This window comes from Bidens hawaiensis, unplaced genomic scaffold (assembly GCF_021521415.1).
Source record: "Bidens hawaiensis isolate Kalapana, Puna unplaced genomic scaffold, B.hawaiensis_p1.1 tig00024293_1, whole genome shotgun sequence".
Taxonomy (NCBI): Eukaryota; Viridiplantae; Streptophyta; class Magnoliopsida; order Asterales; family Asteraceae; genus Bidens; species Bidens hawaiensis.
The window spans coordinates 105418-177506 of record NW_027493830.1 but is presented as its reverse complement, the minus strand read 5'-3'; the positions used below and the strand labels follow the sequence as shown (position 1 = coordinate 177506).

The 72089-nt window shown below is 38.9% G+C and overlaps 4 protein-coding genes and 1 pseudogene across 4 annotated transcripts; 3 read left to right on the top strand and 2 right to left on the bottom strand.

Moving 5' to 3' along the window:
• Positions 1-15317: 15317 nt before the first annotated feature.
• Positions 15318-21548, top strand: LOC143569029 (serine/threonine-protein phosphatase PP-X isozyme 2-like). Its single transcript, XM_077055036.1, has 8 exons — positions 15318-15536; positions 17634-17786; positions 18409-18471; positions 18544-18629; positions 18816-18891; positions 19492-19760; positions 20485-20563; positions 21152-21548. Exons 1-8 carry the CDS (start codon positions 15396-15398, stop codon positions 21200-21202), a joined length of 918 nt encoding a protein of 305 aa, XP_076911151.1. The 5' UTR covers positions 15318-15395; the 3' UTR covers positions 21203-21548.
• Positions 21549-22486: 938 nt separating this feature from the next.
• LOC143569022 (putative BPI/LBP family protein At1g04970) lies at positions 22487-25427 on the top strand. The gene is made up of 6 exons (XM_077055029.1): positions 22487-22919; positions 23741-23880; positions 23976-24327; positions 24429-24677; positions 24754-24882; positions 25150-25427. The coding sequence occupies exons 1-6, from the start codon at positions 22524-22526 to the stop codon at positions 25342-25344; spliced, it is 1461 nt and encodes a 486-aa protein (XP_076911144.1). The 5' UTR covers positions 22487-22523; the 3' UTR covers positions 25345-25427.
• A 5995-nt stretch (positions 25428-31422) lies between these two features.
• Positions 31423-34634, top strand: LOC143569034 (phosphatidate cytidylyltransferase 1-like). The gene is made up of 11 exons (XM_077055040.1): positions 31423-31506; positions 31614-31867; positions 32009-32160; positions 32261-32402; positions 33340-33496; positions 33610-33657; positions 33745-33831; positions 33920-34048; positions 34124-34180; positions 34258-34341; positions 34542-34634. The coding sequence occupies exons 1-11, from the start codon at positions 31423-31425 to the stop codon at positions 34632-34634; spliced, it is 1287 nt and encodes a 428-aa protein (XP_076911155.1).
• Positions 34635-35161: 527 nt separating this feature from the next.
• On the bottom strand, positions 35162-38542 carry LOC143569033 (zinc finger protein VAR3, chloroplastic-like). Its single transcript, XM_077055038.1, has 6 exons — positions 38160-38542; positions 37567-37669; positions 37233-37462; positions 36930-37028; positions 36314-36375; positions 35162-36157 (listed from the first exon to the last, which is right to left on the bottom strand). The coding sequence occupies exons 1-6, from the start codon at positions 38540-38542 to the stop codon at positions 35187-35189; spliced, it is 1848 nt and encodes a 615-aa protein (XP_076911153.1). The 3' UTR covers positions 35162-35186.
• A 24042-nt stretch (positions 38543-62584) lies between these two features.
• Positions 62585-64161, bottom strand: LOC143569032 (cytochrome P450 89A2 pseudogene; annotated as a pseudogene).
• Between the last annotated feature and the right edge of the window lie 7928 nt (positions 64162-72089).

Here is a 72089-nt window from a genome sequence, read left to right as displayed (position 1 = left end):
GATTTCCCTTGGGTTCAGGTGATGGGTTCGGCGGCTATCGGCCTGTTATTGACCCTACAGGTGCGTAGGGTTCTTTTGGCCTATTTTATATTTTTCAATCATCTTTTCCTAACTGCTCTTTGTTTTTTTGCAGTGTCGGATTCCAATGAAGTGTATGTTCCACGATGGAACATTCGCCGAGGAACAACCCTTCGCACCCCTGTGGAGTGCGTGGAGTGGGCTCGTCACGCTGCTCCCAGTGGTGCGTTGGGGGAAGCCATGGCTAGCTACCAGGAGGGTAGGCTGAGCAATGAGCTTCGGGTTCTCCTGGCCCGGATGCAGCCGCGCGTCGAGCTGCTTTGTCGTGAAAACGACAAGTTAAAAGCAGCTCGCCTTCAGGAAGTAGCTCAGGCGCGGGCTGTCCGGGAGGAGAATAGGAGGCTTTCCGCCGCGGCGGAGGAGAAGGATAAGGCGTTCAAGGCCCTTGAAGTTGAGGTTCAGGCCCGTCTCGAGGCTCGCTCCAAGGCTGCCCAAGCTGTTAATGAACAGCTTCGGCTGGCTAAGGAGACTGCTAGGAACGCGACTGAAAGGGCCACCAAGGCTGAAGCTGTTGCTGAGCCTCTACGCCTGGAGAATGACGAGCTTAAAGCCAAATTAGAGGCTCTCCAGCAGGCTCATGATGCCTTGGCGATGGAGGACGCTAAGAAGCTTCAAGAAATCCTGGACCAGAGGGGGGTGCTTGATCATACCGAGCGTAAGCTAAAGGGCGTCGAAGAGGCTGCGGCTAAAGATGTGTTGCTTGCCAACCTCAACAAGAGTGAAGCCGAACGCGCCCGTAACGAAGCTCAAGCTGCCCTCCAAGAAGCTCTGGCTGCCAAGGAATGGCTTCTTCGAGAAGCGTTGTCTCAGGTATGTTTAGCTTCATGTCTTCACGCTTTTCTTTGTAAATAGAAAAGGTTCTGATACTTGTATTTTTTCTTTGTAGGTTGTGCATCGGGTCTTCTCAGAGACGTCTTATGACGATGCTATGAGCGTAGCCCTCAACGCTTCTCATGAGGATGGGGAAAAGGTCGGCTTCCTGCTTGGTCTAGGGTTCGTTGAGAAAGGCATCCCGCCTTCCAACTTCCCTTTGTATGATGTGGATACTGAAGCTATTTACGACCAAGCAGTGAACCAGTATGCCGCCTTCCCGCATCCTGTGGTGGAGAAGGTGAACGAAGTCGCTGCTGATGATGATGGGCTAGCTATTCTTAAAGCCTTCCTTGGACCACCACGCTCTACTGATGGAGCGGGTCCAAGTGGAAGTGGTCCTGAAGCTTGATTCTGAAGATCTCTTTCCACCATTAGCGTAGATTTTTGCTTTTGTATAGCTATCTTTGTAATATTTGAATTTGATGAAATAAAGATTGTGTTTGTTCTTTGCCTTGTTTATTTTACGCATGTTTTGATCTAACTTAGTAATTTCTTTAGTACTTAGATAAGTTAACTTTTTAACGTGGTAAATTATAAGTTTGTTTCGCTTCCTCTTTCATGGTTGTGCGGGTATGACCGTCACTTACACTTAGTAGGATGGCTTAACTTTACTTATATCTGACCTGCGTGGAAGTTTTCCTCATCTTTTCCTTTGAAATTTTCTAAGTGTTCAGAATAAGTTAACCTTTGAACGTGGTAGATGATAGGTTGAAGTTTTGCTTCCTTGCTCGTGATTGTGCGGGTAAGACCGTCACTTGCACTTACAAGGATGGCTAAACTTTACTTACATCTGACCTGCGTGTAGGTTTTCCTTATTTTTAGCGTTGTTTATGCGGGTTTTGCCGCCTTCCACACGTAACGACTTACTTCTTCCCCCATTTATGCGGTGAATACCGGCACATTAGTGTGGGAAGTTCGCAAGTATAAAGGTAAGGCTATCAACACATTGTGAAAGGAGAATCATTTCCATTAGAAGTGGCTCTAGGCCTTTTCTTTACAAGTTTGGAATTGATCTACATATAACATTTGCGTAATTGAGCTCCATTCCATGTTCTTGGGATGGGAGTGCCATCGAGCCTTTCGAGCGTGTATGCGCCCTTTCCCAGGACCTCTTTGATAATGTATGGCCCTTCCCAGACCGGGGCCAGCTTTCCTGGGCGTTCTTGGTTCGAAGCCTCGTTGTTACGCAGTATGTAGTCTCCTACTTTGAAGTTGCAGAGTTTTACCCGCGTGTTGTAGTACTTTTGCATTTGTCGCTTGTAGTTCTCTTCACGCACTGCGGCTAAGTCTCTGCGTTCCTCGGTTAGCATAAGGTCCAACCGTCTTTCCGCATCATTGTCTTCTGGCTGAATCAAGACCCTTGGTGAGGGTAAACCAATTTCGACCGGGACCATGGCTTCAGTGCCATAAGTGAGGCTGAACGGGGTTTCTCCCGTACTGGCCTTCTTCAGCGTTCTGTTTGCCCAAAGGACGTGCGGAAGCTCGTCCACCCAGCCGGATCTGTGTTCCAAGAGTCTCTTCTTGATGCCTTCGACGATGCTCTTATTTGCTCTTTCCACCTCACCATTACCTTGCGGGTGTGCCACTGAGGTAAAGGTGTGGGTGATTTGAAGTTCTTTCAGCCACTGTTGTAGCTTCTTGTCAGCAAAGTTGGTGCCGTTATCGCTCACCAAATTCTGTGGAAGTCCAAAACGACAAATAATAAATTCCCAAATAAATTTTTTGATATGTTTTGCGGTTGTTTGGGCTAAGGGTTTTGCTTCTATCCACTTGGTGAAGTAGTCGATGGCTACCACTAGGAACTGAACATTTCCTGCTGCTGTAGGAAATGGGCCTGTCACATCGATGGCCCACTTCTGAAATGGCCATGAAGAGGTGACTGGAACAAGTTCATTCTTCGGGCGGTGCGTGTTGGGTGCGTAAAGCTGGCTAGACCTGCATTTTCTGATGTATGCCAGCGCATCCGTATGCATCCCCGGCCAAAAGTATCCTGCGTTGTTTAGCTTAGCTACAACAGCGCGGGGACCTGCGTGTACTCCACAGATGCCTTCGTGTATCTCCCTTAGGAGGTAGTCAGCATCTTGGTTGTCCACGCATCTTAAGAGTGGGCCAAGAAAGTTACGTCTGTAAAGGATGTCATCGATGAGTTGATAATTCAGTGCTTTACAGCGTAGTTTTCTTGCCTGTGTTTTTGACTCTGGTAGTGTACCTGCCGCAAGGTATTTTATTATTGGTGTCATCCATGTTTCTGTGCCGGTTTGGATGACACAAATTTCCTTGTGCGGGACCGAAGGTGTCTCGAGGAGTTCAATGCGGATGTCCTTTCCTAAGTGGGTGAAGGCTAACGATGCAAGCTTGCTTAACGCATCCGCAGATTTGTTTTCACTTCGCTTGACGTGTATGACTTTGCAGTCGTTGAAATCGCGCATAAGGGATTTTGCTTGTGCGAGGTACAGGTTTATTGTGTCGTTCACGGCCGTGTACGTCCCGTTGATTTGATTGGCTACTAACATGGAATCCACGTGGGCTTCCAAGTTTTTCACTCCCATCTTACGCGCAATTCTCAGCCCAGCCAAGAATGCCTCATACTCGGCTTCGTTATTCGTACTTGGAAAATCCAGTCGAATAGCGTAAGTGTATTCTTGGCCTGCTGGGTTGGTTAGTTTCAGCCCTGCGCCTGAACCCTCGTTACTGGCTGCTCCATCAGTGTAGAGTCGCCAGACATCATTGATGTCTTGTGCTGGAGAGGGTTGAGCCTCTTCCTGGCACTCTTTTTCCCGCGATACAGGCACTTCTGCAATAAAGTCGGCCAGAAACTGGCCTTTTATGGCTGGTCTTGGCTTATACTTTATCGCGTATTCCCCCAACTCAATTGCCCATTTGGCTAGGCGTCCCGATAACTCGGGTTTGCCTAGAACGTTTGCAAGTTTGATGTTGGAGAGAATGGTGATTGGGTGACCCTGGAAATATCGTCTTAACCTGCGTGAAGCGTGTATAAGTGCTAAGACTAATTTTTCGAGGGTAGAGTACCGGGTTTCTACGTCTGTTAGGATACGGCTGACATAATAGACTGGCATCTGGATGCCTTTTCGTTCTACTAGCAGGACTGCCCCGGTTGCTCTATCAGTTGCGGAAAGGTATAGGATTAACTCCTCTCCCGCTTTTGGTGCTGTCAGCGTTGGGAGTTCGATCAAGCGTGACCGAATCTCCTGAAAAGCTGCTTCCGCTTCTGGTGTCCAGCGGAAGTGCGTTTTCTTTAAACAGTTTCTCAATGTTGACACGAAGGGAAACGACTTATCCGCGTGGTTTGCCAAAAAGCGATTAAGTGCCACTAATCGTCCATTCAGTGTCTGAGCCTGTTTGATGGTAGTAGGTGATTCCATTTTGATAATGGCTTCGACCTTCTCAGGGTTCGCTCTGAAGCCATCTTTAGTGACGATGACCCCCAAGAACTTCCCTTCTTCCATTCCAAAGGCACACTTGCTCGGGTTGAGCTTCATGTTTATCTTCCTGAGCGTGTTGAAAGTCTCTTCGATGTCTTTCAACATCGCATCTGGGTCAGGGCTTTTGATGACCAAGTCATCCATGTAGACTTCCAAGTTCCTCCCAATTTGGGCATGAAACTGGTTGTCCATCAGGCGTTGGTATGTGGACCCGGCATTCTTAAGTCCGAATGGCATCATTTGGTAACAAAATGTGCCATCGGGCGTCCGAAAAGCGGTTTTGTCCTGATCATCAACGGCCATGTGTATTTGGTGGTACCCCTTATATGCGTCCTGGAAGCATTTAAGGCGGAACGGTGCCAACGAATCCACCTTAAGATCAATTTCGGGTAACGGATAACAATCTTTGGGGCATGCTTTGTTCAAGTCCTTGAAGTCTATGCACATGCGCCATTGTTTGTTATTCTTCGGTACCATAACGGGATTTGCAACCCAAGTTTGATATCTACTAACGCGTACGATGCCTGCGTCAAGGAGTTCCTTGACTTGGGTTCTCCACGCGTTAGTTTGTTCTGGCCCCATTACTCTGCGTTTTTGTACGATCGGCGTAACAGCCGGATCGCATTTGAGCTTATGCTCTGCCTTACTTCGGGGTACACCAGTCATGTCAGCTGGTGTCCACGCGAAGATGTCAGCGTTTTTTTGTAATAAGCGCTTGAGTAAGGTGCGTGTGGGATCAACAATTGTTGGGCCAATGGTGACGGCCTGGTCAGGGTACTTGCCGTTGAAGGCCCATCTTTCTGGTTCGGTGATGGTTGGTTTAGCCATCTTTGGTTTGGGTTTAGATGAGATAGATGCGATGCATACCTGGGGAATGCCGGTGATCATCGCTACACCCTCAGCTGTTGGCCATCCCATCATGCCATGGACTGAGGATACTACGGCATTGAATCTTGCCATCCCGTCTCTCCCGAAGAGAATGTCGTATGTGTGGTGTGGCTTCCTCATCACGACAAAGTCCACATCTTCTGTGCGGGAGTGCTTCCCATCCGTAAGAGTGACGGGGAAAGATAGGATACCCATGGGGTGTTTGTGCTGCCATCAAACCCTTCCATCGAGGCGCAGATCGTTTCCAGGCGTTCCTTGTCTTCGTCATCTAGCTTGTCGAAGAACTGCCTGTACATCACCGTTGATGAGGCGCCGTTGTCAGCAAGAGTGCGAGAAGTGATGTAGTGCCCCAGCTGGCTTTTGATGACGATAGGGCCTTCTTTGCTGGGTCCTCCTGGCACTCGCGGGAAGCGCACCTCAGCTTCCTTCCACGCACATGGTTCTGTCGTTCGCTTTTTTCTTCCTCTGACATTACCATGAACCATGTTGATGCTGATGTCAACGGGCTTTCGTCCGTTGCCTCGGTACCGGTTGTCGTTCCTTCCTCCCTTCTTGATTGATGCCACCAGGTGTGCCAGTCTTCCATCCTTGACGAATGCTTCAACAATATCCTTCAAGGATGTACACTCTTCCGTACCATGACCTTTTGTCCCGTGGAAGTCACAGGATTTGCTCTGATCCGCATTAGGTCGCTGCCGGATCATTGGAGCTTTTGGCCATGGTAACTTTTCAGTGGCAAATATCTCCGTGACGCTTTTGGTGAGTGGCGTCCACCGGTGCTTTTGGCTTGAAGGGTGTGTGTGATTTCTTCCGCCAACAAGAGGGTGAGAGCTGGATGAGGTGTCAAAGTTTACCCTTGACTGCCAGATACCTAGCTTCCTCTTTTTGTTCTGCCGGGCGATCCGAACATTGTTCTCTCTTGTCCTCTGCGTGTAGAGGTGTGTACTCTGGGGAAGATCCCTTCCCAGTTGCTTCTCCGTCTCGGCAAAGCGCTTGACCGCCGTCATGATGGCATCCCATGTTGATGGCATGCCATCCTTACCCGTCAATGTGCGGATAAGCTCTGGGTATTCAGCGCCCTGGATGAAAGCGGCGCGAACAAGATCTTCACTTATGTTGCCGAGACTTAGCTTTTTGGAGTTGAAGCGAGTGATGAAGTCTAGTAAAGATTCATCCTCCTCTCTAACGCAGTTGAGGATCGTCCACTGTTCTTCAGTATATTTCCTCTGCTGGCTGAAGTGCTGGCTGAACTTGTTCTGAAAGTCCGCCCAATCATAAATGTGGTGGACCGGTAAACGGTCGAACCATGCCCTGGCCGCTCCAATCAGAGTCATCTGGAACATATAGAACCACGTGGGTTCCGTCCAGTTACTGACGGTTGCCCCCGCAATGAATCTGTTCAAGTGGTCGTCTGGGTCGGATAGACCATCATAAGTGCCAATGTTGGACATTTGTTTGGCACTTCTCGGGGCGATTGCTTCCGCAATGTCCCTTGCGAATTTTGACTTTCCTGCATTTGTAGCAGTTAGTCTAAAGGTTTTGGAGAAGTCACGCGGGTTTCTCTCCGCATTTGTTGGTTTAAAAGCTTCCCCAAAATTCCTTTTCGGTTGGAAGTCCGTTTCCTTACGCTTCCCTTTCGCCTTATGGCGAGGGTTTGCGTCGGTATCGGATTCTTCCCTCTCGTCGTTTGAGTACTCGCACTCACTGTTCATATTGAGATGTTGGCGAGTACTGCCGAATTCGTCAGCCTGTTGAACTGAACGCAAGCGTTCATCCAATTCAGCTTGGAACTCTCTCTGACGTGCTTCGGCCCACGCCTTCACTTGATCTAGTGTTTGGCGAGGGACCCTCGTTCATTTTTCCAACTGGGCATCAGTGAACCCCAGTGGAATATTTAATGCACTTGCCCCGGCTTGGGTAGTCGGGGTAGTGTTCGTAAGATTTGTATAACCGCCAGTGTTCCCCCCAGTTGCTGGGGTTGTGGTTACCGGGGTTTCTTGGTCGATTCCTGGCCTTTGGACCGGAGTAACGTTAACCATTTCTTCAGAAATTTTGAAAAAACTAAGAATTAGTTCTAGCTTTTATGCACGGATGGCGCCAATGAAGAAACACTAAGTGAACCCACGGGCAGATTATAGATAATCTGGGGGTTAAGTAATGTTTCCCACGAGGATGAGGTCCAGCAGAGAAGGTTGTTCTTCAGGGGACCTGCAAAACAGACACCGTAAGCTCGTTACTGAGAAGGGGGGGGGTTCCTCCTTGTGACCACCCTCCGGCGTGAGAATCAGACTAGATTGCTCTGAATATAAGTGTATATTAAGAGATTGCTAGATAAGATTGAGATATCAGATGATGTCCTTACCATTCCAAGGTGTTGGAGTATTTATAGCCGGAGGTAGGTTTCCTAGAAGGTACAGCCGGCTGAATAGTATTCCTGTTCCACCAACAGTGGACTACGCACAGGCCATGCTGGTTGGTGGATAGGCTACGGCCAACAGTAAAGGTCGGCTGTACACTGTTCCTTTACTGCCGGCTACGCACTGTTCCACCAACTGTAGGCTGCGCACGTCCCATCGTAAGGGTTGGTGAGTAGGCAGCGGCTAATAGTGACAAACAGTACTAGAGGGTGCTCCTCCTCGTATTGTTGTCGGTGAGCTGTCACCCTGTGATTGGTTCATGGGCTGTTCTGGTCAAATTGTCTATTCCGCCCATACCTTAGTAGGTATAGTACGAAAGATCTTCCAGAAGCATACGGACTGGCTCATTTAGGCGGGAGTATTCCTGCCTTGCTCATTCCTTCATGTGACTACTGAAGTGGCTAATACCTTGTGCGTGTAGCCTTGCTATTAGTGCGGGTAGCCTCCCTGATGGCTTGTATCCGCAGCTGCGGGAACAGGCGGGGTACTTCACCATTGGGAGGCTTTCCCTGCGGGTACAGCTGGCGTACTGCGCGTAAGGTTCTCTGAGCATGGTGGGTCCTGCTGGAGCAGTTGGTCGTTGCGCAGACGTCCCTGTTCAAGGTGAGTCTTGAGGGTCCAACTGGGCTCTGCTGGGACCTACCTCTTCAGGTCTAGATTTCAGATCTGGCAAGGGAAGCTCGTCCTCGGCAAGCTGTAGAAAAACCCGAAGCTGGCGCAGATGGGTTCCGGCCACCCAGACAGAACCAGAACACGGACACGAAAACCTATGCGAAGACTCGTGCAAAAAAAACCCGATGCGAAGCGAATTCACGCTGTGCGAAGCGAACCCGTGCGACGCGAAAGCCCGTGCGATGCGTAACCCCATGCGATGCGAAATCCCGTGCCAAGCGAAATCCCGCGCGAAGGAACCTGTGCGAAAAAAACGGTATGCGACTCGAGAGGCGCTTTGTCTCGTGCGACGTGGTGGTCGGATGTGGCGGAGATGGCTGTAAAGCAGGAGGAGGAAGACGAGGGGGGGGGAGGGGTTGGCTTGGGGTCAGATATATAAGGATAAGGGTGGGGGGTGGTTGTTGGGGATTATAATATATAATAATAATAATCTTAAATAATAATAATCTTTAAATTAATAATAATAACAATAATAATAATTATCCTAATAATAATAAGACTCTATTAATTAATAATAAAATACTTGGATACTAAACTTAAACGAAACCCGAACCCAAGACCCGACTCGTTTAAAGACCGTGACCCGCCCCAAATAAAGGAATGTGTGTTGAAGATGAACCAAACACAAGAGCTTACTCGTTGAATGAATGAAATTATTAATGGAGTTAAGTATGGACCCGACACGACCCGAACTTGCTTAAGGAAACATGAACTTGTAGATGAGTGAGAACGTGAATTAATAATAACGAAGTGAATATAATATATATATATATATATATATATATATATATATATATTCATATATATATATATATATGATAATAATAATAAATAAGGGTTGTATTACAATAATATTAATACTTAAATAATAATTCTATAATAATAATAATGGTAAGTTGTTAGACATGAAAGCTTAAAGTAAAGGATACGCGGTAAATGAAACCCGAACCCGTGACTCGCCTTATGCCAAACCAATGGTTTATAGGACCCGTTTAGAAACACTTAAATGTAGGAGCCCGTTGTACATGGAGAAATTGAAAAGAACGTGCGAGAGAAGGATAACGTACGAAGATATATAATTATATAATAATAATAATAAATATGGACAGTAATGAAATAATATAATAATAAATATAAATATGATAATAAATATATATGATAAGGACGTGAACTAATGAAGTCGGTTTGTTAACAAATTAAGGTCAAGAATATTAAATTAATATGAACAGTATAAGAAGGATACATGTCGGTTCGGCTAACTTAAAAGTTAACCCCGTTATTTTTAGAGAATAAAGATCAAACAAATCTAGAGTTTAATACGTGTATGTTATTAACAGTTAGTCGAGCACAGTTGAAGAAAGGAATTACGATTAACTCGAAAAGGAATCGTCTACAGGTGAGTTCTAGTCCCTTTTCTGTGTCACGTTTTTCGGGGCTGTGTGCATACTACGATGTGTTAGATTAATACACTTACCTTAAATGGTAAGTGTATAGTGGATATAATTGTGTATGTATGTGAACATTATTGAATGATTAATTTAGTATGCCCGTAGTTATAATTAAGTATATTATAATTGAAGGATAAAGGTATGAAACGAGCGAATGTATGATTGTATGGTTGAACGGTTAGTATATGGTTGCGGATCCTACTAATATCTGCGTAGAATATAGGGTTTCGGACCCTACTAATATCTGCGAAGAATATAGGGTTGTGGACCCTACTAATATCGCGAAGAAGATAGGTTGTGGACCCTACTAATATCGCGAAGAAGATAGGTTGCGGACCCTACTAATATATGTGAAGAACATAGGGTTGCGGACCCTACTAATATCTGCGAAGTTTAAAGGGTGGCGGATCCCAATAATATCTCCGAAGTTTATAGGATGAAAGGCTCGTTAAAATATAGAAGGGACGCGTATGTATTAATTAAAGAAAGTCAGATAAAGTATGGAAGATTGTATGAACGTAGGTATGTATGTACGTATGTATGTATGAATGTAGAAGAACAGGTAACTAACTAATACGTATCTTCGGACGCATATTAATAAGTAAGTGGATGCAATATATGTTACTTAACTAGAACTCACTCAGCGTAGCTGACTTTTAGTATGCACGTAGGTGAGTAGAATGAGACAGGTTGCTTAGAGTGGGACACGTGGCAAATAAAAGAAGACTGGCATCGAAGAAAAGAAGAATCACGCGTTATTTATATTTATGTTAAGACTTGTGTTATTTCAGCTTAAAGATAAAGTATTTAAGTTATGTATGAATGAATGACTTTTATTTCCGCGAAATGTTTAAATTAACTCTGATTTTACGAATTATGTGAATGAGTAAATCCAACCAGCGAGAAAGTAGGGCACCCGGGGTCGGGGGGCCTTAAGCTACAGTAATTCTAGAGTGGTCAAATCAATGGCTGCCATGTGGCCGGCAATAAGTTCATTTTTTTTAATATTTCAACATCTGTTTTGGTATTTAATCATTTGAAACTAATTAAGTTAATGAAAATGAAAGTTGGTGTGGTGGTTTTGTTGTGTTGTTGCAAGTTTTAGGTTCCGAGTTCGAGCCGCTTTTTTTTAGTAATTGTTCATTTGAAAGTAATAAAACTAAAAAAAAAGGAAGCTATTGTGGTGGTATTGTTTTATTGTTGCAACTTGCAAGCCCCGAGTTTGAGTCTTCTTGAAGCCATTTTTTTTTGTTTTTTTTTAAATATAAATGGAATTTTGGATTTTTATAGACTTCATGCTAAATCAAGCAACAAAAAAGTAAGGTGGCGTGGTGTTTCATTTTTTAATTTGTTTTAAATACACCGTAGTTGGTCCACGTGGCGGCACCGGCTTCTGACACATCATCAAACTTTTTTTTTAATTCCAGTTCCAATAGTGTAACGAACGTAACCGAAATCAACCAAATTCAGATCGACTCTCCGCCGTGATGCTCGGGGTTATTCCGATCGTTTGTGTGTGTGTGTGTGTGTGTGTTCTACAACTGTAACAAACTTCATTGGTGCATGTGGCGGCACTAGCTTTTGACACGTCACACAATATTTGGATATTTTTTAGTTCAGTATCGTAACGAACGTAATCGAAACCGACCCAATTCACATATACTCGCCGTCGTAACGCCGGGTGCCGACCAATGTTTTGTGTTGTTGTTTAGTTCCTATGTCGTAACGAACTTAACCGGAATTGACCCAATTCGCAATGACTTGCCACTGTAACGTCTGAGTTTTACTGACCCAATAAACATCGGTTAAAATGAGTTATTTTTTGGTATAATAAGTTGTGCGGGTATTTTGGACGTTTGCTAATCTAATCTTTAGGTTTAGTGTTAGTTTCATAACAAAGTTAACCGATACCAACCAAATTCGTGTCGCTTTGATCATAAGTTGTATTTTTTTTTCTTTAATATGTTAAACTTTTATATTATAAGTTATACCAGTGTCAATACTGTTTTCTACGTTGACCGATTAATGTTTTCTGTTTAGTGTCAGTATCATAATGATCTTCTAACAATAGAATGCACGTTAATATACCGCCGTGATTATAACGAACTTCTACCAACCAAGTGCATGTTAATGTACTGTCGGATCGCGACGGGTACAAACCTAGTTTCATTATAAAAAAATACTATAAATTTATTTCATTATTATATAAAAATAAAACTATAAATATATTATGCTATATATAAATGGAAACCTTAAGCTACAGTAATTCTAGGGAGGTCCAATCAGTGGCTGTCATGTGGCCGGCACTAAGTTCATTTTTTTTTTAATATTTCAACATCTGTTTTGGTATTTAATCATTTGAGACTAATTAAGTTAATGAAAATGGAAGTTGGTGTGGTGGTTTTGTTGTGTTGTTGCAAGTTTTAGGTTCCGAGTTCGAGCCGCTTTTTTTTAGTAATTGTTCATTTGAAAATAATAAAAGTACAAAAAAAAAGAAAAAGAAAAAAGAAAGCTATTGTGGTGGTATTGTTTTATTGTTGCAACTTGCAAGTCCCGAGTTTGAGCCTTCTTGAAACCATTTTTTTAATAGAAACGGATTTTTGTATTTATAGACTTAATACTAAATCAAGCAATGAAAAAGTAACGTGGTGTGGTGTTTCATTTTTTAATTTGTTTTAAATACACTATAGTTGGTTCACGTGACGACACCAGCTTCTGACACATCATCAAACTTTTTTTTTTAATTTCAGTTCCAATAGCGTAACGATCGTAACCGAAATCAACCAAATTCAGATCGACTCTCCGCCGTGATGCTCGGGTTTTTCCGATCGTTTTGTTTGTGTTCTACAACTGTAACAAACTTTATTGGTGCACGTGGCGACACTAGCTTTTGACACGTCACACAATATTTGGATATTTTTTTAGTTCAGTGTCGAACAAACGTAATTGAAACTGACCCAATTCACATATACTCGCCGTCGTAACGCCGGGGTACCGACCAATGTTTTGTGTTGTTGTTTAGTTCCTATGTCGTAATGAACGTAACCGAAATTGACCCAATTCGCATCGACTCGACGCTGTAACGTCTGAGTTTTACCGACCCAATAAACATCGGTTTAAATGAGTTATTTTATGGTATAATAAGTTGTGTGGGTATTTTGGACGTTTGCTAATCTAATTTTTAGGTTTAGTGTCAGTTTCATAACGAAGTTAACCGATACCAACCAAATTTGTGTCGCTTTGATCATAAGTTGTATTTGTTTTTTCTTTAATATGTTAAATTTTTATATTATAAGTTATACCAGTGTCACTACTGTTTTCTATGTTGACCGATTAATGTTTTCAGTTTAGTATCGGTAACAACCGAATGCCGTTAATGTACCGCCGCGACCATAACGAACTTCTACCAACCAAGTGCATGTTAATGTATCGCCGTATCGCAGCGGGTTCAAACCTAGTTTCATTATAAAAAATACTATAAATTTATTTCATTATTATATAAAAATAAAACTATAAATATATTATACTTTATACAAATGGAAACCTTCAGCTACAGTAAATTTAGGGAGGTTCAATCAGTGGTTGCTATGTGGCCGCCACTAAGTTCATTTTTTTTTTAATATTTCAATATCTGTTTTGGTATTTAATCATTTGAAACTAATTAAGTTAATGAAAATGTAAGTTGGTGTTGTGGTTTCGTTATGTTGTTGCAAGTTTTTGGTTCCGAGTTCGCTTCATTTATTTATTTATTTTATATGTAATTGTTCACTTGAAAGTAATAAAAGTAAAAAGAAGAAGAAGAAGAAGTTGCTACGGTGGTATTGTTTTATTGCTGCAACTTGCAAGTCCCGAGTTTGAGTCTTCTTGAAGCCATTTTTTTTGTTTTTTTTAAATAGAAATGAATTTTTGTATTTATATACTACATACTAAATCAAGTAATGAAAAAGTAAGGTGGTGTGGTGTTTCATTTTTTAATTTGTTTTAAATAGACAGAATTACAAAAAATTGTCCTTTATCTTTAACCCAAATTTCATTCGTTGTCCCTCATCTTCAAAATTGATCCTTTTTGTCCTTTACGTTTCAAAATCCTTCAGCATTTGTCTTTTTCGCCTATCCCAGTTAGATTTTGTTGTTAAGTCCTGTCATGTGCATTGCACATGAGGGCAAGTTGGTTATTTTACCTATTAAATTAAAAAAATATTTTAATAAATAAACAAAATAATAAAAAACTTAATATATTTTACTCTCTCTCTCTCTCTCTCTTCTCCTCCTCCTCCTCCTCCTCCTTCTTCTTCTTCCTCCTCCATAACCGCCAAGCTTTCCGGCAGCTACCACGAAGCTCCGGCAGCCACCACCACCACAAAGCTTAAAAATAACACGCTTGTTATCACCGACGGAGGGCTACCACCGGCCATCCACCTCGCCGAAAGACCACCACCGGTCATCCACTTCACCGCCAGACCACCATCGTTCACCTACATCTCCGATCATCTTCTCTGACTCCGATAGAGATCCGCCACCTCCGCCAACACTCACTCTGATAGAGATCCGCCATCTTCTCTGACTCCGAGCAGATCTGAATCGATACTCGCCGGAAACCTGCAACTCGTTTTTCCGGCGAGCAGATCTGAATCGATTTCATTGTTTTCGGCGAACAAATCGGAACCGTGGTTGACCGAAGATAACAAGGTCAAATAGCAGACGACGAGCTTATGCAACGAGCCCTGGCCTCCGAGAGGAGAGACGCCGACCGGAATTGTCTAATTGCGGATTAGAGACAGGATTTTGGTACCCCCTTCCATCTGCTTCCCATATGTGACCAGAGCCACCGCCGAATCTACCGCCACAAACCCTAGAATTTGGGATTTCTTTAGAGCTTTACTAATCCGAGCCTAAACATACCAGATTCTGCAATTTAGACAAAAGAGTGCACGAATCCACATTAATTTTACCCATTTATCACGTGGGGTTGCGACTAGCTGCAGAGTGGCGCCGGAAGTTGGTGGTGGCAGAGGTGGTGTGAGGGTGACCGGAAAGCTTGGTGGTGGCCGGAAAGCTTGGTTATGGAGGAAGAAGAAGACGGGGGAGAAGAGAGTAAAATGACCAACTTGCCCTCATGTGCAATGCACATGACAGGACTTAACAAGAAAATCTAACCGGGTTAGGCGAAAAAGACAAACGCTGAAGGATTTTGAAACGTAAAGGACAAAAAGGATCAATTTTGAAGAAGAGGGATAACGAGTAAAATTTGGGTGAAAGATAAAGGACAATTTCTGTAATTCTGTCTTTTAAATACGTTAGTTTGAGGAATCATTTTTTAGTTTAGTTTTGATACCGTAAAGAACGTTAATGATACCAACCGAATTCTAACAACCTAGTTTCATTAATAATAAAGATTAAGATAAAATCGAAATAATGATCAGTTATTAGGTGGAATGTTGTTAATTTAATAATTATTATAAGAAAATCAACCAGCCAGCCGATACTAGACTAGTGAGTGAGTCGTACAAAAGTCACTAGTCACCGTAGCGCCGATCGGAGAAACCACAGCGGCGGCGGCGGCGGCGGGGTGAGGGATGTCAGACGTAGACCGGCAAATCGAGCAGTTGAAGAACTGCGAGCCACTCAAGGAGTCTGAAGTCAAGGCTCTCTGCTTGAAGGCCATGGAGATCCTCGTCGAAGAGAGCAACGTTCAACGAGTCGATGCTCCCGTCACTGTAAGATTCTTCATCCTCACTATGCATTCTCTTATGTGTCATTTGCTGTTGCTACTGATTAATTATCTATCTAGGGTTTTACCAGCTGATTTCTAGGGTTTTCTGTTTAGACGAGATTGCTTATTTCAACAATTTATAAGCTTATAAGCTGAAGCAGCTAATCAGCTTATGCTAAGGTGAACTTGTTGTAATTTTGACTACATTAGGAATAATGATTTAGATATAAGGGATCTCGAAATGCGTTTTGAAGGATACTTATTTCACTCTAAAATAAGCAGACATGCATATATAGGCACTTTTCTTCATCCAAACACTAAAAAGAAGGGCGTGTATGCAGCAGCTCTTTTAAGTATGTTATTTGCAGATCATTAAACTATCTATAGGTTTTAATGACCATATAGGAATTTTGTTATTTATGTGGATAGATGGATGGAGCCATGTGAGTTAGTGACATGTTCTTTAAGTGTTATTACAAATGATTATCATCAATGAACTATTTTGGGATTTAGGGTGCTTCAGTTTATTTATGTATCTTGATAATAATCAGGATTCAGGGTTATTTACGCTTCTGATTTTCTATTCTATGCAGTCAATATCACCGGTATATCAGTGATATATTGGTTATCGGTCCCTTGGTAAAATATCGGTCAGATATCAAACTGATAATGTTGGCGATATTTGACCGATATCAGTGTTTAAGTCTTAATTATCAGTTTTTAGTGTTCAGTAATAGTGTTTTATGTCTTAGTCATTTCCTACTTGCTATGATTGTTAGTGCTTTGCAATTTGCAAAAGGTTAATTTGTTAACGGTATGAGAGTATACTGAATTATTAGTGTTAAATTGCTATATCTATGAAATGATATTAAAATTACCGATATCCCACCGCGATAACCAATATCTCAAATATCGGTCCTTGACCGATACCGATATTTTTCCACATTAATTGCTTAGTTTCTATTAGCTTTATTGTTTTCTTGGTATAATTTGTGATACCATACTACGGAAGGTAACTTACGCATTTGATTGTGGAAAGGCATGCTTTCTTCCAAACCTATAAGGCCCAAAGAAAATTTTCTACAGCTAAGACTGAAAAATATACTAATGTGAACTTGTAGCTACAAGTTTGAACCGTATTTGAGATAATGTACAAAGGGAAACTAAATAATGACTACGCAAATCAAATTTCTTAGCTCATACTCTCATAGATGTACTTTCTCTAGCACAGATCAGAACCACACTTAGAATATAACAAAGTAACTAGTAATAAGTGAGGTCTCAATGAAAGAAGTTGATGAAAACATTGAAGTGATTAAGAAGTAAGTTGCTGATGTGGATCCAATGATCAATGGTAGAAGGCACAAGAATTAGGGTTATTTCAAAGTGTACTTAAGGTATGACTGTATGACCATCTAAAAACAAAACTTGACTTCAAACTCTTACTATAGATGTCTTTTAATCTCAAATAATAAAATGTTCAATAAAAAAATATATAAAACAACATCATATCATGCTCTATAATTTGGGACCCGATATGCTATAGTTTTCAGATCGTTGGATTTTTCAAAATTTATTTTAGGAGCAACACGATGGTGTTCATGAATGTCATCATAATAAATAGAAGAAAATTAAAGACTTATGTTTCACGGATAGCATCATTACGGTGCTCACAAATAGCATCACCATAATAAATAAATAATCATCCAAAACCATACAACACATCTTTAATATTTTTCCAAAACAACAAAACCCAATTTTCAGAAAACTCTACCCAGAATTTGCAAAATGGAAAAAATTAACCCACAAGCATACTCTCTTAACCTGATTTTGTACTCTTGTTTTGTCTTAAATCATTTAAAATCTAGCCCATGAGGGCATTTACTTCAAACCACAAAACTAGTTTTATTTGTCTCAAATAAAATTTTAAGAGCATCAAGGAGCAGGTAGTAATATGATATAGTCACCAAGAAATTCAAGATACATAATTCGCTTATATTACCCCTTGTATAACTATGTTTCTTATTTTAATTTTCTTTTACAAAGGTACCTTTTAGTAATTTTATTTTGTAATACCTGGCATTCTTTTTCTGTTGTATAGATATGTGGCGACATCCATGGGCAGTTTTATGACATGAAAGAACTATTTAAAGTCGGTGGTGATTGCCCAAAGACTAACTACTTGTTTCTTGGAGATTTTGTGGACAGAGGGTTTTACTCTGTAGAGACCTTTTTGCTTTTACTTGCCCTAAAGGTAAATTTGTTATATTAATAAATTTTGCTGATACAAAATAAGCAAATATTGTTACATAGAATGCAAAATATTTGTTATAAGTTATATAACATATCTTTTTTACGTAGTATAAAGATGTATGGGTGGAATGCACTTTCATGCATTTTATTCTGATAGTTATCTCATCATTTGTTGCAGGCTCTTAATAATTTCTTTCATTAAGTTTTACTTTCTCTCACTCGCTTTTTATCTCTGCAATAACTACAAAATATTGTTCTCAATTTGTGTGTGTCTAGAACAGCCATGTTACATAATTTGGTGACATCACATACAAAGAATATTTTATAACAGAATACCTTTTCTATTTTAATATCTATAAAAGAGAAAATGCTAAACATAACTCTTAAGGCGGTTGATGGTGATTTGAGATTATGCTTGAATATTAGTATTTATTTAAATTTTTAGGTAAAAATGGTATTTGTTGGCTTTTGTTTTCAAAACCCTTATCTTTTCGGCTTAGTTAATATGGGTAGTGGAGCAAGGTTTCAGTACTGATCAATTCATACTGTATGATAGCAATTATTATTTCAAAACCGTATGTTTTTCTTTTATCTGTTCTCTAATATAGCACTGCTATAATCAGGTGAGATATCCTGATCGGATAACATTGATTAGGGGAAACCATGAGAGCCGTCAGATCACACAGGTATCCTATTGTAAAATGATTGATGGCAACATATTGAACTTTTTGATAGCTTATTGCTATTTTATGTGATAGGTATATGGATTTTATGATGAGTGCTTGAGGAAGTATGGTTCTGTCAATGTTTGGAGATACTGTACCGATATATTTGATTACCTAAGGTGTGCTAATTTCTTTCAATTGCTTTCCTTTATTGTTCACCATTGTCTTTGACCATCAACTGAAGAATGCTTTTGCAACTTGTAAACTATCATGCTTCTTGCTTCAAATATTCATTGCACGTTTTCTGGTTCACACTTTGTATAGTTTATATCACTTGCATCACCTGAATTTTGACATTTTTACAGTTTGTCTGCTCTCATTGAGAACAAAATATTTTCAGTTCATGGTGGTCTTTCTCCTAACATCAACACACTAGACCAGGTTTGAAAAAGCTAGTTCTGTATCCTTTTAAACATTTTGTTTTTAATCTTTCTCTCTAATTTAAATTTAGAGTTTCTTATATATATGTATGCATTTGTATGTGTATGCATGTATATGTATACATCTACATGATACACACACATGTGTACATATGCATGTTTACCCTTTCAAAAGTATATATATCATATTTACCCTTTTGAAACACTAAAATATCATATTTACCTATTCCATGATGAATAAAGTACATACAACACATATAACAGTCCATTTTGCTGAATTAACAAAGTGAAAAACAACGTTATTACATCGACATGTGAACGAATAACTGTCTGCTTCACTGAATAAACAAAGAGGACATTATTTGTTCAGATGAATCATGGTAATAACATGTTTTTCACTTTGTTTACTCAGTTAAATGTTACAAGTAACTAATTTTACTTTTGTACTATGAAATAGCTAAATATGATATTACATTATTACTAGTGCTTTAAAAGGGTAAATCTGATACTATGAAGTTTAGGATATATACGACAATTTTAACTTTTAGAAGGATCCATATGAAATTAAGCCTTTTATTTAATAACAAAAATGATTTTCCAGATTCGGACGATTGACCGGAAGCAAGAAGTACCACATGACGGTGCAATGTGTGATCTTTTGTGGTCTGATCCAGAGGATATTGTGGACGGCTGGGGTTTGAGTCCGCGTGGTGCTGGTTTCTTGTTTGGTGGCAGTGTTGTTACCTCTTTTAATCATACTAATAATATTGATTATATTTGTCGCGCACATCAATTGGTAATGGAAGGTTTTAAATGGATGTTCAACAACCAAATAGTTACGGTCTGGTCAGCCCCAAATTACTGCTACAGGTGAACTTTTTGTTCAGGTTTATTATTCTTGTCTTTTGTTTGATTAGTAATCATGTTACTAAATTAAATAAAGGTGAAAAATGGGCGGGCCTGGTGACAAGTCAAAGTAGGCCATTGTGGTGCGGGCCAAAATTGACTGGGTCGAACTAAAGCATTTTTGTCTTTTATAAAAAAACTAGTGTGCTGGTAATGATTTATAAAAACAGATCTGTTACAAAAAATCTATTGAATGACGCAGTATGCATCAAAATGGATTTTGTGGCAACTTTTAACTCGTTTAACATGTCAACCCCTTCAGTTTTTTGCTTTGTAGCTACATCTTTATACTTTTTTCTGTGTCTCACCTTTGTCTTTATACCTTTTCGTACACCTGAGCCATTTAAGAAAATGGGTTTTGTGTATTGTTTAAGCATATTGCAATCAGTTTATATACAACATGTAACATTCTATATATATCTTACATATTTGTATAAAAATTAACTGGATGGGACACAAAAGTATGTGCTAGTGATTCAAGATTTACAAAGATGTACAGTGCTTAAAACGGGGAAAATCAAAACGTGGGTTGATATTTTATGCAAAAATGCCTTTATTTTTATTTTGCCCGTTTGTGATTAAGACAACTCAATGGCCCCATTTCATAAGTATACGGGTTAAAAACATAAAATATCATATACTAATAAAGTTTGTTTTTTTCTTACTTTTATTTGAATATGTGCTTCAGGTGTGGTAATGTAGCTGCCATTCTTGAGCTTGATGAGAATCTTAATAAACAGTTTCGAGTATTTAAAGCAGCCCCACAGGTTTGTTATTAAGACGCATTCCTGCTTTATAAATTGCAATCTGGGTAACTTTAGAATTGAAATCCCATGATTCAGCCCGCAAAAAGTTATTATTACAACAATGAATTCTTCTTAATCATATATAAGATTATTAAGATGTTAAACCATTTCTATGGTAAATTACATTTAAGTCATCCCTGTGGTTTATATGAAATTGCGGTCAAGTTATTGAAATTTCAAGGATCATCTGGGTATTTGAAACTTGTTACACTCATGGTCCGTAAAATGAATACATTGCTCTTGAGGGTAAAACAGTCTTTTACTGCTTTTTTTAATGAGGACATCCACTCTAGGCCCTAGGGTACGATGAGTATTACAAGTTTCAAAAATAGGGACCATTGGTGCACTTTCGAGAACTTAAATGATGAAAGCATAATTCCACATAAATCATAGGGGCCCATTTTGCCAATCCTACTCCGAATTCTAGTAGACAATAGTTGTGATTGTGAATGTATGTGTGTGTGTTTTGTGTAGACAATATATGTATTAACAGTGGTGTTAAGAGTTGGATTTTTTTGGGGATATTAATTTGGTTATATTAAAATGCAGGAATCAAGAGGGGCTCCAGCTAAAAAACCACTGCCAGATTACTTTCTATGATGAAGGTAAGTTTGGTCATGACATTGAAAAATGAATGAGCCGATCTCCCGATTGGCTCGTGTGGGCGCACTGAATCCATGGTTATTGTTTTGGGTGGCTATTATCATTTGGTACCATTTCCACCGTCATGGGGTTCATCTCACAAGTGTTAGATTGTGTTCTGTAGCGATTATTTTTGTATGTACACAAGTAGTAGTTACACCAGCAAACCGCCAAAAATCACCATGGATCCTGTTCAATTTGGTTGTGCAAGTAACTTTGGATGTTAAAGTTTGAGTAGTTGTCTTTTAAAGTCTTGTATTTTATGATTGATATTAGTGTGATCTAGGTTTTGAACTTGTTTTGAGAAAGAGAAGATTATTACTTTTAATGGTTATGACCCATTATGGTACATGTCCTTGTGTGTATGACAACACTAGAGAGACCTAATAATGAAAAGCTAAAAGACAAACAGGGAATGGAATGGAATGGATAGTCAGTAAAGTAAAGATTAACGGCAAACTTGAGGTGCATACTCGCTAAAGATACAGTATATTGAAATAATATCACTAATCACTGGCTAGTCATTAGTCTGTTTTTCGTCCAGCACACTGATATTTATGTTTACTTTCAGTTAGTGTTTTGTTCAATAATGCACCTTTATATTCGTTCATCTATGTTAAATTATATTCATTTACGTTCATGAACCATCAGTGTACACTATTAAAGAACAAACATAAATGAGCATGGACATAAACATGTTTATTTTCTTAACAAACAACACAAATCGTTCATTTAATTATTGATTTGTGTTGTTGATGCTTGTAATTACCAATATTCATTCCAAAGATTGCCATTGACCTTCTAGTCTAACTGGTTGAGGGAAATGGTAAGCCTTCACATTTTATGGTTCGGACCTGAATTAATGGAGTTTTCTTATAATAATAATAATAATAATGATAATAATGTTTTTTGATAAGTCAGGCCTAGAACATCAAAAATCAAAATCGGTTGACCCGTCAGAAAAGCTTTTACTAGGGTATTGGGCCAATCATTCTTCAAAAAAAAAAAAAAAAAAAGGAAAATCCGAAAGATTGTGTTTATCATTAGTCAACAGACAGACAGACAGTATGATAAGCTGGAAGATACGTATAGAAGTAGGTAGGTAACGTAACGTAGCAAATCGAAGGTGAAGATCTTCTTCTTCTTCTTCAACCATTGAATTCACCTAACCATCTTCATTCAATTCCCTTCACTTACCACTTACTCCACCTTCAGCTCAAACAACCAAACCAAAACAAAACATATTATTATTATTATTATTATTATTATTATTATTCTCATGGAACGAACACTTGTCTTCATCATCTTCCCAATACTTTTCTTATTAATATCACCTACCCATGCCCAATCAGACCAAACCGGGTACATATCTTTCGGTGTATCCCAACCGGGTCTTGAATTCGCTAAGGATTTGCTGATCAACACAGCACTCTCGTCTCTGATTCCGCTTCAACTGCCCCAAATCGAACAGAAGGTTCAAATCCCACTTGTGGGTAAGGTTACTATGCGCCTCTCGGATATTGTTATCTACCAGGTTAACGTTTCGACTTCGGTTGTTCAACCGGGGGTCACCATAGTTGCTTCCGGTGCTACTGCTGGGCTGAGGCTTGACTGGAGTTATTCGTATACCACTTGGTTGTTCGAGTTATCTGATAGTGGAGTTGCCTCTGTTCAGGTAATTGAGTTTATTTTATTATTCCTATGGGGTTCAAGGGTGCTTGATTTTGCTTCCGTTATTAGTCTAAACCGAAGCCCGAGTCATCATTTTATTAACCAATCGGTTTTTGGTTAATTCGGCTACTTTGTTGCTTAATAACCACAACCAAGATGGAGGTATAAAATTAGCTAGAAATAAATGAAAATACAAATGATTTGGTTAATTGCGGTTAACCGAAGGTACAAAAATAGGGACAACCGATTTTCAGTTAGCTCGGTTTTCGGTTAATTTCAGTTTGGTTTCGTCGATTTTCGGTTCAGTTAGTGGTGGGCCCCTGGCTGGGGTCGAGCTGAAAAATCCAATGTTGAATCTGGAACCCTTTTTGTTTACATGAAAGACCCAAAATAATCGCTTTGAAGCAGATTTTGCTAAAAACTGGATATGGGAATGCTGGTCATCTTCTGTCTACAGACAAAAGAAATCGGTTTTTACATACTCGTTTTTGAAAACCTCTCCGAGTCTTATCTGATTGAAAATTGAGTGTACAATGGAATTGTTTCAATCTGAAAGTGAATCACAATTCTCGGACAAAGCAAGTGTTGTAGAACTACAAACGCAACAATAATTATTTCAACAATCAGTTTGGAACTTTTTCTTGATTCGTTATGTGAATTTGGTTAAGATATTCATGTTTTTTGAGAGATGTTATTGGTTTGTATGATAAAAGTTTAGTCAAATAATGAATATACTTGATAAAAGCTAAGATCTTGTAACATTGATATGCGAGTTTCATTATTTTAGTGGGAAGCTAATGAATACTTGATAATTAATATCCTAAGGTTGAAGGTATGGAAATTGGGATGACTCTTGGTCTATATAACCAACAAGGGACTCTTAGACTTTCACCTCAAGGGTGTGGATGCTATGTCGATTATATTTCCATAAAGTTAGACGGAGGCGCATCTTGGCTTTATCAAGGGTACGTATTCGACCCTCATTATTATTATTAATAATATTTATTCATGTTTATCGATAAAAAGAAATAAAAATTTGCTTTTGTTTTTTTTATCTCAGCATAGTTGATTTTTTTGAAGACGATATAATATCTGTGGTTGAAGATACTATCACCAGCAAGGTTACTGATGCGATTAGGAAACTCGATTCAAAGTTTCAATCATTTTCAAAAGAAATAACTTTTGGGGATTTTGCAACTTTAAATGCCACAATTACCGATGGTCCTATTATGAGCAGTGATTCGGTTGTTATTGGTATCGACGGGTTATTTGCACAAATTGATAGTGAAGTAAGTTATGGTAGTCATGGGAAAAGTTTATTATCAAAGAGTTCGTGTAATAGAGCGGGAAATATGGTTGCAATTTCGGTTCATGAAAATGTTCTCAACTCAGCATCATTGGTGTACTTTAATGTAAGTTTATGAACGAGCGATTACCTAAGTATTTAACATTAATTTTATATTTTTATTGCATTTATAATACGGTAGGTAATCTTTTGTATCTTGTGTTTCAGACAAATAAGGTGTATTGGATTGTTGATAGCTTACCGGATCATAAGCTAATGAACACTGCTGGATGGAGATTTATAATTCCAAAGTTATATAAAGAATTCCCAAATGATGAGCTGAGCTTAAATTTTACCGTTTTATCGCCTCCAGTTATAAAGGTTAAAAATGAGGGTATTGTTGCTATACTAGATTCTGATGTTATTATTAATGTTATGGATGCTGGTGAAATTATTCCTGTTGCATGCATCTCAATGGTATGTTACAATTTTACCATGACAAAAGGTTAAAATGGTATATAATGAGTTGACTTATTGACTCACATATTTTCAGGATATCGAAGCTTCAGGATTTGCAGGAATCTCATTGAACAACACTCTTTCTGGTGGTATTAGCTTAAGCAAACTCACAATGTCTTTAAAGTGGAGTAAAATTGGCACCATTCACACGGTTCTTGTTCAGGTAATGATCATATTATTCAATGATAACGGGCCAAATCGGTTAAAAACTAAAAATGGAATGGTTTGAACGGGTTAAACGTGTCAAAAGATGCCTAATGTGTATTCAAATGCATACGATATCTTGAGAAACATTGTTTTGGCAATCATATGTAATACAAATGTTAAATAAAAAAGTGGACAAATGCGTGCTCGTTGGTCAGTCCAACCCGACACTTTTGGGGTTTTGACTCACAAATTTACTGTTTTGACCTCAACCCATTTTTTGCAGTCTGTGATGTCAACACTTATAAAGACGGTCATTGTACCGGTTGTGAATCTATACCTCAAAATCGGATATTCTTTACCTGATTTCCATGGCTATGGGCTTCAAAATGCTTCAATTGTTTATGGCGATTCCAAAGTTATTATTTGTAGCGATATTGCCCATGCATATGAGTACATTCCTCACCGGATATTATCATGAACAAATGCGGTGTAATTGTATGCTGCGTTTTGTATTTATAATCTGGATGCCACGAGTATGAATCTAGTGAAGGGTCTCTAGCTAGGATTGCGTATTCGTGGTTTTTGTATATTATATTACTAGTTGTAAAAGTTATATTGTAAATGTAGTAATAAACACCATCAAATGTTGATGTTGGCCTGTTTATCTTAAATACTAACTCGTTTAACTTTGTGTCAAGTTATATCATAACAACACTTACGGTAAGTGTTGTTATGATATCCTTAGGCTGTGACATAGTTGATTTGCTTATGTTGTTTAAGTGCAATGTAAAGTTTTACATATGTTGTTTAACTTAAATACCAACTCGTTTAACTTTGTGTCAAGTTATATCATGCTAAGGGTCATGTTAAAGTGTACTCATTTTATATATGTTTTAGTAAGACAAATCAAACCTGGAAAATTTAACTAGTCACAAAACAAGTTGATGATTTGGCCAGAATGATAGTTCACATGATAGTTGTACCACTCTGATAAAAAACTGCACAATTAGTTAAAAATTTTATAAAAATACAAAGAAAATCTATTAAATATAAGTCAACGTCCAAACATAAGATTTCTTACGAAAAAGACCAGCCCAACCGGCTGGTTGAACCAGAAAACAAAAACTTAACGGTTCAATCCATGACATGCGTAACATGTGAATCAAACCAACAAGATGGCTGCTCTTGGCCCGACCAGCATGTCTTATCTAGTTTCAAAACAACGCATAACCGCTTATTTACTAAGAACACGCAAGCAAAACATTTAGATATTGTAGTTTTTTTTATTTTTTTTCAGAATCAAGAACATGCAATAACAAATTTACACCATTTTAACTTCAATGATGGTCATGATCAACTTGTAGGACAGCAGACTCGTGAGCAGTTGTCGGAGAACCAGCCAATATGAAAACATCAGCAATTTCAGGCATTCTAAAACTCACCTTCTTCTTCGTCCTCTCTCCTTTTGACAACAAATTTTCCTCTGCTTTCTTCATCATTTCGTCGTCACCACCACCATCACCGTCTACTATTCGCGCATCCAAACGCCTTTCCTTGGAGGCGCGATCATTGACAAAGAGAGGGTTAGGATAAACCCTTTTGCTAGAAGCAACATGCAACTGTGATGATCTCGGTGAACTTATAATATAATCTTGTAAAGTCAACCTACCCTTGTTCAAAAGGCGTTCTTTCTTATCGTCTTTGTGCATCGGGCTTTGTTGTTTTCTCTCGGGTTCTATCTTCTTATTGTTACGACACAAACATATCGGTTTCAAGCATGAGAGGTGAGATCCCATGTGTTTTTCTGAATTCAAATTCAATATAGGTATAAGGTTTGTTTGGATTAGGGAGAATTTAAGGACAGATCCTTGGTGGAATCTTTTGGAATCTTGGATTTTGGTGTGAAGTTGTTGGGTTTGTCAAATGATGTATTTTTCTATAGGGAAATTTCTAGGTATTATTAATTATATGACTTGGACCAATTATGGGAAACTAAGGTTTCATGTCATTGTACAACTGTAATAAGACAAGGTTTAAGCCTAGGTGTTGCACTTGTGTTAAGGTTGATCTTATCTCACATTGTGTAGTTTGATTCCTAATGGGGCACATGAATATCATATTTGATTATTTGTACATAAACAAAGTGCAAGCTAAGATTCCTAGATGATTTGAAGCGAATGAGCAACAATTATTGAGGTATCATAAATTGATAATAATGATCTTTAACACAAAGTTAAATATTCAACATTTAACATAGTGAAGATAAAATTTATTTTTACCATTAGAACCCGAAAAAAACAAAAAAACAGATTTTATTCGAGTAGAAGTAGGTTGCTATGATTTGTGAAAAATGCATTATTTATTTTTCGAAGTTAGTTTTTTTTGTCATGATCCACAAAAGTGTGAAACCATGTTATTTTTCGCATTTAGCTCTTTTGCTTATCGATACCTTGACCGGTTTCGATGTTTTCACAATTAAAGCAAGTCGTCTAATGGAGCCCCGAAAATACATGGGTAAAAAAAAGAATTAAGTTCATTAAATGACGCAGTGCGGAAGCAATAAAAAGAATAGAGAATGTATTTCCAAGGATAAATATATTTTTGATAAATTTCTAAATGAGAAAAACATTAGGTCCCATTATACAGGGATTTTAAACTTTGGCAGGTACGCCAAAAATTGAAATTATAAACAGTAATAGGAATTACACATAAATTGGTAAATGGTTATTGGCAACCTAAATTATGGTGACAACCGGAAAAAAACGTCATTTTATTTTTGGAAGGTTTTTAATGCCACGAATCCTGCATGAAAAGTCTTCTTGAGTGAAATCGGATGCCTAAATGATGGATTTTGGGCTAACAGCTTGGCCAAACCGCCTAGAGCCATTTGTCACAAGGTCCGGCTTGCCAAGACCTTTTCGTTGACTGCTAATGGGCTTTGTAATTCCCGTATCCCAAATTAAGCATGTTTTAGGTTCTTTCAGCACTATTTAAGCCTCTTAGATCAATTCCTCATATTAAATAATACAAGTTCAATTTTGTCTCAAGGTTGAACATTTACTTATTCTAATATCAATAATATGGATTTTGTTTCAAATGTTGATATGTAATCATGTGGCGGCCATATATTAATTCCAACAATCTTCATACAAATACTATAATTGTTTGTTTGCTTAAACGATGCACCTGCTTATGTTAAAAGTGAAACTATACTAAATAATTATCGGCACATTCAGTTTTAATACGAAATATAATGTACAGTTCTGTAACACAGATTCTTTAAACTGAATATCCTTAAAGAATGTCAGCTCATTCCAGAATACATAATCCTTGGGCAGAACTTGTTTTTTAAAATTTAAAATAGTGGAACAGGTAACAGGTTGCAAAAACAAGAAAATCGGCTAGGGTGTAATTAGTTAGCATGCGCGCTGTTGGTTTTGTTTCCCTCTACATTACAATGATATTGGTAACTAAATTAGAGATTGTCAAAAGTACGTGTATTGAATTAAAACTGATAATTCTTAACACGGATCAAAACAAGTTTGAATGACCCGTAATATGTTTTCATCAATTTCAGTATAGAATGCATAGAGTAGAATTTTGTAGTTTGTAATTAGGTGGATAATCTGAATCGTGTTTAATCAATGCCAGATATTGTATTCAAGAATTTTATTTTTACATCTATATATGCGTTAAATTGGACTTGAAGGTAGTTTTGTGAAATGTGAAGCTCACAACTATATAAAAATTAAGGCATCCTCTTCCAAAATATGGTATAGCAATAAACAAAGCAAAATTACGGTAACAAAATGATTTAATTTACATATTTAAAACAAACGTGAGGCTAACATAGCATTCTTGATAACAAAGTTTCGCCAAGCGGAAAAATTCCCATCTCTTTTCATTTTTCTCATATCATCTTGCTACCTTCTTTACAGGCCCATTACTACTAGTGCTATTGTTACCAGAGCAGGCACTTAGCGGGAAAATTCGGTCATTCCACCTTCACTCTATCTTCTCTCTACCAACAATAATCACAGATGTTCGAAAAGTGATAAAGTTCTATATTTAAAAGTAAATATATTATTGGATTTTAATAATCCTTATTAAATGGTTTTGGCCGATAACAATCCTGAGTCAGTTTATTGCCACTTGCGGTCCCAAATTTAAAAAAATTGAACCCCAATGGTCCCCTGTTAAAAGGACTTAACTGTGCTATATTCTTTTTCTGAATTTCAAACTAATGTTTTAGAACTTTTGATCGGAAGAAGGATAAAAGTCAATTGATGTAAAACTTAGCTCGAAACGATTATCCAAACTGCTTGATTTTTGTTAATTGGAAGTTTAAACACCCGAATTGAAGCATTTTTTCATCGTTTTGGAGGCATCGTTTCGAACTAAGTTTTACATCAATTGACTCGTATCCTCCTTTCCATCAAATCCCAAAAACATTAGTTTGAAGTTCAGAAAAAAATATATATAACGCCGTTAAGTCCTTTTTAACCGGGGACCATTGAGAGACAACTTTTTAAAATTTTGGACTGCCAGTGGCAATAAACTGACTTGGGATTATTAGGGGTTATTAAAATCTAGTAAACCAAAGATTTAGGATCAAATACAAAATGTTGTTAACGTGAGTAGTGTGAGAACCAATAGAATTACTTAATTCCAAATTAGGGTTAGGGGCATTATCGTACATTCCTCATGAAATATTCCCCATGATTTTGTATAACCAATTAGCAGTTAATTAAGGAATTAGATATGCAAATTTATCATTCTCCACGATCATATCCAATTAATAATAGTTAATTAAGGAATTGCAAAAATCTTATTTACGCATATTGATACATGGTGTTTGTTCCAGATTTGTTAACTGTTCATCTGTTATTCCCAAATAAAAATGAAGATATAATTTTTGTTGTTATGATGCTTTACTGTTACATTTTTGTTGTTATAGTAATGTTGTTATGCTTTTGTTGGCAACACAAATTTGATTTAACCAACCATACCCAATAACTCCTATTACTCACCTTACATGCCTTACATCCTATTTCAATTCCAACTTTTATAAATGCTGCTTGCTGTTATAATAATGTTGGTATGATTTTGCTGTCATACAAATGCTGTTATAAATTATGAGTGGGCCGATCAGTTTTGGAGAAAATATGCACGTTTCAAGGTTGGAAATCCCAATCTTACCCTTTAATGTTTAAAAATAAGGAAGTTATTAACATTAGCCATTCCTTCCTTCATAACCGTAGATCATCACTAACTAATGGATCAGATCATTTCCTTCCTGCTCACGTTAACAACAATTTGCACACGATCCTCCCCCGTAAACCAAATCATGAAAATCGTGTAACCAAACATGCAACTTTTTAAACGTAAACCCAAGTATTTATTTTTTTTAAAACTACAAGGACTTATTGTGTTAACCAAATCTTTAAAAATAAAAAAATTATAAAAAAAAAACAGATAGAAGCGGTTCAGGTTAATTTGAATGGTCGTTACCCTGTTCTTCCCTAACGGATGATTCGTTAACAATTGCAAAATGCTTTTCCGGTGAATTTACCGGACAACGACGAAGGCTACATATTCATCATTTCTAGAAATCAAGTGTAAGCTCTCTAATCGGATTTGTGTGTTTTTTTTCTTAAATTGCATTATACAATGATTTCTCTCGTTTTCTTCTGCATTAGAAGAAATTTGTGAATCCTTATCATTAATATCACAACAGCTTTCCGTTTACGTGTTGAATCAACAAACAAATTTTAGCTTTAAAGAATCATGAGATAGTATTCGATGCAATGGAATTGATTGTGCGGTGGAGAATAATGATGCTTAATCGGTGAATTGTATTCGTGAATCATAATAATAATGATTAATAGTTTAATACCTAACAGGACTTTGATTTGAAAACTATGATCCTCTTTTGGTTAGTGTTATTGTTGAATAAGATATGAACTAATACAAGGCAATGCTGTTCCAGTTTATTTGAGAAACCATAATTACATGTTAAAAGGGTTAAGCGGAAATTGAACCATAGCCTAAAACCAAACTGTTGACCGAAAACTGACCTAACAGATTGTAATAGAAGTATTTTCCGTGTGTAAATTTCTACTTTGATCATATTTATTTTCCATATTTTCATCCACACATCAGATAACGTTTATTATTGTATGATGAAAGGTGTTATCACCGTAAACAAATACATGCTTCCGAATTACACCGACCACTTTGAATCAAATCACCCCTTTTAACTGACGTCTGATTATAATTATCGATAAACAGGAGTGGAAAACTTAGGTTTAATATGCATCATAAGCTCGAAACGCAACAGAAATAAAATAAAATAGCCCACATAATCACAACCGAACCACAGTTAACCGACCAATGGTTATGGTTATGTTTAACACTTTTTGATTAACCAACCTTGCACATCCCTAAATTGCAATTACGCAATAAGAAATGCTTATTCTCTTCTTATAGTTTTCTTGTATGCTTCTTTAGGTGCACATAAATTTGATTTCAGCCTCAAAAGTGATTTTCGGTGAAAATGAATGCTAAATTAATGGAAAGAGATCTTCAAAGCCCCAAACCTTCTAGTGTCCGATCTCGGCATAACAGAAATTCAACTGAGGTTTGTTTAGAATGAATTTATATATAGCCTCTAATATCTATTACTATAATCCTTATAATTTGCATATCTTTTACTTTGTTTTCCTTTTTTGTTCTGGGATTATGCAGGCTTTTCCAGATGTTGTGAAATTAAATGCAAGTGATTTGCTTCTCAATGACCAAAACAAATATAAATCAATGTGGATCCGAACATATTCATCTGTCTGGATGCTTTTGGGCTTCATAGCGGGTGTTTACTTGGGCCATCTTTATCTGTGGGGTATGATCGTCATTATCCAAATCTTAATGACGAGTGAGCTTTTTAATTTGCTTAGACGAGCTCATGAAGATAGACGTCTTCCCGGATTCAGACTTCTCAATTGGTAAAAGTGTTAATTATGATTATGATTATGATTATGATTACACTTAATATCTTTTTATCAGATCACACTTCATATGAGATTACAAGTTTACCCTTGTGGTGAAATAAGTTATTTTCAATAAGTTGATTATCTGTTTTACAGGCACTTCTTTTTCACTGCAATGCTGTATGTGTATGGTCGAATTCTCGGTCAACAGATAAGGCATGCTGTAACTCCTGAAAAGGTTTTCTACAAGCTTGCAACCAGTTTTATGAAGTATCAAATGGTTATATGTTACTTCTTATATATTGCAGGTGCATGTTAAAGTCTTTCTTAGACCTTTTGTTTCAGAAAATGGCTATTTGGTAATCATACTTTGCTGTGTGCTTATGCTATAACTCTTATTTGGCACAGGGTTCATGTGGTTCATTCTTACACTAAAGAAGAAGATGTACAAGTATCAATTTAGTCAGTATGCATGGACACACATGATTTTGATAGTTGTATTTACACAATCAGCATTCACTGCTGCCAATATCTTTGAAGGGATATTCTGGTATTTCCGCTTCGACAATTTATTCTCATGCTCTTCATTTATAGTTTTATACTATAATATTGTTTCTGATTGTTCAATTTGCATAGAAAGATAACGTATTTTAAGCGATGAACTTTGTTTTTTAGCCATAAACATCTATGAACCTTTTCAAGAAAAAAACTAAGGTAACAAACTTACATAAAATTGATAAGGAAATGCGACTTGGCTGGTACCGTGTCGGTAACTTTGACGATGTTGACTCTAGAAACCAGATATGTTATGTATTAGTGAAAGTAAAATGTGTAACCTAAAATGGATATCTGGATGATGTACTTCACCTCTTTATGCAATATTTGTGCAAATTTAAGCTGGTTTGCATGCTTATGCTTATAAAATTTGGGCTGTTTGGTAGCCTTTTAACGGCCATTAAGAGGCTACATCTTAATGGTTCAGAACCTGTTAATAGTAAGAAGTAACTTTAAGTCCGAATGGATAAGAGTGAAAGGATAAGAGGTAACCATTAAATATTACCTATTAACCATTCAGACTTAAGGGCCATTAAGAGACTACGGGCTACCAACAGGTACCAGACTTGTTGCAATTAATCATAAAAGTATTTTTTACAGAAAATAATAAGTATAATTATCTGTCCACATTATAATAATAATAGCAACCGAATGATTTTTATAAGTTAAAATGATTAAAACCAACAAAAAACGCATATACGTAAAAAATCCACGAGATAAACTCTAAAATCATAAAAATATTATATACAGTAAGTTAAAGTTAATGAGACGAAATATGTATACAAAGTACGATTAGATATGACCTAGTTTAATTGAACGTTTATAACCGAACTGAAAGCGTTAAAATCTTAAAACCTACCAAACAAGTGAACCACCAAACCCAAATGTTCAGACAGGTTTTTTTCATATTCTTTTTTCAAATTTTCATGCAGGTTTCTCCTTCCAGCAGCACTTATCGCGATTAACGATGTAGCTGCTTATTTCTTTGGTTTCTTCTTTGGAAAAACGCCTCTTATAAAGCTTTCTCCAAAGAAGACATGGGAGGGTTTTATAGGAGCATCAGTCACAACAGTTATTTCAGCATTTTTTGTAAGATTATTTGCAAGTTAGAAGTCAACCTCATTATTTTCATTATCTGGTTTTAAAGTGTGATTCATTCTATTATGTTAATTTCTAAAGTGTTTAGCTAATCTTTAATGCAGCTTGCAAATGTTTTGGGTTGTTACCAGTGGCTGACATGCCCGAGAAGGGTAGGTCTAAACGCTTATATATGCCTGACCTGCCCGTTTTGCCGCCTTTATTACAAACTATTCTCTTATGTTGAACCTGCTATGTAGGATTTATCCACAGGTTGGCTTGAATGTGATCCTGGTCCTATTTTTAAACCAGAAATATTTGAGTTACCCGAAGAAGTAACTCGATGGGTGGGTTTAGATCCATCACTTTATATAAATCTTAACAATTGTATGAAATAATAAGCGAACTTATATTAATAAAGCATTGCACATGCAGTTACCATGGAAAGAAATTCTAGTTTTACCAGTGCAATGGCATGCTTTATGCCTCGGTTTATTTGCATCAGTTATAGCACCATTTGGAGGGTTTTTTGCAAGTGGGTTTAAGAGAGCCTTTAAAATTAAGGTGTGTGCTGATTTTATGATTTAGCACAGAAATTGCGCGTTGAGTAATATTAATATGTTGTCCAACTTTTTATAGGATTTTGGAGGCAGTATTCCAGGACATGGTGGCTTTACTGACAGAATGGACTGTCAGGTAATGCACTTATAAATTGTTTTTACTAAGATTTAAACTGATATTGTAACAATATTGCATAATTAATGTATTTGCAGATGGTAATGGCTGTTTTTGCATACATCTACCATCAGTCCTTTGTTATCCCACAGTGTTATCCTGTTGAGATTCTCTTGGAACAGGTATGCTATTTTCTTCTCTAAACAATTTTATTAAAATAATATAATATTTGAATTCATATCGCACTAATCACTTAAAAAAAAAAGCCAATACTAATTATTTGTAAAAAAATATATATAATTTTCTTTTTCTGAACAAAAAGACACGCTTTGTATAACTTGTCATATTTTCTGTAACTGAAAGTTGATTTTAAAAAATGTAGATATTAAGGAGTCTCACATACGAGGAACAAGAGTTGCTGCTTGCAAAAGTGAAGGGGGCAATAGTCGCAAGACACATGGAGTTAATTAATTGATGGTCACGTGAATTTTAGATCCAATAGTATGTCAAGAATAATGAGAACCGCGTGATCCACTCACACATAGTGTATAGAAGATAATCAAAGTAGTAAAAGAAAGAAAGTGTAACAGTTACATATCCATTTTATATTGTTAAGTTACATATAATGCTCAAAGCACCATGTACACATACAGTTCTCATATTTCTCATCATATTTTTGATTATGCGATGAACATTTGTCTAATTGGATCAATTCATGTGATTAGAAGGAGGTATTTGTTCTTTAGTCACTTTGTAGAGTTTTGTTATGCTTCCTATGTATGTCTAAAATTAGGATGAAAACATATGCAGTTGCTTGTAGATTCAACAAGCATATTTTAATTTGGTGTTTGTTTGGGATAAGAAAAGAACTTCACAATTAAACCCGTCTACGCTAAGCTATAATAGCGTTGGATGTTGCAAAACTAATAATCAATTGATTATTGATTTCATTGTCATGCCAATCATCAAACAAGTGTTTCAAAAATTACTCAAAAGAATGAACTTACAATATAGAGGGTAAGTACTTTTAACTGTCATCATCATCCTTTTTCGACGGTTCAGATCTCACTGTCCTAAGATCCTTTCTATACTCAGGAGAGCTTAACCGCCTCTCTAACGGTGTTTTCCTCTTACTAACCACAAACCGGTTGACCCCCTTTCTCATTGGCATAATCGACGGGAAATCCTCATCGGGTATTTGACTTAATTCTGAAATATCTTTAATTTGTGCAACTCGCCTAAACCATCTTTCTGCTTTAGCCTCTTCAGACATATCCAACGGGTCGGTTTCCTTGACCGCTGACCCTTCTAGGCTCGACCCTCGAAACCCATTTCTCAAATTCGGGTTGACCCGATCTTCATTCAAGATCTCAGGTCCATTTTCACTTCTGTTCATTTGAGTATTTCCTGTTTCTTCCACTAGATTATTATCATTTGCAGCTTTCATTGAATTCCCAGGTGACATTTGAGTTGAATTCGTGCTTATAGACGTTTTAGCCTCGTCAGACATATCCAACGGGTCATTACTCAAAATTGGGTTTCCAGGGTTGACCCGATCACCATTTAAGGTTTTGGGTCTACTTTCACTTCTGTTCATTTGAGTATTTCTTGTTTCTTGCCCATGATTACTGTCTTTTGCAGTTTCAATCGAATTCTCGTGTGACTCTTGACTTGAATTTGTGCTTATTGACTTCTGATTATCGTCTTTTTTAGCAAAATAACCAGGTGGAAATGGAACAAAAGGAACAAAGTTGGTCTTTTTTTCTTGTTCAATCTCTTGTTGTTGCTTATATGTCGGGGAATTCAACGATCTGTCTTTCTTTTTACTAACCACAAACCGGTTTTCACCTTTACGCATGGGCATGATTTCAGGAAAATCATCGTCTGAAATAACACTCGTTAAATCTGTGACATTATGCAACACAGCAACTTTGTTGAACCATTTTTCTAACTTCTCGTCTTCAGCAGTATCTTTAATCTGATTTTCAATTTTAGTAACTGATTTTTCAGAATTGGTATCAGAAACATTAGATTTTGGTTCAAAATTCCTTGCTTTTATATTTTCTGGTTTTTTTGCAAACATGTCAGCTGGTAAAGGCACAAAGGGTGCATAACCAGAATTTTTTACTTGCGTAAGGGGTAACAGAGCCTCACCTGGTCTCTTACACTCGCATTTTAAGCATGAGATGTTTCTTCCATGATTAAAAAAGTTACATCTGGGAAAAGAAGACAGATCAAAGCGTCAATATCATGAAATATAGCTAATAACATGAAAAATCAATTTTCAACATTTTTTATTTAATTTTTTTTACTTATGAAACCTGAATATGTTTAGTAAAATGATTTATACACCAACAAAAAAAGGTACCCAATTAAAGTCCACTAAACTTCATAAAACTGTGATTTAAGGTTATACTTATAGAGTTATAGGTGATCAGGTAAAAAATGATAAATAGTGTCGATAACTTTGGCCATGTTGACTTTTTCGGTTAACTACAGTCGAGGGTGAAGAATACCTTAAAACCAAATTCTGAAAATGAGATTTTCCTTGTGAAATAAACAATTGGTTAACTTTTTGTGCAACTAGCCCTTACGTAATTTTTATTTGACAGTTTTACCCTTACATACAAATATATGATACACTGTTTTTTTGTCTTTTTCTAGTGATCATTGTTTGTTGTGTACAAATCAATTTCTGTGACGTAGAACTAGCAATAACATTTTTACCAACTAGCAAATGTAGAATAGAATAAGGGGAAGAAAGGCTCACTTGGGACAATCCCACTCATTGCCAGTCAATTGTCTTAGCGGTCTTAACTCCTCACATTCAATACATTTAGCGTTCGTTGCAACATTCATGAAACTGCACCTGCTCGATAAATATTCCAACAATTTTAGTACTGGATGGTTGACGCAAAAACACTTTTTTGTTCAATTTATTAATATATACACATATCCAGTTTGTTACAAATACACCAAGCAATTAACAACTATCAGTAACTTTCTGAACCCAAAAATGGGTTAAAGACAAAAATAACCCTTAAACAGATCTATATGTCAAGAAAAAACTTACTTTTGGCATCTCCAGTCGCCTCTCTTGACGGTATTATTTTGTTCAAGATTTGTTGATGTTTGATCATCTTCCTCGCTACCATTAAAATTAGCCATCTTCCTCAACAAATTTCTGGCAGATAACTCGGTAGCTTCCTTAATGTTTCTTTCAGGATAAAAAATAGGATTGCTTGCATAACTCAATATGTACTTCATCAAGTCCAACGTCGTTGCTTCACTTGATTCGTCCCCCTTTAATTGTTCAATTTCACTCATAATTTTCGTTTAGATTGAGAAAACACAAAAAATCAATCATGAATTGTGAATGCAGCATTCTTACACTACCAGATACAAACCTGTAAGAAAGATCTGATCCTTTTCTCAGTTTCAATAGCATTTTTGAAAAGAAATGGAGTCCCGTTGTTTACAAGCACCTGTATATCATCCTTAGGAAGCCACCTGAGCACAACAAAAATCACATCAGCTAGGGGTATTCAAACTCGGATATCCTGAGTTCTGGTTATCCGAAAAGTTCGGATAGTGAATTTCAATATCCGAATCCGTATCCAAAATGTGGATTCAGATATCCAAACGATTATCTGAATTGTGGGGGAAATATTTATAATTTAATATTTAAAAAATGTATTTCGGATATCCGAAAATTCAAATTAATATTTATTACTTAAAAATTAAAAAAAAAATCGGATAATTTGGATATCCGAAAATTTTCTAAAAGAACTATCCAAATCCAAATAGGAATCGTATTTGAAATTTCAGAAATATGGGTTCGGTTTTGATTTTTTTTTACACCATTATTAACAATTCATTGAGAAATGATACAACATTAGGGCTTATCAATAATTGGTACAACATAAACAAACAGTATAGAAGATAACTGATTTGAAACAAAAATAAAATAATTGATTTGAATTTAGGAAGAAATACAAACCCTAAGATATGAGGTCTACTTTGTGCAAAGCCTAGAAAGGAACAGGCGACATCCACAAACTCCATTGACAAGCTCTCATTCGGCACGAATTGATCCTTGATGCTCCTGTCCGGATCGGAGCCTGAGATGAATTCGAGTAGTTCGGACCACTCCGGCCACGGGTGTGATGGCGGAACATCGTCGGCGGGAATATTATTATTCTTTTCCGGTGTGTTACTGGATCTGGAGTGAAACTGTTTGATCGGAAATTGTGAATTAAGGACGACGGAGAGTGGAGTGGATGGATAGCGGTGGTGAGATAAGCGGAGAGTGGACGGCCGGTGGTTTAAAAGAGCAAGTGGGCCGTCGAAGAGGATGAATAGTTTAGATGAAGCCGCCAACATTTGGTCGGAAAAGAGTTGGTTCGCCGGATAAGATAAACCCAACACGGACGGATATTGTTTTGCAACACCAAATAGTGCCGGGTTAAGCCTCGCCTTATTTCAGGGTGTTTGGGATCGCTTATTTTCGTCAAATTATAACTTATTAACATTTTGAAAATTAATAATGTATTTGATTATAATTTATTAACATTTTAAAAAGTAATAATGTGTTTAAGATTGTTTATACTGCGAGAAAAAAAGTTCTATAAGTTACACTTTAGTAACTTATTAGCTTAATAAAAAATTATATAAGATAAAATAAGGAATATCAAACACCACCTTTAAAAACTAGTTAACACCCCCTACGTAATTTTTTTTTCTTTTCACACCGCCAAAAGTAATTTTTTTTTCTTTTCACACCGCCAAAAAAATTACAAACGCAATGGAATTGGCTATTGTAAGTGAATAAAAAATATATTTTTATTAAGAGAAATTATGATTTGTGCTCCTATGTTTATCAGCGATGACACTACACATGTCCCATTCTCAGATTGAGTGCTCTGTGCCATCGTAGTTTTAGGACGGACACACTTTAACTCTTGTCGCCATAACTCCGTCCAACTTTTTGTTGTAATTACTATTATGCCTTTTATGATAGATACTTCGTACTCCTTTGCTAACGAGAATTTCATTATGTGACCCTTCAGCTTGATTTTTCTCCAATGTTTTAACTTAAGTGTTTTTTTTAATTATCTCCTCAAAATTATGGAAAAATCATTTTTGGCCCCTGAAAGTTTTTTATAAAGTTGTAAAATTTTATAACCCGAAAGTTATAAAAATTGATTTTTTTAAACTTTTCAACCAAGCGAGCCCTAAACTTCAACCTGAAACAATTTTTTTAGGTTTTGAACCAAATAACATCCAAATTTCAACCCGGAAGTTATAAAAAATGATTTTTTTTAACTTTTCAACCAAACAAGCCCGAAACAAGTTTTTTTTTAAGTTTTGAACCAAATAGCATTCAAATTTCAACCTGAAACTCTTTGACCAAACGAGCCTAAAACTTCAACACGAAACAAGTTTTTTTTTTTTAAGTTTTGAACCAAATAACATACAAATTTTAACCCGAAACTTATAATAAAATTGATTTTTTTTAAACTTTTCAACAAAACGAGCCAGAAACTTCAACCCGAAACAAGTTTTTTTTCAACCAAATAACATCAAAATTTCAACACGAAACTTTAAAAAAATTGATTTTTTAAAAACTTTTTAACCAAATTTCAAAAACGATTTACCGGAAAAATTAATGATTAACTATAACGAAGCGGTAGGGATGGTGGCGGTGATGCAAAGAGTGAGGTGCTCGGGTGCGGTGATGGGGCCCGGGTGACAGTGGCGGTGCTCGGGTGATGGTGGTGGTGATTTGGGGCCGAAAAATCGCCAGCGTTGATGGTAATTTGGGGTTGGAAAATCGCCGGCGACGATGGTGATTTGACGCCGGAAAAAACGGGAGTGATTTGGGGCCGGCGGGGGGGGGGGGGTGGTGATTTGCGCCCATCCATAAAGCACATGGTTACAAATCATAATTTTTGCTTATAATAATAATAATAATAATTATTATTATTATTCATGTAATTACCAAATTACCCTGAAATTAATAAATCTAACGGTTAAATGACAGTCAACTGACGAAGGGGCATAAAAGGGTCCGCCGAAAAAGTTCAATGGTGCAGATCAATCAATTTGAGTATGGGACCTGGATAGTGCCCACGACCATAAAGCACAGGGACACAAACACATTGTAAGAAATTAAATGTAAAATATTTCAAACGTAATGGAATCGGCCATTGTAAGTGAACGAAAAAATAATCAAAACACAACAAAATTATCCTTTCGCACACTCCTTGTATTTTTTTTAAATTCATTTAACTCACTTTTCACCATACTTCTCTCAACACCACCTGGCCACCACTACAACCATCACCGCTGCCGTAACCGCAACTTGACCATTACCACAGTGTCATTATAGTCACAACCACCGTGACCGTCGCCACTGTAACACCCCAAAAACAAGGGCATCACGCATATTGGATTTAAACAGTCCTTTATATAAAAAATATTTGAAGTTTAAAATAAACTTCTAAAGATTTAAAATAAAACATGTTCAGACTTTCAAAAATAAATAGTCCTTTAAAATAAAAAGTCAATCTCTTTCTTAGTTGGATAGTTGTGGATGCCTTCTATTAACACTTTCATTTTTCCTTTGCTACTCAAGACTTCGTCTTTTTTCTGAAATGCGTGTTAAAAAGGGTCTACGCTAGTGAGTTCTAGGTTTTCTATTGTAGATAAAATTTATATGCCAACTAAAATTCAATTTAAAGCACCACAAATGTGTCCTTTTTTAACATTGGAACACTTTGACGTGGTTAGTGGCGTACCGTGGGTGTGCTCTTCGAATAGTTTTCTCAAGTTTCAGGTTGTTCTTGTTGAGTTATTTAGATTTAAGGTCAAAGGAACTTGACCCAAGAACTTAACTAAATAAGATCGTGTTGTTCGGCTTTCGGGTAGGGTAAATTCGGGTTGGTTTCGTGTTTAACAAGTAAAGAAATATTCTTTTTAACAAAATCATAAATAAATAAAACCATATTACAAGCCTTCATAAAACCATAATCAAATCAACTTTAACTAACGCATATCCATATTCTAACTTAGTATAACGTGTTTATAAAACAGCTTAGCATAGAACCAAAGGCAAGAGGTAAACAAAGATTAGAGCTATTTTTAACAAATTGTGTAATTCACAGTTCATATAAATTAGTTTAAGATAATGCAATGCTTAGTAATAGAAAATTTGTTATTTCAATCTTTATAATCATATGCTAAAAGTAATATATTATTGTCATTCCAGTGCGCATCTTCATAGGTTGAAGGTAACTTTGTGCTTAACCTTAACAAATTATTAGCTTAGTTGTTTCAATTTCAGGGCATACTTATAGATTGAAGGCAATTCAATCTTAAATCGAATTTTGAATTGAAGAACGATTCACAGTTTCATATGCATGCAGTGACAGTGCGACGTTTAGTAACCTTATAAAAAATCAGATGGGATTTTTAAGTTTCTTCAGGTCTACCCAAATTTGGGGATTTCAGCCTAAATACAGATCCAAATGGTTGATCTCAGGTCGGCTTCGAAGTAGTAACGGGTTAGGTAATTTCACGCGGGTTATTCGGGTCTTGGTTGCTTCTGGTCGGGTTCATGATTTAGTACACTTAAAAAACATACCCCTAATGTACCGTATGGACCCAACCATTTCTGACCAAAGGCCTTCATTAGCAATTAAGCCAACGTTTTCTTGAAACATGCAAGCATTTTAGTACAAGGCATGTACTTTCAAAACACATAAGAAAAATCTAAACAAGGAAAATTGAATTTTAATAAACCAAACTATCAAATTATTAGCAATATTAATCTCAATTAACAATGTAACCAGTGGCAATCACAACTTTCAACTTTATTACTAATAACCCACACTAACGGATTATTAACTCAGTTTATTTTTAATTACATAACTAGTCCATATAGTTTAGGGATGTTACAAATTTGATTTAGAAAAACACTTTAAACTTTAATGAGTACTCAATCCTTGTGTATTTCCGGTGACCACAACCACCAGTCGTCCGCCCGCAACCATCATCGGCCAACACCACCACCACCGGTCACCACCATCCTGTTGGGTTTCAGTGGTGATCAGTTAAAATTTTGTTTATTAAAACCGGTTCAATAAACGTGGTAAATAATAATTAATCTTATTAATTATAGTTATACGCAGCGGAATGGATATAATTAATCAGCACCGAAACTCAACCCGACAGGATCCGATTACAGACAATACGAGTACGAGTCAAACAATAAATATATAATTAAACTAACGATATATTTAAGTTTACCTCGGTTAATAATTAACCGGTTGAGACACCGAAGGCTAATGAACCGAGCTAGGTGACACAACGAGATCTAACGACCAAAGGTGGCGGTGCACGACGGCAACGGCAGCGGTGGTGGTGTACGGCAGCGGCTGTAGTCAGCAGCTAGTCAACGGTGGCCGGCGGCGGCAAACGGCGGTGGCACAGGCAGGCGGTGGCGAATAGGCAGCGGTGGCTGGTCAGGCGCCAGCGGTGATGGCGGCGGTGAAGCAGGTGGCTGGCTACTAGGATGGAGGAAGAGAGAAGATGAACTTGTTAATTGGCTTAGAGTTAAGGTTATGTCAACATCATATATTTATATAACCTTTTATTACGTTTAACTAATCTAATTAGTTATAAACCTAATAGGGCCAATAAGTCCACCTCTTGCTCCAAAGCCCGTTCCATGTAATTATATCTCGTTAAAGTATCTAACCCAATTAACTAACTTAAGCGGGTTAATGGTTCGTTACCTCACGGTGTAACTCTCACGGGTCATAACCCGGTTGGCCGTATTGACTTACCCGAACCGGTCCATAATTCCAACACATCCCACCCACACCACCTTGAACCATCTTCGCGTAACCGCCGCCGCGCCCGCCGCCTCGAATGATTGCTTCAACTCCGTCCTCATGATGAAGTAACAACTCCGGTTGGGTGCCATAAAACCAACGATTCCGGCCCATCAGCTTCATCTTCATCTGGATTTGTGTTTCACAAATCTGAAATCGCCTCCTTCACCTAAAAATCGGTTCATTGGTGGTTGATTTCATTTGTTGGGGTGGTGCACGGTAATTCAAGCAAAATAAATAAAACGAAGATGGTGGTACACGGTGGTTTAAATGGGATGGTGGTGGCCAGTGATTGTTGCAGTTGGTGGTTGTGGTTACCGGAAATATAGAAGGATGGTTAAAATGGGTTTTTGTATCAAATTTGTAATATCTCTAAACTACATGGACTCTTTTTGTAATTAAAAATAAACGGAGTTAACAATCCGTTAGTACGGGATTGCTATTGGTAGCAAAGTTGAAAGTTAGAATTATCACTACTTACATTGTTAGTTGAGACTAATATTGAACAATAGTTGATAGTCCAATTTCAAATTCTTATGTCTATAATTTCAAATTTGGTGATAATAAACACCCACTTTGCTTTCACTTGGCCTCCTACAAATAGTGTCTAATTTAGATTCTAATTAACTTCTATTGTTGTGTACGTTAGAGTTATAAGCCAATCACTACTTTGGCTGAATTTCTTCTACGAGGTTATTTGGAACCGTGCTAAATAGATTCCTTTCACTTTATTTATTTCTATTTCTTTCTTCTTTTTTTCTTCACCTTTTATTAAAAATGGGGGAAAATACAAAATCTCTAGACTTTAGAGCATTTTAACCTATGATGTGATATGGATGGGTATGAAAAAGTTGCTAGTTTTTCAAAAAGTTAGTTACACACAATGTCGAGTTTTATATTTATAGAAATGATTTTTATCTTAACTAGACCATACACAAATAGACAACCACATTTAAAAATTTAATTGGGTTTATTAAGACTTAATTGGGCCTGGGTTAAAAGATATCTTTTGTGGCAGATTAATTAATAAAGAATAGTGGCAGGCCTGACCCATATTATTTAATCATGGCCCATATAAGTTTTCTTGGTGAACACGTTGTAAAACGTAGTATGTTCTCTATATATTCATTGTACTTGTAATTCCTAGTCACGAGTGAGGCAGAAAGCAATAATAAAAGTATCCTGGTTGCAGCACATGAACATAGGTCAGCCGACCGAACCACGTAAATCTAGCGTGTTCATCTTCGTTTATTATTTCTCTTGCAGTATTATTTGTGTTTGTTTGTGCTTTGCAATACCGAATCCCTAACATTTCATTCCTCCACATTAGGCGGCCACTCGGGCATCACTCCCACCTTTAAACGCACGACAACACATTTTTCGTGGGCATGTTGCAACCATAATAGGTTCCTTTCAATATTTGGGAGGATATCTCCAAGAATTTGCCCAATTACGGATGTCACAAGGCAAATCGGCCATTTGGGTAATTGTGGATTGTTTTAAGCAAGTTCGCGTGGTTCATTTCGTACCACCTACTTTTAATGCCGCTTCACTTGCAACATTATTTCTTAGAGAATTTTACAAGTTGCATGGGCTACCAAAGACAATTGTATCAGATCACGACCCTAATTTTTCATCCGCTTTAGGAAACAACGCCTCAAACGTCTTTTAAACCTTGGCCATAACCAATTTGTGTAAACGAGAAAGTACAAACATACTGTTAGGGCTCGGATTTTCAGTATCCTCAGCAAACATTATATTCAGAACAAATTTAGGATGCGGTATCCTCCAAGGTAACAGGTATCCTAATTATGTTATATAACTAACACGTTGTCTGCTACTTTCCTTGTTTACCAGGTCAAAGACCGTTGCTGTGATCTCCCGAAGACTCGCACTTATTAGAGCGTGGCTGATAAGGAAAACGTGTTAGATTGAATGATTAACGGCTAATTGGATTCGGTCTCACATTTCCTAATTTATAGGCAATAGTTGTTAGACTCGTTTCATTATAAATAGAGCTACAAACTTTGATCAAAACACACACTAGACACACAAGACTTACTAGTACTCGCATTCTCTGTAATCACGATCGAGTTTCAGCTCCATGCTTGTAACCGCTTTGTTCTTAATAAATCGGTGGTGATAGTTTTCACCACCCGGGGTTTTTTTCTTGTTATCCTAAGGATAACAGGTTTTTTTCTCGCAACAAATCTCTGTGTTCAAGCCATTTTTACAAGCACCTAGTCCCATTTTACTAATTTGATTGTTAAATCGTGTTTGTCAATTTTTGACCAAAACAATTTGGCGTCCACCGTGGGGCCACGGTGCTTCAATTCTTGAAATCCGTTTATTTCATTTTCAATCACTTTCATTCTCTTGACAATGGCCTCACAACCAAAACCAGTTCAGTCTTTGCTCCGGTGGTCACTGCTGCTTCAAATGTCAACCCAGGACCTCCACCACTGCCGAAGAAGAATACTCAGCCCAGAGGAGAACTTCCACCATTCACGGGATCCTCTACACGGGTAGACCCGGTTATTTCTAACAGTGACATTTTTGCTTTGATGAAACAGGTCAAAACACACATGGAGCAACAAGAAAAGACCAACTTAAGGCTATTTAAGGAGATTGAAGGGATCAAAAAGAAGCAAGGGCAGGAGGCTACTCCAATCATGCCCAGGATTCTTGATTTTGGTTCTCCAGGATGATCCATCCTTCAGAATCCCAGATCCTTGGGTACACAATCAGCAAGGATTCCGTCCCAGCAGCAGTCAGGATACTGGGGAACCTACCCATCGGCATCCTCGGAATTATCCAGACCCACGAGGCCAGACTCCATGAACATGCAGCCTCGTTCAACCATGCCAGCCGGCATATTCTCGTCAGGATCTCCCACGGTGTCCTCTGAAGTGCATATTGGAGATGACATCCCTATGCAGGCATCACCTAATCCTAAGGATACTCTCTATGGAGGAACTAGCCGTCAAGGCTCAGGATACCAGAGACCTAACCCCGACCTCGTTAACAGTTTACTTAATGCTAATTTATACACTGACCGTGAACATGTGTAGGATAAGGGGATATCCCCTGAGATAGCCAGGGAATTGCAGAAAATGAAGGATATGATTTCCAATATCCCGGGGATAATACGTCCCATAGCTGAAGTTCCCGCAGGTAGCCATAGAATATTCAGGTTCACTTGGCCTATATGTGACGTGGAGATCCCCAAGAAATTCCAGACGCCCAGCATGAAGCTGTACGATGGCACTAAGGATCCTGAGTAACACATAGCTCAGTATAGAGAAAGGATGGAGATCAATCCCATCCCCATTGACATCAAAGAAGTTTGCTGATGTGCTTGAAGTAGTTTAATAATTATTAACTAAATTAACTAAAAATAAACACTAAGTAATACTCTAGACTCTCTAAAACTCGACTAAACTACTAACCGGCAAGTGAACCGATCGACTCTACTAAAGCTAAGTAAGTCCGGATATCGAACCCACGAGACTCTCTAAATTACGTTTATTAGCTAAGTAGACTCGACTACAAAACACGACTTATTAATTATATTTGTTTGGGGGGGTTTATTTAAAATACTAATTTAATACTATAATTAAAAACTAATTAAGAAAACAAGTAATTTAAATGAAAACAAAGTCTGTTGTTATAATAAGATGATGATGAGAAAACTACCTAGGCTAGAATCCCCTAAATTTCAGTGATGAATTAACCCGGGAAAGTGTTTAGTTATGGAACTGGGATCGTGAAATAGGCGTTTAAGAGAAAACCTGAACAGGACCCCTGATCCTTCTCAAGAGACACCTATGGGTTTCTAATAAGTTTTAACGCATACCAGTATTGAAAATCAAGTTCCCTTACGGTCACCTAATTAATTATGACTTAGTTCCTTTATAACGAAATCCTACCTTACAGTGCGAAAATCAAAGGCAATTTACTATATTTAATTGATTTGATAATCAATAATAAATAACCAACCCTAGACGGACTCCTTACAAAGAACTAAATCTAGCAAGATTAAATAATAAGGACTTATCAATAACCTAACACTTTACAGATTTTATGTTAGCAGTACACTTAGGTTTATTTGACAATATTATTTCTATGACCTTATCATGACATCAATCATAAAATAATCAAAAACACGAAATAATTGACCTAATAGCAATCCTATCATATGACAAACAATAACCAAGGAAAACTATGGAATAAAACTCATCAAACAATCCTAAGCATCCATACGTATCAATCAAATATAAATAAATCTTTTACTAAACCATAAAAACCATAACGATAAACAATCCCAAATTCAAATCAAAACATCAAAGTAGGTTCATCTTAAGCCTAAGTAGTTCATGCAATTTAGCCTAGCATCTTAGGTTTAAACAAAACAAGCAAATAAGAATTCATGGTGTTTAAATAAACAAAAACGAAAGATAAAACCTGTGTTCTTCGTCTTCAACTAATACGCGCAACACCAGCTGATTCTTCGACTCCAAAGCTGCTGAAAACTGATCTCAGATGCCTCGGAACTCACCAAATTCGTCTGGAACTTCAGGGTATGTTTAAGGGTGAGTTTAGGGGTCTTTATATATGCAACAGGTTGACATTTGAGCCAACACAAGGTACACCTCAGTACGTATTTACCGATTAAGCAAATAAATGCCTTTTGAGTAACAAACGAATAATTAACCGAACGGGTCGGGTTATGACCCAGATATCTCGGGGGGCCATTTATAAGTGATATACGATCTATACAAGCTAAAATATTAGAAGTATGGTCTTAGTTTGATAACAAACAAGTTAAACGAAAACATGCTCGTTTAACCACCCGCTATAGATTTAAACGCGAAAGATAGTTACAAACCAAGCATTGTATCATCCGTTAAGCCGAAAAAGACTTACCAAACACTTATTTGAAATGTTTTAAGCGATCCGTGAAAATATTTTTGATTTTTACAAACATATAGTATGCTTTTATAATTTTACACAAAACTAGCCGAAAAACACTCATTTTCACGCTGTTTAACGCACCCGATAAGTTTTTTGCGCCAAAAACCGAACCCGAACTAAATTTGGACCAGATTTTTCGTGTTTGGGCTGGAGAAACCAGATCATTGGGCCAAAACAGCCCATAGGGGGCCCATAAGGAATCCCGGCCGCAGCCGCCACCCCCCTCCCCCTTTGTTATTCTTTCACATTTAAACTAGATTCAATCCATTTTTAACATCATTTCTTGAAAATTCTGGACACGCCTTCTTCTCCAGCCAAAAACTCAAGAAACCCTAAGGTAAACAACTTAAATAAGTAGCTTTTTTACTTGTTTAAACTTGTTTAATACCATAAAAACATGTATTGGTTACTAAAAATCATTCCTAACCGTGTAAAAATCCTAAAAATGGTCCATAAACATGTTTTGATCATACACATGGTAAGGAACCTTTTTTGATAGTTTTTTTGGCTATAATCACGGATTAAAGGGTTGAAACGGCGTTTTTACGGTTCAAAAGTTCGTTTTTGTGCACTAGCCGAAACCCTAAGTTAAGGGTTGTTGTGTTGATGAAATATTGCTTGGTTTGTGATATAGGACTTGTACCTAGCTTTCTTAGAAGCACAAGAACCTGAAAACTTGATTAAAAGGTCGGAAACGAGCCAAACCCGCTAAGGTAATGCCGAAACACTCGCTTACGGGATATTTAGGTTAAGGTTATGATGTGCATATTTTTAGGACTTGAAATTTTTCAGGGACATCAGAGACCATGTCAATAAGTCCTTGTTAAAATTTGGTAATTTTTCAACCATCCGAGAATATTTGGCGAATTTATTACCGAATTGGGACGTTTATTTGGGAAAAATAGCTAAAATACTTCAAAAATTATGAAAATTTTCTGGGAACTCATATTTGATGTATTTTGATCACATATGAGTTTTTGTATCATTTGGAGAAGTTTAAAATTGTTTTGTTTATTTGAGTTCGTGTGAATTTTTACAGCCAAATTTGAACCGAAAAGAATATCGCACGAGCTTTTTACATTATGGAATTGATACAGATTGTTTTAGGACATGATTTGAGTATTCAGGAATTTTTGGTGAATTTTTGGAAATTGTTTGGGGTAAACGGACGATTTTTAGACGAAATATAGCTGATAAAATGAATTTTTATAAATTAATAAATCAGTAAATAAATTCCAAAAATATTTTTATAAAAATCTACATATTTTAATTGATAAGTGGTTAAATTTTCTTAATTTAATGATTAACGGTTAATTAATTATGCTAATCTGAATATTAAACAAATTCAGTTTTTATAAAAACCGGCAAATTCGCGACTAGCGAACCTGGGGGAATATCAAAACACCAAGAGTGATCAAAAATCATATTTTTGGATTAATTAAGTAAAAACGAACTTTTCTATGAGAAACCTGGACAATCCGGATGGATTGTGCGCGTTTCTTCTCAAATCAAACTGTATAAACGGAAACGGGCCCCGTGGCTAATCCGGGACCCCAGTATGTGATCATTCTTTATAACTTAATCATTTTATTAACCAATACATTTACCCAAGCTTATTTTCCATAACTGTTTTCTGAACGCGTAAACGAACAACTTGGCCCAGCTGGGAAAATGGGAATCTGAGCCAAGTTCAGTTCTAAGTATTAGACATTGAACAACATCACAACCTAAGCCTATTGCCACTTTCTGGGCGTTCCAGCTACACCCAGATTAGTTATACAGCCCAGTTTAGTATTGAGATTATAATAATATTAATATATTAATATTATTATAATATTGATTATAGGAACTACTGATAGCAGACCGAGCAAACCACGAGCTGATACAGTACTGATTATCTACTAAACCGTGAGTTTCATGACCCCACTTTTAAACTGTTTTACGAACTTTTGGGGTGAAAAGCATGTTTGCTTATATCTATATACTTATCCGAACATGTGATGATGTGAATTATCTAAGTGCTAACACACGAAAGTCCCCACGATCACAGTGATTAACTTCGAGCCGGTGGCTTGTGAATAGTACTATTGGTTTGACAAACCCAAACGGAGCCGGCACGGTTTGCCGAGACACCAAAAGCGTTTGCACATGACCATAATTTTTACGAACCAGCTATGTAGTGTTAGACATAGCTACCGGGGCATGTTGTGGGCGGAAAGGGGCCACAGTGGTTGATTGAGCGTGGGAAATGGAGGCACGCAGCACGAACAGTCCAGGCTTCACTGTAGCTTAGCATAATTACATCACATACATCATTTACATACATGCATACTTATTTCATGATTACAAGTGTTGACTTGTGAATACTCATTATTGATCTCTTGAAACTCGTGAAACTCACCAACTCTAGTAGTTGACCCGTTTTAAACTGTTTTTCAGGTATACCTAAATTGGAATGATTTGGTGACCTGTTACTTGCCTGAGGTGTGTGGTTGATGCTACGTGAATAGAAGCAAGGACGATAGTAGTAAGAATGTATAGTTAACGAACTAGTTTTGTTTGTATCGTCTAGACTGTAAAACAATGATAGAACGAAGAAATGTAATATATTGTAAATTAGTTTGTAATGTTTCTTTATAAACAATGTGTTGATAACAGAGGTATCTGTTACATTCCCGTTTTACGCTTCCGTATTGTGCTAGTCGGGGTGTGACAACAGGTGTCTAAAAATACGAAAGTCGGCTTAAAACATGGAACATTCTGGAATGGGGGTCGCTGCATCGCGCGGCGGGCTTGCTCTTCCCCATTGCGCGGCGCTCCGGTAGGTAGGGGGCTAGCCGGCCTAGCCGGTCCGGTTCTCCTCCTGGTCTGGTCCGGTTTGTTTCCTGATGGCTCGGTTCTCCGGTTCGGCTTGTTTTTGCTCCTTTTTCATCCTCTTTTCACCACAATTCAAACTCGAAACCTAAAACATAGAAATATGTTAGTAGTATACAAATCTTACGAGAAACCGAACAAAATTAATAAAATAATAAATAAAATGTACACGAGATGAATATATATTAAATGTTATATCACTTGTCTTTGTAAAGGATTCGGTTCAACCTTGACGGGGCCAGCCCTCAAATGGTTATTGAGTATTTCTTCCAACACTATTACCTCATTTTCCCATTTTATTAACTTGTTCAATAATCAATTTTCTTGTAGTAGATCTTTTGAGAAAATGACAAGTGATTTATATAGAACTATTCAACATAACCATGAATCCTTTAAGGATTACATAACCAGATTTAGCAGAGAAGCTTTGGAGATCCCCGACCTTGACATGGCAGCTGTTGTCGAAGCCTTCAAGATGGGACTAAGGAAGGATTCTCCTTTTTATGACGACCTTGTCATGACTCCATGCAGGAATCTTGATGAAGTCAGAAACAGGGCATTAAGATACATTTTTGGCTAGAGGATGACAAGAAATCTCATGGAAGCTCGGTTATCCCGAAGTATGAGTCTACCAACAGAAAGTCAGGCACTCCGCAGAAGTTCTCTAGGCCCAAGCCTTATTCCAAGCAGGATAATCCCATGATAAATGCTGTGGAAGAAGACGAAGATGATGAAGAGTATCCTAAAATCTCTGAATATTGTTTCAATATTGATATTGGTGGTGTGATATGTGCCATGCAGGATTTAAGTGACAAGGTCAGATGGCCTAAGAAAAATGAAAAGCTTGGATCCATCAAAGACAAGTCCAAATGGTGTGCATTCCATGAAGACTTTGGCCATCGCACTGAAGATTGCATAGCACTTCGGAAAGAAATAGGATACCTTCTTAGCAAAGGATACCTGAAGGAATTGTTTGGAAGAAACAAGAACAAGAATCAAGATCCGGTCAAGATACCTGAAAGGGCACCTTCTCCTCCACCCGGAGCTAAGGTTGTATCCTTTATCTCAGGAGGATCCGACATTTGTGGAACCTCATATTCATCAGCTAAGAAGCGTTCCAAAGAAACAAAGATGGACAACGGAGAAAGACCTCTCCGCACTTCCTCTCTGACAACTCAAAGGATCATATCCTTCGACGAGGAGGATCGATGTGATCTTGTGGATCCCAACCATGATGGTTTGGTAATCACTTTATGTATAGCTAACTGTTTTGTGCGCAGGATACTCGTTGATGGAGGAAGCTCCGTGAACATTATCCAAATGGATGCCTTGAAGAAGATGGATATCCTGGAAACGGAGATTATCCCAAAATCCTCAGTTCTCATAGGATTCAGTGGCAAGACCAAGAACACTTTGGGAGAAATCAAACTTCCAATATATATTGAGGGAACTAACTCTCTACAAAAATTTTGTGTTATTGACTCATTATCTTGTTGTAATGTGATATTAGGCAGGCCCTGGATCCACAGCATGAAGGCGGTACCCTCAACTTATCACCAATGTGTGAAACTCCCAAGTCCTTGGGGAGTCTTCAAAATTGAAAGTGATCAGCAAGATGCCAAGGAATGTTATGCTTCATCAATGAAGTGGACTACAAAGCCTACTCAAGCATAGCAATTGTAGAAACAGCCGGGGAAGGTCCTGCAAGAACAGGATGTAAAGGAAGTATCTTTGGATCCTCAGGATACTGAGATCAAAGTATTATTAGGATCAAGTATTCCTGAGGATATTGAGAAGGAATTGGTATCCTTCCTAAAGAAAAGAGCTTCTACCTTCGCCTGGAAACATGAAGATATGACGGGTATCTCTAAATCTATAATTACTCATAAACTTGGTATAGATAAATCTTTCAGGCCAATACATTAAAAGCGAAGGAAGTTTGCTCCTGAGAGAAATACTATCATACAAGAAGAAGTGCAGAAGCTGCTGAAAACTAAGATGATAAGAGAGGTCCAATATCGTAGATGGTTGGCCAATCTAGTTATTGTCCAGAAGAAAAATGGAAAGTGGAGAGTGTGTGTGGATTTCACAGACCTGAATAAGGCCTGTCCAAAAGACCCATTTCCACTCCCACACATTGACTCAATGGTGGATGCAACTGCTGGCCATGAGCTGCTAACCTTCATGGATGCATCCTCAGGATTTCAACAAATTCCAATGGAGCCTTCAGATCAAGAAGGCACAGCCTTATTGACTCCCACAGGTATATACTGTTATACTGCAATGCCTTTTGGACTAAAAAATGCAGGTGCAACATACCAGAGGCTAGTCAACATGATGTTCAAAGACCAACTAGGGGACACGAAGGAGGTCTACATAAATGACATGGTGGTAAAGTTAAAGAAGGCCGAGGATTATCTCAAAGATTTGGCAACAGCATTTGATATCCTGGATGAATACAATATGAAGTTGAACCCAGCCAAGTGTCACTTTGGGGTCAAAGCAGGAAAATTCCTTGGATACATGGTCACCAAGAGGGGAATAGAAGCAAGCTCTGAGCAGATCAAGGCCATCCTAGATATCAAATCACCAAGAAACGTCAAAGATGTCCAAAGGTTGACCAGAAGAATAGCTGCTGTCAACAGATTCATCTCAAGATCTTCAGAGAAGTGTAAAGACTTCTATGATATCCTGAGAAAAAATCAAAAGTTCGAATGGGGAGAGAAACAAGAAAGGGCATTGCTATCCCTGAATGAATACTTATTCTCAGCACCACTTCTAATGAAGCCAGTTGATGGTGAGCCTCTATCCCTATACTTAGCCATTTCTGGGAGTGCAATCAGTGTCGTCTTGGTCAAGGATCATGAAGGTCAACAACATCCGATATATTATGTAAGTAAAAGTCTACTAGATGCTGAATCTAGGTATTCTTATCTTGAAAAGTTAATTTTAGCACTTATAATGGCTTCAACTAAACTAAGACATTACCTTGAAACTCATGCTATACATGTAAAAACTAACTATCCTATTAAAGCTGTTTTGAGAAAACCAGAAATGTCAGGTAAGATGGCAAAGTGGGCTGTAAAACTTAGTGCATACGATATCCTGTATGAGCCAAGAACAGCCATTAAATCTCAAGCACTTGCCGACTTTGTGGCTGATTTTATACAGGATATACTCGAAGAAGTAGAAAAAGAAGTTCAGAAATTGGAGGTCAAGGAAAGTTGGACCTTGCACACGGATGGTGCCTCCAACATAAAAGGAACAGGTCTAGGTATCCTGCTAAAATTGCCACAGGGGGACATTATACCTCTAACCATATCTTGTGAATTTCAGGCTACTAATAATGAGGCTGAATATGAAGTCTTAATAGCTGGTTTGCAATTAGCTAAGGATATGAAGGTCATGTATCTTCAAGTTTACGTTGATTCTCTGTTATTAGCTAACCATTTCAATGGCTCTTATGTAATGAATGCAGAAAACTTAGCGAAATATTTAGAAATAGTTAAGCAATTAGCTATGTGTTTCGAAACATTTGATATAGTGCATGTACCAAGAGAAGAGATGTGACAATCGTCAATTTCAGGTTAACTCCGTTAACTCAACTCCGTCAATTCAAACTTAAAGATCATTGAATCTATAACGCACACTTCATTACATTTAAACTAGGGTTTAAATGACGCTTAACACTTACTACATGTGTAGTCTTTCGGGATTTGCACCGAAACGCAAACGAGTTGACGCAAACGATTGATAAATAAACGAAAAACGTCAAAACAGTAATTATGTGATAATTATGTGTTAGACTTATGTGTTATGTGATAACATGGTTATAAACGTTAACTCAAGACAAAAACAAGTTAGTTAGGCTAGAAAAGTAATACTTAGAAGTGGAGGGACTTGAGTGTAACTTGTGTGTTTATAAATATATCCTTAACCTTAACCCTAACTTATTTTCTTTCCCCACACCACAAGTCCGATCGGAACCCTCTCCCACTTCATCCTTGGCTGCCGTCCACCTTATACACACATACAACCCTCAAATCAAGTGTTTGATTGAAGAACTAGGTGCTAGGAATGTATAATTGATCATCCTTTACATTCTTGTTGATTGATTTTGATGTTTGTTGGGTTAATAACAAACCCTAGCTGGCTGATTTTGAGTATGTACATGGTTAATATGATTGTTGTTATTTGGATGATGATTGATAACTAGATTTAATCTTGTTGCATGGTGATTGTTGTGTCTTTGATTTGAGTTCAAACACAAACCCTAATCTTGTATGTAATGTGAAATTGATGTGCATGGATGGTGTTTATGGAGTCTAGAGGGTTATATGGATGCATGATAGTTCATAGATTGTTATTATGTTGAGTTTGGATGCAAACAGATTCTGGACAGAATGTGTATACGATGTTTAAGTGACTGTAACGAAGTGTAAACGTGAAAGTTGGTTGAGATTGTGGGTACTGCAGTAAACTAGGTTGAGTCTAGTTTCTATAAAGTATAAGTTTGTAATTTTTGGACAAGTAGAAGTTAACTTTTATGATTTTATAAAAACGTTGTGCAAAGCTGAGCTGTTAGACCTGCTGTTAGGTTATGTTGTAAATGTTATATCTCATAAACTACGAGACCAATTGGGTTGGTTCTACCTCTGGAAGTTGAATCATTGAGTTAGGAACCAAACCCAAGTGGTCTTGCATTTATTGGATTTTTCGTTTAACAGGAATTGCAAATAACATTCTGTTGTGCATGAATCTGACTGTTATGAGTTTGATGCAATGATTTGATGATTGTGAGAAAACTATAAGGAATAAAAATGTAATAAAATATGTTCTGGAAACCTAAGATATATGTGCTTCTGTGATGATTTTTGGTAAATTAATTTAGATGCTATGATCGGTGAAGTAGTACAATCTTTCTAGTAGGATTTCTGTCTCGGTGAAACTAGCTGCTGAGTTTTGTGAAAATGCATGAAATATGAAACTTCCTAATTTATTATCGTGTTTTGACCAAATTGCCCTTGAGGGGAATGATTGCAAGATAATTGTCGTGTTTTGACTAAATGCCCTTATGGGGAATAATGACTAGTTAATTGTTATTTGTTGACCAAAATGCCCTTACGGGAAAAATTGCTAGTAATGTACGTTATGAATACATGACACGTATATGATTGCTTACACATGTGATGTGTCACAAAAACACTTGTTAAAGTCACACACGATTCACGAACGAAACACGAAACATGTTAAGTGCATAGGTATTATGTGCCGGGTCTAGAGACTCGATAATATTCCGACACTTAGAAAAATCTCTTTGTTGTTTTAGAACGTTAGAGAGAGTTTTTCGGTGACGCGCATCTTGGTGATTTATTTTGGGAATTTCTTCGCAAACAGTGAGTTTCACTTTCCCCTCTTTAAACTGTTTTTAAACGCTTTTCACTTGGGGGAGATAACATACTCCACAACGCATTTAAGATTTTGTTATAAATTATATATCACTTGTAAAGGCTAAGTGGCAAACGAAATATTTGAAGTCCTACACATCGAACCGGTTAATATTTAGAATAGCGAGTCACTGTTGAGTAGTACTACTGGGTTTGACAAACCCCACCCAACGCTAAACTCGACTGGAGGTCGAGCGGGTGTAATTTTGGCTAACACGTACCATGGTCTGGAGGACCTGGTGACAAGGCACTTACTAAACGAGTCAGCTTCGGTGTCGAACACTTAGTAATACTTGTTGTATAGATTAGCTACCTATCGATATATAATTTGACATAACACTATCTGGTAACGCAAAACGCCGTAACGTGGTTACGCAAAACGCTTAACGCAAAACGCCGTAACGTGGTTACGCAAAACGCTTAACGTAAAACGCTGAACGCAAACGCTAAACGATTTATTTTATATAACTTGTGAACTCACCAACCTTGTGTTGACACTTTTAGTATGTTATTCTCAGGTAGCCGAGGCGGGCGCGCGGTTTAGGAACATGCATTGATTGAAAACGCTTTTGTCCTGCAAACTTATTTTTAACGATTATCTTTGGTTTTAAGTCGTCCTGCGTGACGCAACTTTTGATTAAAGGTTTTTACGCTTCCGCATTTAATTACTCGTAAACGTTTTTCATGGTTTTGAAACTTTATTTTATGGTTTTATTATAACTGATGATTCCGATCCTGCCAGTTCACACCCTCTGACGGTAAAACTCCGTTAGTGGATTTTGAGGGTGTGACAAGAGAACACTGAAGCAGATGCCTTAGCAAATTTGGCATCAGCTCTCAAGATACCAGGAGATGTCAAGATACATATCGTGCATATCTTGACTCCAACAACAAAGGAGAACCTCGAAGTCTTAGAAGCTTCAAATCCTAAGGATAATCCAGTATCTTGGACCAATCCCATAATACGGTATCTTCAGGATAACGAGATCCCAGAAGGGGAAAATCCTAGAGCTTTCCAAATGAAGGTAACCCAGTACATTGTCTTAAATAACGTTTTGTATGGAAAATCACTTGCAGGTCCATACTTGAGATGCTTGGAATATCAAGAAGCACAAGAAGTTCTCAAGGATATACATGAAGGTGATTATGGAAACCACACCGGGGGCAGAGCCTTAGTATCTAAGTTACTGAGGACAGGTTACTTCTGGCCGACAATGAAGAAGGATGCGATTAACTTCTCCAGGAAATGTGATGCTTGTCAAAGACACAGCAACATCTTGCATCAACCAGCTGAACCATTATATCCTATTATATCCCCGTGGCCATTTATGAAATGGGGAATAGATATTGTGGGAAAGTTGCCCAAGGCTCCTGGTGGAAAGGTCTTTATGCTGGCCAGGACAGATTACTTCTCCAAGTGGATCGAAGCAAAGGCATTTGTCCAAGTTTAAAAAAAGGATGTGATCTCATTCATCAAACACAATATCCTGACAAGATTTGGTATCCCGGCAAAGATTGTTTGTGACAATGGATCACAGTTCATTGGTAGAAGAATGACCAACTTCTGTGAAAGTTGGGGAATCAAGATGATAACTTCAACTCCAGTACATCCTCAAGCTAATGGTCAAGCAGAATCCAGTAACAAGATCATCGTCAACAATTTGAAGAAGAAAAGACAAAACAAGGGTTCTCGTACGAAACAGTGAATGAGATCATGACAGCAAATTGGGATCCAAGAAGGGAAAATAGGCTGAAGAACTACCATTCGTTCTTTGGGCTGATAGAACCACTTCAAAAAATGCAACGGGACAAACACCTTTCTCCTTGGTGTTTGGGGACGAAGTTGTTATCCCTACAGAGATGGTGATTCCCACAGCAAGAACCAGCATCCAAGATACTGAGTCCAACAACCAAAGCCTTACTGAAGACCTAGATACCATCGATGAACTCAGAGATCTCGCCAGGATCAGAATGACAGCATACCAATTGCCAAGTCCTACAACAAGAATATCAGAATTCGAAGATTCCAAGTAGGACATATGGTGTTAAGAAAGGCATTTCAGAATATCACTAACCCACCAGATGGAAAGCTAGCTCCAAAGTGGGAAGGTCCTTACTTGATTGATTTAGAAGCAAGAAAAGGGGCCTACGGGTTAATCACTATGGAAGGTGTTCCTATACCAAGAGCTTGGAATGCTATCCACCTTAAGGCATATTTTTGTTAGTACCATTAACTGGTATGTTCATATCCTCAGGATAAAGGTATGTTCCCTCATCTATTTTCACATTTTTGAACTTTGTTATCTTTATATCAAGTTTACTGACTTAAGCATCGGAGGGGTGTTAGCCAGGCTAACACCCACCCCTCATTAAGTGCTTAGTGTTTTGCAGTTTTCCCAAGGATATGTTATCTTCACAACAGTCAGAGGCTGATCACCTCACACACTAATAAGATATCCTTGATATCTTCTAAGGTTTAAAGGTCTTCACCTTTCCAACCAACGCCTGGAGCGCACGAATAAGATATCCTGGATATCTTCTAAGGTTTAAAGGTCTTCACCTTTCTAACGCCGCCTGGAGCGCACGATGATTCAGATATAGTTCGAGACAGGCGGACCAGACCAGCTGATAATCCGTTTGTTGTTGGCTATATACCGAATCCTTAAGATAAGTGGCAGACGTGTCACACATATGGTTTATAACATTTTCATGTTATCTAAGGTTTATAACATTTTCATGTTATCTAAAGTCTTGGCATTTTCATGCCCGTACGTTTGGGACTTTCTCCAGATTTATCCCAAGCTTAGGCATTTTCATGTCTCTCAAGTAAAGGCCTAATCGCCAGTGAAAAGGCTTTATCGCCAGTACAAAGGCTTTGTCGCCAGTAAATGGGCTTTATTGCCAGGATTACCAAACTTTATTTTGACAGATCGAAGATCGAACAAATCGCTAAATGTAGAGATATTGCAAAGTTGTTTTTAACTTAGCAAAATTCCAGAAGGCATGATACCTAAAAAGATCAACAGTTGGGAACATCATATGTAAGCTAACTAGGTTTATAAATGATCTCCATAAAGGTACTCTTTACACTTAGTTTTATCACTCAATTCATATTTCAAGGTATGATCTTTTGGTTTGATTGTGATAATTCACACAAGGCATAAGGATATATCATCCTTAAGATATTTTATTTCAATTCTTAATAAGTCTTTTGAATATGTTTTCTAATAATATATAATCTTTAAAATATTTTATGTTCAAGATATATGATCCTCAGGATATTTTAATAAAAAGTCTTAAAGATATATTTTTTGAAACTATAATCCTCAAAATATTCAAGAAGCATGTTTTCAGGATACATTATCCTCGTTGTAACTTATTTCAAGAAAATTAATATTCCAACTAAAACTTATAAGTTACTAAACACAATGCTTAAAGCCAAAAGATTATATTATTACTAATCATAAGTGCAGGAAATTAAAAAGACAACACCCGGGTTTCGTCTTGAAAAGCCAAGATCCCTCCACCCGAATATTGCCAGATGTCCAAAAGTCAAGATAACACGGGCTTCGTCTTGGAAAGTCAAGATCCCTCCACCCATGTATCCTAATATCCTAAGCATAATATTTTTCAAGGCAGGAAAGTAAAATTGTTCAAAAAACCATTACAACCTAGCATCAGACCAACAAACACAAACTCATAAAAAATTGGGCTCAAGCCTTTTCTTTACCGCTATCATCGCCCAATTGCACCTCGTCACCAACCGCCTTCACCGCAACCTTGACCGCCACAGCCTCCTCCGCAGCCTTCTCCACTCCACTCGAACCAGTGTCTTCCACATTCTCGCCGTTAAGCTCAGGCAAGACTCTCTCCCAAGCAGTCACATCCCAGAAAGGAGTCTCCAGTCCCGCATCTTTTGCCTCCTTAGCCATCTTGAGCCGGGGCTGGAAAACTGAGATAACAGCCGACCTCTTCATCCCCTCGGTAACCTCTTGGATCTGCACAAGATGATCCGCCTCTTGGTGGATGAGCTCCTTCTTGGCTAGCGAGAGTTCCTGCTTCAAATCCTCGTTCTCTTTCGTCTTCTTGTCAAGAAGGCAGGTTTTGGCATTTGCGACCTTTGACATATCAGCTATGCAGGTGTTGGCCTCGAGGAGCTCATGATGGAGATCATTGAATTTGGAGGATAACAATCCTAGCCCCTGCACAAATCAAAGTATCCTCAGCATACATTATCTACAAGATATAAGGGTAAAACACGAAGACATACCTGATTGAATTCAAGATCACATGTCGGAGAGGAGTCGGAGGTATCCTGGGTCTTCCTCTTTTTTGAACTCTTGGCACGACTGCTTTCGGGTTTGGGCTAGGGAACATGAGCGGCTTCTTTCTTCCTGGTACTACGGGTAGAGACCATGCTGTCAATGTCGTCAAGAATAAAAACTGAAGCAAATTTTCCTATAAAAATACAGGTTAGTATCTCTAACCCTATAAAAATATTTACACTAACATTTTAGTGTTCCTTACCAGACATAACGGAGCTCGCGGACGGAAATGATTCTTAAAAGCCTGACTGGAAATAAAATGTCCTCTCTTCCTCGTCAATAAGAAAGAAAGAGGCAAGCTTATCTTCAGTTTCTTTGGTGGGAGGGGCAATCTCGAAGAACTTCAAAGCTGCAAAAAACAAAAATATCGGTTACAAAGATATCAACATATATCTTCAAGATAAAGTATCCTACTTTTGGAAACCCAGAGATAAGGAAGAGTATCAGGCTGTGGGAGAGAATCTCTCCTAACAAAGAAGAATTGACTCTTCCACTGGTCATAATTCTGGGTGTTTCTCAAAACGAGCGGAGTTCGGCCGGATTTGGTTTTTAGAAGATATCTTGAAGATCCGTGGCTGCGAAGATCATATACAGAAGCAAGCTCTGAAAGGGTAAAATCGAGGGCATGGCCAGCAATTAACCTCTCCAAAACGTACAAGGTCCTCCAAACCATGGGCATGGTTTGGGCAAAACTAAGACCGGTTCTGATAAAAAACTTGGTGGTAAAAGCGGGAAAGGGATAAGTAAAATCAATCTTGAATGGCAAAAAAGGAAAACAAATCTAGGTCTTAGAGACAAGGTTAGATAAGACGGCCGGATCGAAGGGTCGGAAAACGGCTCCCGGACGGAAGCAGCCTTGGGACTGTAAGCTTGCAATATCGTTGTTATCGAATGTGCATATCTCGTTCACGGGGTTGCCATGAAGATTTTGGGAAACGAAATCTTCAATACCAGAATCACGGAGCTTCGGACTCATGGTTTCCAGAAGATAAAGGAAAGAAAGAAAGAAGAGATTACCTGGATAGAAGAACAAGTGAGTGAAAATGTTATTTATCCAAATAATTATAAGATCGGCCTAGGGTTTACTCAAAGGACGGACGACTGACACGTGCATCAAGAATCCACCACGCATGCAAAGATTCAAAATTCAAAATTCAAAAATTTTACAGCTGTAAACCATATCTACAGCTGTTAAATTTGGGGACAATTGTTAGGGCTCGAATTTTCAGTATCCTCAGCAAACATTATATTCAGAACAAATTTAGGATGCGGTATCCTTCAAGGTAACAGGTATCCTATTTATGTTATATAACTAACACGTTGTCTGCTACTTTCCTTGTTTACCAGGTCAAAGACCGTTGCTGTGATCTCCCGAAGACTCGCACTTATTAGAGCGTGGCCGATAAGGAAAACGTGTTAGATTGAATATTGGATTCGGTCTCACATTTCCTAATTTATAGGCAATAGTTGTTAGACTCGTTTCATTATAAATAGAGCTACAAACTTTGATCAAAACACAAACTAGTACTCGCATTATAAATAGAGACTTACTAGTACTCGCATTCTCTGTAATCACGATCGATTTTCAGCTCCACGCTTGTAACCACTTTGTTATTAATAAATCGGTGGTGATAGTTTTCACCACCCGGAGTTTTTTTCTTGTTATCCTAAGGATAACAGGTTTTTTCCTCGTAACAAATCTCTGTGTTCATGCCATTTTTACAAGCACCTAGTCCCATTTTACTAATTTGGTTGTAAAATCGTGTTTGTCAATTCTTGACCAAAACACATACATCTATAGATTTTCATATATTATAACTGCTTAAACATTAATCAACAAGGCAACAACACAAAGAAGCAAACATAAAGATCGATTTCCATATACCGGAGTAAACCATACATGAAGAATCAAATAGGTTTCTTATTCTTGTACATTGTATGTAGACTTGGTAGTATTTTATAAGTATCGGCGCAAGTCGTTGTAGTTTTGTTCCTTAAAGAGATTTTTGTTTCTAGAGGGTTGTTCATAATCATGGTGAACTTGACCTTCTCTGTAAGATCAATATGATAACCATCAGGAACACTCCAATGGAAATACCAAATCAAATTGGCAATAAAGTATTCTAAATGAAACAAAGCCAAATCAGCACCCGGGCATATCCTTCTTCCCACACCAATAGGCATCATCTTGATCCCTTTGCTTCCGGCTATATCAAACACACAACCACTACCACCGTTCGAAAGAAACCTCTCCGGCTTGAACTCCATGGGATTATTCCAGACCTCTGGGTCCCACCCCATCTCAGCCACCATGAAATTGATGGTTGCACCCTTGGGAATTGTGTAGCCTTGCATCTCTACCTCCTCACTAACCCTATGGGGCAGCGCAATATGTGCCGGGGGTTGTCTCCTCAGTCCTTCTAAAACAACTGCTTTCAGATATGGGATTTTCTGTATGTTCTCTTCGTTTATAACTGATTCTAGCTCAACACCTGGTGTCGAGAGAGGCGGTGGTGGTCCGACGACTGCAACAATTTCATCATACAGCTTACACTGAATTTCAGAATGCTTCACGAGATTCCCCATGATCCATTGTAGAGCACTAGAGGTGGTTTCGCTGGAAACGACAAGGAACTCTCTGCACATGCTCACCATCTCCTTTTGGGTGAGCTTTCTACCGTTTTTGTTTGCAGCATCTTCATTAGGAAGTAGTAACTTCACAAGTGTATCAATGTATGTAACCAGTTTTTCTTTGTCTCGTACTGATGGGACTTGAGATCTAGCTACTTCTGTTCGTGACTTGATGAGAGAAATGAGTAGTTGCTTTTGATCATTGCGCAATTGATCGAACTTCTTCCACCAGTTTCTAAACAACGTTTTCGTCAACCATCTAGACACAAGGAACACATTAAAAATCATGGAGCTGCACAAAGAGAGTAAACCATTTTCTACGCACGCGATGTCACGAACATGGCGGTCGTCAAGCTTCTCCCCAAAGCACATCACTAATGACAGGCATAACATGGCTAACTCGAAATGGTCATCCACCTTGACTGTTCCCACAGTCTCTTGTTGCTTTTGGAACCGATCAGTCATGGTATGGAGAAATTAGAGGCAAGATTGTGACGGTATACCCTCCAGGTGGGGCCGTATGTGGCAGAAGAGATGCCGCCTATACGCCAAGTTTTAGGGCGGTCGGAGAAGGTGGTGGCTTTCTGGATGAGGATTTGGTGGGTCAGAGAATGGCTGCCCACAAATACTGAAGCATGAGAACCGATATTAAGGGTTAGCAGTGGTCCGTATTTCGCCTTGAGACCTCTGACGATGAACGGGAGATTCAGGGGGGAATTGGATAGAAGTAGGAGGTTGGAGGAAAAGAACAACGGCCCAGGGGGAAGCTTCTTGCTGTCTCTCCTACGAAACGCGAGACATAAGATGATGGTTGCTAGGCCGATGGAAGCGATAATAACTAGCCAGGCCTCCATAATCTGATGCTTCCTGATTTGATTTGTTGAGACACGCATATAAAAACATACAGGAGGTTTGAGACTTAAATACATAATGGGAAAATGCGAAGAGACATAAGATGATGGTTGCTAGGCCGATGGAAGCGATAATAACTAGCCAGGCCTCCATAATCTGATGCTTCCTGATTTGATTTGTTGAGACACGCATATAAAAACATACAGGAGGTTTGAGACTTAAATACATAATGGGAAAATGCGAAATGACCTTTTTATAATATTTAACAAATGTTGTAGATATTTTGTAAAAGATTTCCCATAACAATCCCATGAATAGTCGATTCTCTCAAAATAAACATAATAAACATTTACTTTTCAATTCATTTTCAAATTAAACATGAACTTTTAGCGCATGCACCATCTCTCTTGGGTTCGTCGGATCCACAGGATATGCGCAACTAGCAGAATGCCACCTCTAGTTTCCCAAGTGCGTATTCTCATGTCTTTTGAACCTCCAACGACGAAGACGATGTCCATGTAGCACCAAATGTTATAAAGTTTTCACCCAGCTCCGTGCATTTGTCTTGGCGGTGAGTATTTACGATTTTAGCCTTTAATGATTTAAGTTACGTACATGCTTGCTTATTTACTTTACTTCTAATAATTTAGTTTTCGTAGGTTAGATAAGGATATTTTTATATTAAAAAGGTTGCCTTTGCGTTTTATATAAAATAAAGCTTACCAATGCTAGAGTCTAGAGATGATTAGATGTAGCAATGATGGGAAAGAGTCGAAGAAGATATGTGCGAATGGGGAGGATGACCACTGAATTTTAGGGTCGAGAGAAATATGTGATGGGAATAAATAGGATTAGGGTTATGATTGTTATTTTGTAGTATCTTTTTTCTTTTACCAATTTATACTTTTCACCCTTATGTTTAAAGTTTTATTAAATTTGACTTTAAACTTTTTCTAATATGTATAGTATTTTATTATTTTTATAGAATATATATAGAGTTTATATTTACTTATTATTTCCATCTCGCTTCACCTATAGACACGGTTTCGTTCTTTTAAACTTTGGTTATGACTTATGACAAAGATGGGGTATTGAAGAGGTAGGTCCCAGCAGAGCCCAGTTGGACCCGCAAGACTCACCTTGAATAGGGACGTCTGCGCAATGACCAACTGCTCCAGCAGGACCCACCATGCTCAGAGAACCTTACGCGCAGTACGCCAGCTGTACCCGCAGGGAAAGCCTCCCAATGGTGAAGTACCCCGCCTGTTCCCGCAGCTGCGGATACAAGTCATCAGGGAAGGCTACCCGCACTAACAGCAAGGCTACACGCACAAGGCATTCGCTACTTCAGTAGTCACATGAAGGAATGAGCAAGGCGGGAATACTCCCGCCTAAATGAGCCAGTCCGTATGCTTCTGGAAGGTCTTTCGTACTATACCTACTAAGGTATGGGCGGAACAGACAATTTGACCAGAGCAGCCCATGAACCAATCACAGGGTGACAGCTCACCGACAACAATACGAGGAGGAGCACCCTCTAGTACTGTTTGTCACTATTAGCCGCTGCCTACTCACCAACCCTTACGATGGGACGTGCGCAGCCTACAGTTGGTGGAACAGTGCGTAGCCGGCAGTAAAGGAACAGTATACAGCCGACCTTTACTGTTGGCCGTAGCCTATCCACCAACCAGCATGGCCTGTGCGTAGTCCACTGTTGGTGGAACAGGAATACTATTCAGCCGGCTGTACCTTCTAGGAAACCTACCTTCGGCTATAAATACTCCAACACCTTGGAATGGTAAGAACATCATCTGATATCTCAATCTTATCTAGCAATCTCTTAATATACACTTATATTCAGAGCAATCTAGTCTGATTCTCACGCCGGAGGGTGGTCACAAGGAGGAACCCCCCCCCTTCTCAGTGACGAGCTTACGGTGTCTGTTTTGCAGGTCCCCTGAAGAACAACCTTCTCTGCTAGACCTCATCCTCGTGGGAAGCATTACTTAACCCCCAGATTATCTATAATCTGCCCAGGGATCACTTAGTGTTTCTTCATTGGCGCCATCCGTGCATAAAAGCTAGAACGAATTCTTAGTTTTTTCAAAGTTTCTGAAGAAATGGTTAACGTTACTCCGGTCCCAAGACCAGTAAGTGACCAAGAAACCCCGGTGACCACAACCCCAGTAACTGGGAACACCGGCGGTTATACAAATCTTACGAACACTACCCCGGCTACCCAAGCCGGGGCAAGTGCAGTAAATATTCTACTGGGGTTCACTGATGCCCAGTTGGAAAAACGAACGAGGGTCCCTCGCCAAACACTAGATCAAGTGAAGGCGTGGGCCGAAGCACGTCAGAGAGAGTTCCAAGCTGAATTGGATGAACGCCTGCGTTCAGTTCAACAGGCTGACGAATTCGGCAGTACTCGCCAACATCTCAATATGAACAGTGAATGCGAGTACTCAGACAACGAGAGGGAAGAATCCGATACCGACGCAAACCCTCGCCATAAGGCGAAAGGGAAGCGTAAGGAAACGGACTTCCAATCGAAAAGGAATTTTGGGGAAGCTTTTAAACCAACAAATGCGGAGAGAAACCCGCGTGACTTCTCCAAAACCTTTAGACCAACTGCTACAAATGCAGGAAAGTCAAAGTTCGCAAGGGACATTGCGGAAGCAATCGCCCCGAGAAGTGCCAAACAAATGTCCAACATTGGCACTTATGATGGTCTGTCCGACTCAGACGACCACTTGAACAGATTCATTGCGGGGGCAACCGTCAGTAATTGGACGGAACCCACGTGGTGTTATATGTTCCAGATGACTCTGGTTGGAGCGGCCAGGGCATGGTTCGATCGTTTGCCGGTCCACCACATTTATGATTGGGCGGACTTTCAGAATAAGTTCAGCCAGCACTTCAGCCAGCAGAGGAAATATACTGAAGAACAGTGGACGATCCTCAACTGCGTTAGAGAGGAGGATGAATCTTTACTAGACTTCATCACCCGCTTCAACTCCAAAAAGCTAAGTCTCGGCAACATAAGTGAAGATCTTGTTCGCGCCGCTTTCATCCAAGGCGCCGAATACCCAGAGCTTATCCGCACATTGACGGGTAAGGATGGCATGCCATCAACATGGGATGCCATCATGACGGCGGCAAAGCGCTTTGCCGAGACGGAGAAGCAACTGGGAAGGGATCTTCCCCAGAGTACACACCTCTACACGCAGAGGACAAGAGAGAACAATGTTCGGATCGCCCGGCAGAACAAAAAGAGGAAGCTAGGTATCTGGCAGTCAAGGGTAAACTTTGACACCTCATCCAGCTCTCACCCTCTTGTTGGCGGAAGAAATCACACACACCCTTCAAGCCAAAAGCACCGGTGGACGCCACTTACCAAAAGCGTCATGGAGATATTTGCCACTGAAAAGCTACCATGGCCAAAAGCTCCAATGATCCGGCAACGACCTAATGCAGATCAGAGTAAATCCTGTGACTTCCACGGGACAAAAGGTCATAGTACGGAAGAGTGTACATCCTTGAAGGATATTATTGAAGCATTCGTCAAGGATGGAAGACTGGCACACCTGGTGGCATCAATCAAGAAGGGAGGAAGGAACGATAACCGGTACCGAGGCAACGGACGAAAGCCCGTTGACATCAGCATCAACATGGTTCAGGGTAAGATCAGAGGAAGAAAAAGGCGAACGACAGAACCATGTGCGTGGAAGGAAGCTGAAGTGCGCTTCCCGCGAGTGCCAGGAGGACCCAGCAAAGAAGGCCCTATCGTCATCAAAAGCCAGCTGGGGCACTACATCACTTCTCGCACTCTTGCTGACAACGGCGCCTCGTCAACGGTGATGTACAGGCAGTTCTTCGACAAGCTAGATGACGAAGACAAGGAACGCCTGGAAACGATCTGCGCCTCGATGGAAGGGTTTGATGGCAGCACAAACACCCCCTGGGTATCCTATCTTTCCCCGTCACTCTTACGAATGAGAAACACTCCCGCACAGATGATGTGGACTTTGTCGTGATGAGGAAGCCACAACACACATACGACATCCTCTTCGGGAGAGACGGGATGGCAAGATTCAACGCCGTGGTATCCTCAGTCCACGGCATGATGGGATGGCCAACAGCTGAGGGTGTAGCGATGATCACCGGCATTCCCCAGGTATGCATCGCATCTGTCTCATCTAAACCCAAACCAAAGATGGCTAAACCAACCATCACCGAAGCCGAAAGATGGGCCTTCAACGGCAAGTACCCTGACCAGGCCGTCACCATTGGCCCAACAATTGTTGATCCCACACGCACCTTACTCAAGCGCTTATTACAAAAAAACGCTGACATCTTCGCGTGGACACCAGCTGACATGACTGGTGTACCCCGAAGTAAGGCAGAGCATAGGCTCAAATGCGATCCGGCTGCTACGCCGATCGTACAAAAGCGCAGAGTAATGGGGCCAGAACAAACTAACACGTGTAGAACCCAAGTCAAGGAACTCCTTGACGCAGGCATCGTACGCGTTAGTAGATATCAAACTTGGGTTGCAAATCCCGTTATGGTACCGAAGAATAACAAACAATGGCGCATGTGCATAGATTTCAAGGACTTGAACAAAGCATGCCCCAAAGATTGTTATCCTTTACCCGAAATTGATCTTAAGGTGGACTCGTTGGCACCGTTCCGCCTTAAATGCTTCCTGGACGCGTATAAGGGGTACCATCAAATCCACATGGCTGTTGATGATCAGGACAAAACCGCTTTTCGGACGCCCGATGGCACATTTTGTTACCAAATGATGCCATTCGGACTTAAGAATGCCGGGTCCACATACCAACGCCTTATGGACAACCAGTTTCATGCCCAAATTGGGAGGAACTTGGAAGTCTACATGGATGACTTGGTCATCAAAAGCCCTGACCCAGAAGCGATGTTGAAAGACATCGAAGAGACTTTCAACATGCTCAGGAAGATAAACATGAAGCTCAACCCGAGCAAGTGTGCCTTTGGAATGGAAGAAGGGAAGTTCTTGGGGGTCATCGTCACTAAAGATGGCTTTAAAGCGAACCCTGAAAAGGTCGAAGCCATTATCAAAATGGAATCACCTACTACCATCAAACAGGCTCAGACACTGAATGGACGACTAGTGGCACTTAATCGCTTTTTGGCAAACCACGCAGAAAAGTCGTTTCCCTTCGTGTCAACGTTGAGAAACTGTTTAAAGAAAACGCACTTCCGCTGGACACCAGAAGCGGAAGCAGCTTTTCAGGAGATTCGGTCACGCTTGATCGAACTCCCAACGCTCACAGCACCAAAAGCGGGAGAGGAGTTAATCCTATACCTTTCCGCAACAGATAGAGCAACCGGGGCAGTCCTGCTAGTAGAGCGAAAAGGCATCCAGATGCCAATCTATTATGTCAGTCGTATCCTAACAGACGTAGAAACCCGGTACTCTACCCTCGAAGAATTAGTCTTAGCACTTATACACGCTTCACGCAGGTTAAGACGATATTTCCAGGGTCACCCAATCACCATTCTCTCTAACTTCAAACTTGCAAACGTTCTAGGCAAACCCGAGTTATCGGGACGCCTAGCCAAATGGGCAATTGAGTTGGGGGAATACGCGATAAAGTATAAGCCAAGACCAGCCATAAAAGGCCAGGTTCTGGCATTGCAGAAGTGCCTGCATCGCGGGAAAAAGAGTGTCAGGAAGAGGCTCAACCCTCTCCAGCACAAGACATCAATGATGTCTGGCGACTCTACACTGATGGAGCAGCCAGTAACGAGGGTTCAGGCGCAGGGCTGAAACTAACCAACCCAGCAGGCCAAGAATACACTTACGCTATTCGACTGGATTTCCCAAGTACGAATAACGAAGCCGAGTATGAGGCATTCTTGGCTGGGCTGAGAATTGCGCGTAAAATGGGAGTAAATAACCTGGAAGCCCACGTGGATTCCATGTTAGTAGCCAATCAAATCAAAGGGACGTACACGGCCGTGAACGACACAATGGCCCTGTACCTCGCACAAGCAAAATCCCTTATGCGCGATTTCAACGACTGCAAAGTCATACACGTCAAGCGAAGTGAAAACAAATCTGCGGATGCGTTAAGCAAGCTTGCATCATTAGCCTTCACCCACTTAGGAAAGGATATCCGCATTGAACTCCTCGAGACACCTTCGGTCCAGCACAAGGAAATTTGTGTCATCCAAACCGGCACGGAGACGTGGATGACACCAATAATAAAATACCTTGCGGCAGGTACGCTGCCAGAGTCAAAAGCACAGGCAAGAAAACTACGCTGTAAAGCACTGAATTATCAACTCATCGATGACATTCTTTACAGGCGTAACTTTCTTGGCCCACTTTTGAGATGCGTGGACAACCAAGATGCTGACTACCTCCTAAGGGAAGTACACGAAGGCATCTGTGGAATACACGCAGGTCCCCGCGCTGTTGTAGCTAAGCTAAATAACGTGGGATACTTTTGGCCGGGGATGCATACGGATGCGCTGGCATACATCAGAAAATGTAGGTCTTGCCAGCTCTACGCACCCAACACGCACCGCCCGAAGAATGAACTTGTTCCAGTCACCTCTTCATGGCCATTTCAGAAGTGGGCCATCGATGTGACAGGCCCATTTCCTACAGCAGCAGGAAATGTTCAGTTCCTAGTGGTAGCCATCGACTACTTCACCAAGTGGATAGAAGCAAAACCTTTAGCCCAAACAACCGCGAAACATATCAAAAAATTTATTTGGGAATTTATTATTTGTCGTTTTGGACTTCCACAGAATTTGGTGAGCGATAACGGCACCAACTTTGCTGACAGGAAGCTACAACAGTGGCTGAAAGAACTTCAAATCACCCACACCTTTACCTCAGTGGCACACCCGCAAGGTAATGGTGAGGTGGAAAGAGCAAATAAGAGCATCGTCGAAGGCATAAAGAAAAGACTCTTGGAACACAGATCAAGCTGGGTGGACGAGCTTCCGCGCATCCTTTGGGCAAACAGAACGCTGAAGAAGGCCAGTACGGGAGAAACCCCGTTCAGTCTCACTTATGGCACTAAAGCCATGGTCCCGGTCGAAATTGGTTTACCCTCACCAAGGGTCTTGATTCAGCCAGAAGACAATGATGCGGAAAGACGGTTGGACCTTATGCTAACCGAGGAACGCAGAGACTTAGCCGCAGTGCGTGAAGAAAACTACAAGCGACAAATGCAAAAGTACTACAACACGCGGGTAAAACTCTGCAACTTCAGTATAGGAGACTACATACTGCGTAACAACGAGGCTTCGAACCAAGAACGCCCAGGAAAGCTGGCCCCGGTCTGGGAAGGGCCATACATTATCAAAGAAGTCCTGGGAAAGGGCGCATACCGGCTCGAAAGGCTCGATGGCACTCCCATCCCAAGAACATGGAATGGAGCTCAATTACGCAAATGTTATATGTAGATCAATTCCAAATTTGTAAAGAAAAGGCCTAGAGCCACTTCTAATGGAAATGATTCTCCTTTCACAATGTGTTGATAGCCTTACCTTTATACTTATGAACTTCCCACACTGGTGCCGGTATTCACCGCATAAAGGGGGGAAGAAGTAAGTCGTTACGTGTGGAAGGCGGCAAAACCCGCATAAACACAACGCTAAAAATAAGGAAAACCTACACGCAGGTCAGATGTAAGTAAAGTTTAGCCATCCTTGTAAGTGTAAGTGACGGTCTTACCCGCACAATCACGAACAAGGAAGCAAAACTTCAACCTATCATCTACCACGTTCAAAGGTTAACTTATTCTGAACACTTAGAAAATTTCAAAGGAAAAGATGAGAAAAACTTCCACGCAGGTCAGATATAAGTAAAGTTAAGCCATCCTACTAAGTGTAAGTGACGGTCATACCCGCACAATCATGAAAGAGG

Bases quoted from the DNA above. Each gene is read 5' to 3' on its own strand.
- LOC143569022 (XM_077055029.1), top strand. From the start codon at position 22,524: ATGGAACGAACACTTGTCTTCATCATCTTCCCAATACTTTTCTTATTA. The intron at 24,328-24,428 runs GTAAGTTTATGA...CTTGTGTTTCAG, and splicing joins CATCATTGGTGTACTTTAAT to ACAAATAAGGTGTATTGGAT. The intron at 24,678-24,753 runs GTATGTTACAAT...ACATATTTTCAG, and splicing joins CTGTTGCATGCATCTCAATG to GATATCGAAGCTTCAGGATT.
- LOC143569029 (XM_077055036.1), top strand. From the start codon at position 15,396: ATGTCAGACGTAGACCGGCAAATCGAGCAGTTGAAGAACTGCGAGCCA. The intron at 18,472-18,543 runs GTATCCTATTGT...TTTATGTGATAG, and splicing joins AGAGCCGTCAGATCACACAG to GTATATGGATTTTATGATGA. The intron at 19,761-20,484 runs GTGAACTTTTTG...TATGTGCTTCAG, and splicing joins GCCCCAAATTACTGCTACAG to GTGTGGTAATGTAGCTGCCA.
- LOC143569033 (XM_077055038.1), bottom strand. From the start codon at position 38,542: ATGTTGGCGGCTTCATCTAAACTATTCATCCTCTTCGACGGCCCACTT. The intron at 37,029-37,232 runs GTAAGTTTTTTC...TTTATCGAGCAG, and splicing joins GGCGACTGGAGATGCCAAAA to GTGCAGTTTCATGAATGTTG. The intron at 36,158-36,313 runs GTGAGGCTCTGT...CTGAAAAATCAG, and splicing joins ATGCGAGTGTAAGAGACCAG to TTACTAAAATTGAAAATCAG.
- LOC143569034 (XM_077055040.1), top strand. From the start codon at position 31,423: ATGAATGCTAAATTAATGGAAAGAGATCTTCAAAGCCCCAAACCTTCT. The intron at 32,403-33,339 runs GTATTTCCGCTT...ATTTTCATGCAG, and splicing joins ATCTTTGAAGGGATATTCTG to GTTTCTCCTTCCAGCAGCAC. The intron at 33,832-33,919 runs GTGGGTTTAGAT...TTGCACATGCAG, and splicing joins CCGAAGAAGTAACTCGATGG to TTACCATGGAAAGAAATTCT.